At 35.8% G+C, this 72,089-nt stretch overlaps 1 non-coding gene across 1 annotated transcript; it reads left to right on the top strand.

Moving 5' to 3' along the window:
* Nucleotides 1-44,363: 44,363 nt before the first annotated feature.
* On the top strand, nt 44,364-44,466 carry LOC119473377. Its single transcript, XR_005202583.1, has one exon. It is a non-coding gene; the product is annotated as a U6 spliceosomal RNA (small nuclear RNA).
* The last annotated feature ends 27,623 nt before the right edge of the window (nt 44,467-72,089 follow it).

Here is a 72,089-nt window from a genome sequence, read left to right as displayed (position 1 = left end):
AAGACTTTGAAAGTCTAATGGATACTGAAAGTAATTTTAACAGCTAAATGTTCTTCATAGTCTCCCAAAAGCCCTCTAGTTTGAGGTTTTAAAATTACTTTTTAATAAAAAATTAAATCATACCTAATAAATTCTCAGTACTTTTTCTAAAGAGAAACTAACATCTATTTGTACTTTTCTGAATTGAACCTAAGTTCACACCCTAGTGAGCATGCAATATTCCTAAGTATTTACTTTTTTATGTACAAAATGCATATAAAAATAGTAGCTACTTTATCTGTCTTCTCATTTGTAATGTCAGTACAATAATAGTAATTACCTTTAAAGACAGTGTAGGGGTTCAATGCAATAAACTATACAAAAGTCTAGCTCAGTGACTGACACATAATTAGGGCTTGATAAATATTAGTTAACATTATTATTTATTTCAGTAAATTTTAATTTATTTTTGTGAATTTTGAATGTGTACTGAGAAACCCTGGAAACACATCTATCAATTGTCAAGTAAACTGAATAACTGAAAAACAGTATTAATACGTGAATATGCACAAAACGCAAAACAGAAAATTAAGAAATAAATTTAAGAATAGAATTAGTTAAAAATAAGAAAAAGTTCTTTAGAACTTAAAAAACAAATCTTCATAAAATCAAGGCTATTTTGTGTTTACATTCATAATTTAGTATCCCATTAACTTATGGTGGTTTATATCATGGAAAATTGGTGATGTGAAATATAATTGAGAACTTTTTCTTCTTATGAAAGAGTTGCTAGTATGAAACTTGCCCTCCTATCTTAAATAAATAGAAAACTTGACCAAATATAGGAAAAATATTTGCTTTTACACATTTGGAGAAGCAACAGTGCAGAACTGTGGTTGCTGAGAGAAGAGTAAGAAATGAGACATCTTATATTGCCACAGCTTCCACCTGGGGCCAATATCAGGATCATGGCATGGTTAAGAGGAATTCAAGCAGCAAATGAAGATACTGCCAAGTTGAGGAGACACCAGGTGGAGTTTGGGAAAGGTAAATCAGTTGTGAGCTGTGGGACAGAGATCAGGCTGGGAAGGAATTATAGACAAAAAGGGCTCTGATAACCTGCATAGGTTTGTTGAGCCTTCAGCTAAATACTAATCATTACTTTCAACAGAAACATTTCATCTGGTGAAGCAAAACAAATTTTTTTAAAAAAGCAGGAGATCTGTAAACAGAATATCCCAACTCACACAGAGCAGCTAGATCCTGTTGAGCATTGAGGCAATCAGCAGTCATCCATTAATATTAAGACTTAACTAGTCTTAGCCTAAAGTTATCCTAAACCTGCTCTACCAAAGCTTAAAAAGAAGGATCTTAAGAAGTAAAAGGAATAAAACAGATAATCAACAAATAATTTAACTGCCTGACCAAAGAAACTTCTTCAGTAGATATGCAAAAGGGCAGCACAAAGTATTGTAACCCAACGTCCCCAGCCTTTTTGGAACCAGGGACCAGTTTCCTGGAAGATAATTTTTCCATGAATAGTGAGGGGTGGGTGGTGGTGGTGGTTTTGGGGTGAAACTGTTCCACCTCAAATCATCAGGCTAGATTCCTCACATGGACAGTTCACAATAGGGTCTGCACTCCTATGAGAGTCTAATGCTGTGGCTGATCTGACTGGAGGCAGAGCTCAGTCAGTAATGCTCACACACCTGCCACTTGTCTACTGCTGCCTAGTTACTAACAGGCCACAGACAGATACTGGTTCACTGACCAGGGATTGGGGACACCTGCTGTATCCTAAATCTTGAGGAAAATCAGTATTAAAAAAAAAAAAAAGAAAGAAAAGACAGAAATCAGAGATATAATAGAGAAGGAGATACGCTCAAGAATTTAAACAAAAACAATATTATGAGGAGACAAATGAACGACATAAAAAAGAAGCAGATGGAAATTGTAGCACAATATACAATGCTATATATTTAAATTAACACCCTCTGAGATACTGAAGAAGGAAAACTCAGTGGGCTTAAAGTTAAAGCAATAGAAATTACCTAAACAGAAGCACAGGCAAAATGAAAACTGAAAAATAAATGCACAGATATCTGCTTTCAGTTCTGACATGAAGAAAACTGGGAATCTCCCCTTATAATAATAATTTTTAAAAAAGATAAACAAACTGAAAGTCAATGACTTTCTTTGGACCCATTGATGAACTGAATTTTCAGGATAAACTGTGACTCCTAAATCTGGAGAAAAAGGAAAATAAAGGAAACACAGCAAAGATCTGCTTTACTTGGAGCAGAAAATATAAACTAGTAGAAGCATTTTAGTGGTAATTTTAAAGAATTGCTGGAGACTGAGTGTGGACTAGCATAAAAGGGAAAAGCTCCTGTGGTCTCATTCTTATACCTGACACTTTAGTGGATTTTATCTCCTAAAACCTTTCTGGATTCTCATGGGAAAGATCAGAGAAAGATTCTCTCATAACTCTAGAAAGGAGAAGAAAAGAGTAATCATTGACACACGTTCTCAGAACATCCTCCATAACAAAGTTGTATTCTTCAAGAGAAAAGTCCTTACCAGAGCCTTCCCCCAGCTATGGGAAGGTCATTCCTCCTCTCTGGACCCTTCCAGTCTTCCTATATCCAGTGAGTAGGGGTAAGACATACACCGCTAGAAAAACACTGTGAAAGGCAAAGCTTGGCCCACAAACACAGGCCCATTTAAAGACGGAGTTGTAATCATAAGATTATACCATGCTTTTCCTCTCCTATACCTTACCACCACACAAATAGGGCTCCATACAATGACAGTGGCTTAAGCTGAAAAAGTGGCAAAAACACAGTATTTGAGGAAGAGAATTAAGGGAAACCAAAGTCAATGAAGAAGACATAAAAGGACAACAAATAATATAAAAGGGGAATTTGAACCCTCTGACGCCTATAGCTACAGCAAATATCAAACACAACCCAATTCCTATCCATATTTACATATATCCTCACTTTAAAAGCATGTTTCCTTTAATTCCTATTAGATAATAGAATATATCTAGCTTTCAATAAAAAAATTATTGGCATGTTGAAGGGCAAGAAAAACATACTTTGAAGAGACAAAACAAACAACAGAACCAGACATTGGTGTAATACAGCTGTTAAAATTATCTGACTAGAAATTTAAAATTACAATGATTAATATGTGAAAGGTTCTAATGAAAAAGAAAGCGAAAAACATGCAAAAACAGACAAGGAAGTCTACAAGATGATGTCAGAAAAAAATGGAGTACAAAGTTCCTAAGATTTGTTCCTACATAAAAGCCACCAAAAAATGGGCAAAGGCTGTGACAATCGACTCTTTCAGGACTCTGGAAATGAACCAACAGCTTGCAGCAATTCAGGGAGTGTTTATTAAACTCACAGAATCTCAGTAAGAACATCAAGCTTTTGATAGTCTTACCCTCTTCTCCCAACCCCCACATTTCTTCACTCTACTTCACGCCTTATCTCAGCAGCCTTGAAAATAACAGCCTGCATTCTAGGTTCCAGTTTCCATGAAAGCAAAGCAGACTTCACTTGCAAAGATTTGTCTTTAGTTGATCTGTCTGCTGACCATAGAACACTGGCTCCAAAGGCTTCCCTAACTCAGAATTTGCCCAGCACCAAAGCCATCCAGGAGGTATTTGTGGAGAACGTGCAGAAAAGCTTTTTAGTCTTTGCTGACTAAGGCAGGGGATAATGGGGTAGGATGGGTAGCATAAAATAGACTATCTAAATAGCGTGAGAGGAAAAGCCCAGACTGGAAACATAGAAGGCTAAATTCATGTTCAGAACTAGGTGCATGCTCAAAGAAGACATGAGAAGTCCCTAAAGGAGGTCTTATATCCTTTAGCTCACTTTCAGGATCTGCACAAGCAGGAACTGAAAGCTAAGGCAGGGTTGGAAACTGCCTAAGATGCTCAGAATATACCCTTATACACGTGGAGCCTGTCTGCAAAGACTAGGACATTTTTTGTTCAAGAAATTTAAAGAAATTTTTGTCTAGTCACTAGCTGACAGATAAAAGAGATCTCACAGACAGCAAAAAATACAAACTATTCAAAAAAGTTACTAAACAAACAACAACGACAACAAATCCTAAGGGAGATTAACATAATTTCTGGAGATGCCACATCATGGTATTAAAAATCTTCAGTGTTCAATAACAAAATTAATAGGCATGGGAAAAACTAAGAAAGGATGTTCTATACACAGGAAAAAAGCAGTCAATAGAGCCTGTTTTGAGAAAATCTTGACTTTGTCCTAACAAGAGAGAACACTTAAGTCAGCCAATTTAAATATTTCCAAGGCTAAGTTAACCCTGTCAAAACACCCGAAAGCATGAGAATTATACTTTATCAAGTAGAGAATATTAACAAGAAGATAGAAATTACAAAGAGGGAACCAAATAGCAACTCTAGAGTTGAAGAGTACAATAACTGAGATGAAAAATTTATAAGAAATGCTTATCAGCATATTTGAGATGACAGAAGATAGAATCTGCAAACTTGAAGGTAGGTGGATGGAAATTCTCAGGTCTGAGAAATACAAGAGAAAAGGATTGAGACACAACCATGCAAAGCAACATATATGTAATAAGAGCACCAGAGGGAGAGGAGAAAAAGGGACAGAAAGAATATTTGGAGGAATAATGACCAAAAGTTCCCAAATTTGATAAAAATATTAATCTACACTTCCAACAATTTCAATGAAGCTTAAGTAAGATAAATTCAGAGATCGACACTGAGACACATTATAGTCAATTGTCAAAAATCAAAGACAAAGACAGAATTCTGCAAACAGCAAAAAAGAAGCAACTTAGCCCATTAAAGATATCCTTGGTAAGATTAACAATATCTCATCCAAAACAATAGAGATCAAGTATATACAGTCATATGCTGCATAACAACGTTTCAGTCAATGACAGCCTACATATATGATGTTGGTTGCATAAGATGATAGTGAAACATATGTGGACATTTGACATATAGCACTGAATACTGGCATTGCAGATTAAGTAGAAAGAATAATTAATATTCAGTGATAGTGTGGGATATTTGGTTTATCATATGAAAAAACATATACAAATAAAAAGATATATACTATCTAGGTTTGTGTAAATACACTTTATGGTTTTCACATAATGACAGAATCACCTATCAATGTATTTCTTAGAATGTATCCCCCTTAAGTGACATATGACTGTAACCATACAGGTGTATATAAAAGAAGATATCAATGTATTTTTGTCTAAAACTCATCCTTTCTCCTACATGACTTAGAATCCAACTGCATAAATAAATAATTATAAATATATGTTGATGGGCAAACAATGCACATAGTTGGAATTTATTAATAATAACAGCACAAAAGGGGTAGGGAACAAAGTTACATATGAACAAAGTTTTTGTATGCTATTGAAATTAAATTGGTATTAATTCAAACTAGGTTTTTATAAATTAAGAAGTCAGTCATCATTCCCCAGGGCAACCATTAAGAGAATAACTCAAAATCATATGGTAAAAGGAACAATAGTAGAATTAAATTGCTATACTACAAAATCACTAACACAAAAGAAGGCAGTAGCAAACGAATTGAGAATAAATATGACAAATAGAGAACAAATAGCAAGACAGAAAAAGTAAGTCTTTCCTTTTCAGAAATTATTATATACTAAATTAAATGTATTAAACTCACAATTAAACATAGAGATTAGAAGAATGGATACAAAACCATGACCCAAATATATGCTCCCTGGAAAGACTCAATTCAGATTCAAACCACAAATAAATTGAAAGTAAATGGATGGGAAAAGATTTTCTACACAAACAGTGAACAAAAAAAAAAGCTGAAGTGGCTATTAGCCTTTAAAACACAAATCATTACAAGAGGTAAAGTTTGACAATATAATTATAAAAGAATCATTCAATCAAGAAGATATAACAATTTTAAACACATATATTCTTAAAAGTAGAGCTTCACAGTGATGAAAATAAAAAAAAACTAATAGAACTGAAGGAAGACATAAATAATAGAAATAGTTGAATAATAATAGTTGAGGATTTCAACATCCCACTTTTAATAAAGGACAGAACACCAAGACAGAAGATAATAAAGAAATAAAGGGCTTGAACAACACTATAAACCAACTAGACTTAGCAGACATTTACGTAGCACTCCACTCAATAAGAGTAGATATATATTTTTCTCAAATAGGCATAAAATTATTCATAATAGACCATAGGTTAGGCCACAAAACAAGTCTTGATGTGTCTTAAAAGACTGAAATCATACAAGCCAGGTGTGGTGGTTCATACTTGCAATCCCAGCACTTTGGAAGGTCAAGGCTGTCAGATCACTTGAACCCAGGATTTTGAGACCAGCTTAACCACATGGCAAAACCCATTCTCTACTACAAATACAAAAGATTAACTCTATATGGCGGTATGCACCTACAGTCCCAGCTGCTCAGAAAGTTGAGGTGAGATATCACCTAAGCCCAGAAAGTTGAGACTGCAGCAAACTGTGATCATGCCACTGTACCCCAGCCTGGGTGGCAGAGTGAAAGCATGCATCAAAAATATACATATATTTTTTTGAAAAGATTAAAGTCACTCAGAGTACGTTTTCCACCCACAACTGAATGAGATTAGAAATTAATAACAGGAAAAAATTGTAAAAATTCATAAATATGTAGAAATTAACACACTCCTGAATAACCACTGAGTCAAAGAAATCAGAAGGAAAATGACAAAAATTACTAAAGAATTTACAAGAATGAAAAGACAATGCACCAAAACTTATAGGAACTTATGAATGGGAAGTAAATTAGAGCATATCTAGACAACAGAATGTTACTTAGACACAAAAATAGATGAAGTACTGATAATTACTACACCATGGATATATCTTGAAAGCATAGTGCCAAATGAATAAAGCTAAACACATTGTGCAATTCCATTTATAAAACATGTCCAGAATAGATAAACCCATCAAGACAAAAAGTATATGTGTGGTTTTCAGGGGATGGCAGAGGAAAGAAATTGAGAACTATGTGTGTTATGTTTTATGATGAAAATATTCTGATATTGGATACTCTTGATGGACAAAACTAAAATTTGTGAAATTATACACTTTAAAATGATTAAGACAGTGAATTTTACTTTCTGTTAATTATATCTGAATAAAAGAAACAAGGGGATATTGTAAGGGTATAGATGGAATCTCCAAGAAAGACAGAAAAGTAATGCTAGAAAACAAAAACACTGTTTCAGAAATTAGGAATGCCTTTGATGGGCTTATCAGTAGACTGGCTACAGCCAAGGAAAGAATCAGTCAGTCTGAAGACAGGACAAGAGAAACTAACCAAATTAGTTTATGCAAATGCAAAGGGAGGGAAGAAAGAGAGAAAGAAAGACTTTTATGGATGTATAATTTAATGTGAATGTGGAAATACAAATAACTGAAAAAGAAGAACACAGTTTACTTTCATGTAAATGAATAGAAAGACTCAATGTGGTTACGATGTCAACGCTTTCCTGCTTGGTCTAATAGATTAAATAAAATACCAACGAAAATCCCAGCCAGCTATTTTGTGAATATTATCAAACAGATTCTAAAGTTTACATGAAAAGTCAAAAAACAGCATAGCCAACAGAATAATGAAGAAAAACTTTGGAGAAGTGACATTACTTTAAACATCAGTATTTACTATAAAGCTACAATAATCAAGACAATGTGATACTGGCATAAGAATAGACATACATTAATGGAATGGAAGTGATTAAAAATTATCCATATTAGTAAGAAAAGGGAGCCCTCCATATAGATCCTACAGACACTAAAAGAGAAAAATAGTATCCAATAGTGAGAAAAATATTTAAGAACAATTTTTACCAATAAATGAAAAAGCAGATGAAGTGGACAAATATCATAAAAGGTACATTTTTCCTAAGAGTGATACAACAAAAATAAAACTAACATTGATACAAGTAAATAAAAATTAATAAAATAGTCCTGTATCTATTAGCCAAAATGAATTTGTTGCTAGCCTTCCAACAAAAGAAAAATTCATATCAAGGTGCTTTACTGATGAATTATTTAAAACATTTAAGTTAAAAATCTTAAATAAACTATTTCCAAAATTAGATGAGAAAAAAACAATTCCTTCTTAATAAGGCAGGGTTATTAAGACACAAACCAAGTCAAAGGCAATCCAAAGAAGAAAAGTAATACCTACTATGAATACAGGTGTACAAATATTTACCAAATTAGCAAATGATACTTGGAAACACGTGAAATCTTTAATACATCATGAGCAAATGACATTAAGTCTAGAAATCAAAGGTTGCCTTATCATTGGGATATAATTCACCCATATTTTCAAAATATTTTATAATAAAGGACAAAAACCATATGATTATCTCAACACATACAAAACATTCCATAAAAATTAGCACATACTAATGACAAGAGGTCTCAGAAAAATAGGAACAGAATGAGACTTTCTCAATGCATTATGATGTTTCTGAAAAAACTACAATATCACATACAATAGTAAAAGACTGAATCTTTTTCCCCTAAGATTGGGAACAGTTCAGGGTTATCTGCTATTCTTACTTCTACTTAACATTGTGCTGAAAGTCCTTGTCCATGTAACATCACAAGAAACTAAAGTTACAGATGAAAAGGGAAGATATGAAAATGACATTATTTCTGGATGACATGATTAAGTACACAGAAAGCCTGAATAGAGGCCAGGTGCAGTGTCTCATACCTGTAATCCCAGCACATTGGGAGGCTGAGGCGGGTGGATCGCTTGAGGTCAGGAATTTGAGACCAACCTGGCCAACATGGTGAAACCCCATCTCCACCAAAATTACAAAAATTAGCCAGGCATGGTGGTACGTGTCTGTAGTCCCAGATGCTCTGGAGGTTAAGGCAGGAGAATCGCGTGAACTTAGGAGGTGGAGATTGCAGTAAGTGGAGATCACAACATTGCTCTCCGCCTAATAACTGAATTTAGTAAGGCTACAAGATGTCAGATCAATATACAAAAGATTCTATGGCATTTAAGTATTTTCTCTAGTAACAATTCGAAAATAACTTTAAAATAGCATTTATATATTCATCATAAAACATCAACTTCATAGGAATAAACGCAATAAAAATGAGAGCTATCTGAACAATGAAAACTGTAACATTTAAAGAAATTAAACAAGAGCTAAATCAATATGGTAACATGCACTGTTCATGTTTTAGAAGACTTACTATTGTTAAGACATCAATTCTTCCTTTACTGATGTATAGTTCCAATGCGATCATGATGAAAATTCTTTTTTAATAGAAATGATAAGCTGATGTTAAAACGTCTATGAACATATCAAACACCTAGAATAGACAAAAATAAATAAATAAATAAATGAAGGAAAACAAAGTTAAGCTCAAAATAAGAGCAAAATTCCCACCTGATTTTCTAACTTCAGGACTTTGTATAAAGCTATAGTAAAGACAGAGTTGTACCCACATGGGGATAAAAAAAAATACATTAGAGGAACAGAATAGAGAATTCTAAAACAAACTGACAAGTTGATTGCCAAATGAAATGTTGACAAAGGTGTCTAGTCAAAGTTTTTCACTTTTTACACTTTCTAGTGTAGAAAGTGAAAAACGTTTTAACAAATGGCTGGAATACCTGCATATCCATATAGAAAAAGATGAACATCAACTGATATTTTACTCCATGTCCTTGATAACCAAAAAATAATTTATGATAGCTCATATCATATGAAAAAACGAATTTGAATGAATCTCAAATTTATTATGGAAAGCTCAAAAAGCCAGGTACAAAAGAATACATACAGTATGATTTCATTTATGTCAAGTTGTAAAAGAGGTAATATTGATCTACATGGTCAGAAAGAAATGCGGTGGTTGCCTGAAGGTAGAGCTGGGAGGAAATGACTGCAAAGAGAAATCAAATAACTTTTTAAGGTGGTAGAAACAGATAGTATCTTGATTCATGGTGGTTGAATAAGGATACACATTTGTCAAAACTCATTTAGCTGTATACTTAAGTGGGTTCATTTTATTGCATTTAAATTATACCTCAATAAATTGATTTTTTTAAAGCATACAATATTTAAAGTTTTAATGTGGTTAAGAAACAAACAATTTCACTCACAAGTTTTTATGCAGACAACACATCTTTAAACCAGAAAAAGTTTCAAGGGCATGGAGAAATGAAGATTTTTTTTTTTTTTTTGATATGGGTTTATCTCATCAATGTCTGAAAAATAGCTTTGTGTATTCAGATAAACCACAAAAGTTCAATGCTAAAGACAGTTGCTCTTTCCTGTAGATAGACAATGAAACCTATACTGCAGATAAACATTTAAGGAGCTCATGTAGTATTTCAGTCATTCATTCTCCTCATAATCCAATCTATGAGTTATGAGTATTCATGCTGGAAAGCAGATATGGACTAGGAACTAGGATTAATGACAAAGAGAGGTAGGGAAAATTGATTTGGATGGAGAAAGAACACTTATTGTGTGAGATGGAGTCTCTCTGTTGCCCAGGCTGGAGTGCAATGGCACGATCTCGGCTCACTGCAACTACACCTCCCGAGTTCAAGCTATTCTCCTGCCTCAGCCTCCAGAGTAGCTGGGATTATCGGCATCCACCACTACACCCAGCTAATTTTTGTATTTTTAGTACAGATGGGGTTTTACGATGGTAGGCTTGTCTCAAACTCCTGACCTCAAGTGATCTGCCCACCTCAGCCTCCCAATGTTCTGGGATTACAGTGATGAGCCACCATGCCCAGCCAAAAGAACACTTTTAAAAGAAGTGGACATTAGGCATTACATTTCTGGTTAATCTCTGTTACAACTCTAGGTGACTGTAGGATTTTCTGTGCTTATATTTTATGCAACATCCATCCTGAGACTCAATAATCAACTACAGGAAATTATTATGTTCAAAAGGAAGTTTTTCGGAAGGAAGCTAATATAATGGGTTTTTTTTTCTTTTTTCTCTATGTGCTTTTGATATATTCACTTAACAGTTACTGAGCACCAGCTATGGTTGAGAGACAATGAGCATTAGACGCAGACTATAAAACCATTGGCAAGAATTTGCTTTCTTCAGTTACTTTAGGAGGTCAGTGATAAGGATTAAATGACACCATACATGTCAGTACTTAGCACCCAGCCTAGCACATGGAAAGCATTCAGTAACACTTAGCTGCCATGGCGATAATACAGATGGCACTATGAGATGGTGTGGTACTATTTCTAGCTCTCAAAGAGTACGACATAAAAATTAAACAAAACAATGTTTGTTTTCATTACAACTTACTCTCTAGTAGTATAAAACATGACTAGTGACAATGCAAACAAAAATGTTTTCGTTTGTATCTAAACGGTAGTTAGACTTCACGTGAAGGTAAGTTTATTTACTGAGGAGAATACTTGGAGCCAATCAGAAAGGACTCTAGTGGTGGCCTTTAAGCAGACAACACCATAAAGATTTAGATTTCTAAAACAAAGGGTAAGAGAGGCGTGCCAGAGGAAGGAATGGTGTGGATAAAGGCACCGCAGAGAGACAACAGGATACCTTAAGAAAACATGAAGTACCACACTTTGTGTATGGCATGGGGTTCAGGAACGAGATTCCTGCTGCTACGGTAAGTGACAGCTACACATTCCTGGCATTACCTATTTATTAAGTGCTTTATTCGTATTACTTCATGTAGTTTTTACTGCTCCTGTTTGTCTCCTTCTTAAGTTGCCCAGTTTCTAACAGCTAGTAGGGGTGGAGTCAAGAATTTGAGATCTGTCTGACCCCAAAACCTCTATTGGAAGACTTGAGAAGTATAAGGAAATGTCAAGACTGGCAAAGTCTCTAAAGATTTGGGACAAAATTGAGGGCAGATGTTTATTCCTGGCTGGGTAATGCATTTTACAATTAAGTAAGTGAGAAATGATGGCTTGTGCAGGTTTTGGTGAAGAAAAGCATAGGAAATTATCAGAGTGCTGTTTTGAACAACTAAAAATTTATGTAATATTTCAAAATATACCTGATATTGAAGCATATGTGGCAGCTGTAAAATCTGCCAAGGACAGGTGTAAAGTCAAATACTTTTTATAAATCCACCTGACAATTAGCAGAAGCCCAAATTGTTCTTTGGTTCCTGACATTTAACTCTTGCCCTATAAAATGACCCCTTACAGCTAAAAGTAGCTCACTTTTATTTTAATTTTTGCATTTTATCAAGCAGTGATGACAGAAACACTTAATTCTTGGCACTTAGATTTGATGACAGTTAGACTTGTGGTTCTCCAAATTATCTTTGAAGTTAATAGCTTTAAAATATTAGCTATTAATTTTTTAATAGGAGAAAAAGCATACAAATTTATTTAACTTGTATACACACAGGAGCTGTCTCAGTGAAGATCCAACCCCCCAGTGGGGTACAGAAGCTCATATACCATCTTGAAATTATAGCAAGACTGGACTCAGAGTGTGGCCAAAACAGATTTTAGCTGCAAGATATGTAATGGGAGGGTGAAAGGAAGAGGCTTGGCTAATAGAGTTGGTCTCCTAAAGATGCAACCTCCTAGGTAGCAGCTCTCAGAGAGAATAGATGATAAATCTTTTACTTTTTCAGATTTTGAAAGATGTCAGATTCTCAGCAAATCTCTCCTAGATCTGGGAAAGGCCTAGAAAGGAAGGCCTGGATACAATAATGGAGATTCTGTGGAGATGCAAATTTTCCCAGGGCAAAATAGTTTCAGAGGGCCACCTTAGTTAGACTGCTTCGCAGCAGCCATTTCAAAATATATTTAGGGGTGAAATATTTTTATTTCCTTCAGCATCCTAATTTTACTTCTACTTCTTTCATTGTTATCAGTTAGCTTTGTAAATGACATTTTTTTTAAACAGAAGGGACCTTGCTCTGTCACCCAAGCTGGAGTGCAGTGGCTTTGTTACCAGGGGTTACCCAGCTCGTAGGTTCTTGGCCTCTCTAACCCCACAGAATGGGGAAAGGGGTCCCGGAGGCACGGTGAGTTTGCTATATGAATAAAACCGTGGACCCAAAGAGTTTTGCAGAAGAGTGATTTATTAGACAGAGAGAGAGGGAGAGAGAGAGAGAAAGGAGAGAGGAGAGAGAAGACAGCTCCCATGCTGCTTTGGGAGGGGAACCGAGAGCACAAAATCATTCAGATAGGAGCAGCTGAAGTTTTGACCCTTGAGTTATTCCCTCCCCATTCATGTCCTTGCCCAATGAGAGGAGTTCTTTCAGACTTCCTCTGGAGTGATTGATCTTTGATTCTGATACCAGATTGGCTACTTGTTCTACAACAAAGTTACAGAGCCCCCTCCCCCCAGAGCATTCTGAGGGAATTTGGGACAAAAGTGCCCCACCTGGCTTTCTCACATGGGAGATCAGACAAAGAATTTTACCTGGCCCATCTGGAGTTGGTGCTCGAAGAGCCCCAGCCACCTGAAGTGGGGAGCTGGCAAATTCCTGCATTTGAAATCACTCTGGTCTACAGGATGCAGGTGTGGAGGAGGTTCTCAAAGAGCCCCAGGGAGCTGGGAAATTCCTGTACTTGAAACCCCTCCCCTAGCGGACTGGGAAGATAAGTTTTTTTAAGACAGTCCCTCAGTGACCGCTCTGGACAGGAAAGTCCAACTACTGTTGGAACACGGGTGTTGATCGCTTTTTAATTATTTCCTGCTGAATTGGGTTGTAGAAGGGGCCCTGCAGTTGAGGTTTCCATGAGGGGAATCTTACATGGGTGCAAGTTGATCCAGAGGTCCACAATAGAACTCACGAGCCAAGGATGTTCAGGGTTCCATTTGCAGGACAGTTTGGAGCCTCGTGGCTTCAATTCTAGAAGAAACAAATTTGACATGAAGGCTAAAGATGAGAGACCTGAAGGCCAGCAATAGTAGAATGCCTATAAACGGCCTACAAGAGGGCAGAGCCAGGACAGCCAGTTGTTAAGCTCCACAATCCTTTTTGGAGGTCTTTAGCCCTGCATTCGATTCAGTCCCTGAGTTCTTTAACTTTGTGTAAGACAATACCTGATTGGAATATAAAGTAGCAGCATTCTTCTCCTAAAAAGAGAGAGGTTCCTCGTTCCTCCTCTCTCTGCTGTTAGCAGATCCAGGGCCTTTCTATTTCGAAGAGCCGGGGCAGCTAGAGTTAAGCTGCTTCTGCAGAGTTACAAGAGAATCAGCACCTCTGATTTTTAACTGCTGAGAGCAAGGTGTGTGGGTTGGCTACAGCTGGGTATAAAGGGATCACAGCTTCATTAATAAGCCTGAGATCTTGCACTAGTCTCCATTGTCCATTAGGCTTTTGTACTCCTAAAAGTGAAGTATTACAGGATCTTACTGGACCCTGAGCTTTTAAGTTCTTTATAATATCCTGTAGCCCCATATTGGCTTTCGGTTTTAGGGGGTACTTTCTTCGGTAAGGGAAAGAGATGGGATTCTTTAGCCTTATTGAAATTGGGCAGGCATTTTTTGCCTGCCCAAATTGTCTCTCCATTGCCCAAACCTTGGGATTAACCCCTTCTTTAAATAATGGGCAGCAGAGAGGGATTTCCTCCCTGAAGTTCATATAGATAATGGTTCCTGCCTTTGGCTAACAGGTTTCACACTAGTAACGGAGTGAGACTTTCTGGCATGATGAGGAAGGCATTGGAGAAGAGCACATCTCCCCAATTACAGCTTAGGGGCTGGGAGAAATACTGGGAGACTGCTTGTCCTAGGGCTCCTCGGATAGTTACAGATTTGGAGGACAACCGTCCGGGGCAGGAAAGCAAAACTGAGAAGGTCACACCAGTGTCCAGGAGAAGATTGACCTCCTGGCCCTCTATGGTTAGCTTTACCCGGGGCTGGGTGAGGGTGATGGCTTGTGCTGGCACTTACCCTGGGCACCCTCAGTCCTGTTGTTGGGTCATCTGGTTAGCCACCTCAGGCCCTGGGAACCTTCATTCCCCTGGGAAAGTACGCCTTCCAGTGATCCCCTTGGCACAGTGGGCAGGGATGAGGAGGTGGTCCTTGCCTCTGGGGACAATTTCTCTTAAAGTGTCCCAGTAGGCCACAGTGGTAGCAAGCTCTGCCACGCTGGCAGTTAACCGAAGCCTTTCCCTTTTCCAAGCCCCTTAGGTCTGCCTGCCTGAGGGCCATGACTAGGGTAGCGACCTTTTTCTTGTCCCTTCTGTACCTTTCAGCCTATTCCTCCTGGTCTCTATTATAGAACACCAAGATTGCTAGATGTAGTAATGATTCTAAACTCTGTTCTGGCCCCAGGGCCAGCTTCTGGAGCTTCCTTCTAATGTCTGCTGCTGATAGCATAATAAATGTGTCTTTTAGTATTAGCTGACCCTTGATGGAGTCTGGTGACAGGGGAGTATACTTTCTTAAAGCCTCCCATAATTGCTCAAGGTAGGCTGTTGGGTTTTCTTCCTTTCTCTGAGTTATGGTGGATAACATTGCATAATTCATGGGCTTTATTTAGTTCACCTTAATCCTTCAAGTATGCAGGTCAATAGGTGCCTATGACTCCAGTCACCACATTCTGAGTCAGGATCCCAGCGAGTATCCATGCTAGGGACTGCCTTTTTACCTGTAAGGAATCTATCCTTCTCCTCTGATGTCATTTGGTCATGTACTTGACTAAGGTACCTAGTGTCCCCAAACTGTTGAGCCGCTGGTAGAGCAGCCTCTCTCTCATTGCTGGTTGGGGTCTTACTCAGCAGTAACACGATATCTTTCGAATCTAATTCGAAGGACTGACCCGGGCCCTGCAGAACATCTATGTACTTGTCCAGGTCATCTGAAAATTTTCCTAAGTCTGCCTTGATTTGCCTGAAGTCAGAATGTGGAAAGGGAATATGTACCTTGGTTGGGCCAAATTATCCTCCTACTGCCTGTAGGGGGCAGAATTGGGGCATCCTAGTAGCCTGAGGTGCCTTGGCTGTTTTGGCTTTCCCTGACTCCTCTTGGGTTGTGGGACCTGAGGAGACCTGGTCAGCATCAGTGGAGGGAAGAGCCATAGGGAGTCCTGGATATGGGGGTAGTCCTGAAGAGGGGCCAGTAGGGTATAGATTACAGGCCTTACATAGCTGAGGATTATCCCTTAGAGAAAAGAAAACTTGAACATAGGGGACCTCAATCCATTTGCCTTCTGTCTTACAGAAAAGGTCTAATTGTAGAAGGTTGTTATAATTTATACTTCCCTTAGGAGGCCAGGTTTCTCCACTTGGCAGAGGGTATAGCGGCAACACTGTTTGGCAGAAAAAAATGAGCCACTTCTTCTTTAAAGATTGTGGGTCAAATTAGTCCCAGTTATCCAGGACACACGTTGCGGTGATTTTGCCTTGGGAAGAGTAGCACCCATCTGAAATTGAACACAGGGATGCCCGCAGCCCTGGCTATTCTTTGTAACTGCTAGCCCTGTGGTATCCCCCAGTTATACAGCACGTTGCACCCTAGATGTGTGATCATCTTTTGGGCCCCCCCATGTGCTGGGTTTAACGTGTTTACCAGCATCTTGGGCACACCCTCACTGTCTAACGTCCTTTTTGTCCACTTTAAGGACATGAGGACTGCTGGGCTTAGTGACCCTGTACTGGTGCATCTTTGAAGAACTAGGCCAGTGAGGCTTGGGCGATGGGTGCCAATATTCCCTAGCAAGAGTTCAGTTAACATAGGCCCGACCATAAAACTGCCCGAGGAGAATAAACTCCTTGAGATGGCCCTCTAAGCACAACAATCTTAAAGAAGGTAATGGCTGGCTGCATGGCCAAGGCCTGAACAATGCCTTTGGGATCTGGGCCTTCTCCCCCACCCCACTCTCCATCATAGGAATATGCCCTAGGGTTGTGGGGCCTGTAATTAACTATTTGAGCCTCAGACCAGGTTTGACTATGGTATTCTAGATGGAGAAGTTCTGCCATATGGAAAGCCAATCCTCAGCAAGACAAATTGCACGCCATCAGATTCTGGCACCACTTATTTGGATTAGGAAATTGCGGGTGAAAAAAAAAGAAGTTGTCCTATAGCCTCTGGTACCCACTGATAGACCCTGACTCTGTTAGGACATAACCTAGCACAACTGACTAAGGGCACTGGTCCTGTGTATTTATACTGTAGGAGGTCCTCATAGGCATAAGCCTGAGGGCACCATGGGCAAGAGTTGCTGGACTGCCAACCCAAGAGCCTCAAAGTCCTAGCAAGAAGGGTGATAGCCTCATGTGTAGGAAATAACTTAGAGGAAAGAGCCAGGAAGAAGTTTGCCTTACAGATATCTGGACCCAGGGGGTTGGGGTCTGAAAGACTGGGCATGGCTTGCATAGGTGGCTTTTTCTTAGGAGGTGTAAGCAAGGCTACAACCTCAACTGACTGAACCGAGAGTTTGGAACCACTGCCCTTTCCTCCTACTGACCCTCAGCTTGGCCCAGAGAAAGAAAGAACAGTAAGAAAGGGAAGCTGGTTCGGGGCTAACCAATGCTCCCAGTTCCGAATAGCGGGGGGTTGTTATAGAGTTCTTCAAAGCCTGACACCCATGTCTTTAAGCCCGGTGGCATCACTAGTCACTCTTAAATGGACGACAGGTGCCTGGTTTTTACCTCCTTAACAAATTTAAATGAAAGGAGAGGACAGATTCACAAGTGAAAGGGGTCCAATATCACTCACCACTCTGAAGTCTGACATCTGCTGGCTGATTTGCCAACAGATATTACTGGGGGGTACCCAGCTATAGGTTCTTGGCCTCTCTAACCCTGAAGAATGGGGAAAGGGACCCCAGAGGTGGGTGAGTTTACCATCCAAATAAAATCATGGACCCAAAGAGTTTTTCAGAAGAGTGATTTATTAGACAGAGAGAGAGCAAGAGAGAAGGCAGCTCCTATGCTGCTGTGAGAGAGGAACCCAGAGCCGGAAATCCCAATGTTCGCTATTAATATTAACAGAAACGCACCTGCACTGCTCATGGAAGTGTAAAATGATGAAACCAATTTACAAGTGAGTTTAGGAGATTCTCAAAAATTAACCCATATTCTATGAGTAAGAGTATGACCATTTTCCTACAAGTTATTTTTGTACACACATTATTTATCACTAAATAAAGCATGCATGCATGCACAAAAATAACTTGTATAAAAATGGTCATACTCTTATTCATAATAACCCCAAGTTAGAAGCAACCTAAATATCCATCAATGGAAGAATGGATAAAAAAAAAGTTTATATATTCCTACAATTGAATATTATTCAGCAGTAAAAAAACATACATGATATGTGTATGAAGCTCAAAAACTGTGATAAACCAAAGAGGCTACACACAGAGTACAGTTTCTATTTATATGAAGTCCTAGAACAAACAAAACTAATCTATGGAGAAAGGAGTAAGAGTATTGATGTATCTGTGGCATGGAGAGGGACAGAAGATACTGACTGAAAAAGGTCATGAGAAAAGTTCCTGGAAAGATGGGAAACTTCTATGCCTTGGTAGGGTTGTGAATTGCAGGTGTATGCATTTGTCAAGACTCACTGAATTTGATATATGTGTTTCATTTAAAAATTTTAAGACACTTGTTATAACATCCCATTGAAATCAACAACTTTAAAATGTTGACTTACCAAAATTCCTTTGGAATAAACTTTGGAGGTTGACATGGTTTGGCCCTGTGTCCCCACCCAAATCTCATCCTGTAACTCCCATAATCTTCACATGTTATCAGAGGGAGCCAGTGGGAGATAATTGAATCATGGGGGCAGTTTCCCCTGTACTGTTCTTACGATAGCAAGTGGGTCTCAAGAGATTTGGTGGTTTTAAAAGTGGAGTTTTCCTGCACAAGCTCTTTATTTTGCCTGCCACCATGCATGTAAGATGTGACTTGCTCCTTCTTGCCTTCCCCCATGATTGTGAAGCCTCCCCAGCCATGTGGATCCGTATGTACAATACACCTCTTTCTTTTGTAAATTGCCCAGTCTCAGCTATGTCTTTATCAGCAGCATGAAAATGGATAATACAGAGGTGATATATGTTTTAAATTGGCCAAGTGAATTTGGATCTGAACATAGTTTTACTTAGTAATGTTTGAAATATTTTTTAAAAACAAGTGAAGGATGAGTTGCAGAATGTGTGTATGTATGTAAGTGTGCACGTCTCTACTTTGTAAATTTATTCATATGTACCAAAAATCTTCATTGAATGAATGAATAAAATATAAAATGACACACACCAAAGAACAAATGTGAACTCTTACTTATAAATTCCCAACTAAGTGTGAGTTTAAATTGTGACGTTTCAAATAAGATGTAGTTATTAAGAGTCAAGGAGGAATAAGAGAAAAATATTTCATGTTCACATATTTCAAAAATTTATACTGATTTGTATCACTATCACAACTCTTAAGAAAAGTAAATTTTCCATGTTTACAGCCAACTAATAATACATTTTTTAGTTTATTTAGCTTTGAGATAATTATTTTTCCTGCACATGCACATTTACAAACAATCACAGAGATAATGATTTGAACATTTTTAAATAATTTGTCTTTTTTTATTTATAGTTAAATTTTCAATTCTTCAGGAATTAATTCCCAACAAGAATTAATCATTTGTTTTTCAATATACAAAATATACCACTGTTCTTTCAGAACACAGAAAAATATTTTTTTTCCATAGGAATATTTCCTTTTGATATAAGTGGCCATTTTGTCAAAATCACCTTTAATGAAATATAAATTACATACAATAAAATTCATCCATTATATTTGTATTGTTGGTGAGTTTTGGAAAATGGATATACCCTAAATGTCATCACGTTCAAGATATAACCTATCCATTGCCTCAGAATGCTACTTGTGGTATGTACCAATCGATGACTTACCCAACTCCCATCCCTGCTCAACAACTCTTCTTTTTGTCATTGCAGATCAGGGAGCTAAGTTTGCAAGGTCCATTAAATATTAGGCATTTCTCAAATCCATTATAACCAAGTAAAATCATTCCAACTCATAAGAGGTAAGAAATACATAATCCAGAAAACTTTTCCCTCTATTTCACCTTTTCATGACAGGAGTTCTACGTGTCCTTCCTCTGCACAGAAGCGTGTCAAAGGAAAACGATGGCAGTTGAATATGAACACAGCATATGTTGGTACATTTAAACGCTCTTTTCTCTGTTAACAGTTCTTCAGTCTATGATATTGCATCCAAATATGTACTACACTGTAACTTACATGAATTTATGCAGAAGGTACAAATAAAGTAAGCTTTTTTGTCTCCAGTCAGTTAAAATATCTTAATTCTGCTGCATTAGTTTGAGGGTGGTTTGGAAATAATCCAGCAAGAGACAGAAGAGTTAAGCTAATATGTAATGACCACATTTTGTGCAAAGAGATTTGCTGCCACTCCACTGAAGATCCTACAACAATTCAGACATAAAAAAACATAAGGTTCATTTCACCAAATCATTTCTCAAAAGCAACTGATACAGAATCTAGACAAACAACAGAAACCCTGAAATAAAATATTTTTCTTATTCCTTTAGGAAAGTCTGTGTCAGAATCCTGCCATATGGATCCTTAAGGGATGCATACACCACTGACAGTACAATTACATCATTACCACCACTTTTACTGAGTTAGTCATTCCTGTTTTCAAAGCCTGCTCATCTTCTCTGTAATGAATCTGCACTTTGGTCTTTGGACTCATTCTTATTATCAAACATTTGTTCAAAATTTAAATTTTTTTCCAAGATTAAGTACAGGAAGTTTACTAATACATACAGGGCTACTCCATATGGTAGTGAAAGTCTCCTGTACACAATTGCAGGGGAGTTCTCTATAGGTGATAATGTCAATGGGTCCTCTAAATTTGCACAGTGCCCAACCTCTACCACCACACATGGAGGCCTTGTGCATATATTCAGCATTTTACAATAAAAATGATCTGCTAATAACTGCCTATTCATTCTATTTTATAAGAGCTACCAAGTTTTATAGTGCTTAATGTTTCATTTGATAAAATTACAACTGTATGTACCCTTTATATAGGATATGAGAAGTATAGTATTACCTTATGAAGGCTTCCAAATAGAATATTAAAATAATCATTGTTAGACCGGTGTGATGGCTCATGCCTGTAATTCCAGCTTTTTGAGGGGTTCAGGCAGGTGGACTGCTTGAGCCAAGGAGTTAGAGAGCAACATAGTGAGATCTGGAAAGAAAGAAACAAGGAAGGAAGGAAGGAAAGAAGGAAGGAAGGAAAGGAAGGAAGGAAGGAAGGAAGGAAGGAAGGAAGGAAGGGAGAAAAAGAAATAAAGAAAAGAAAAAGGAAGGCAGGAAGGCAGGAAAAGAAAGAAAGAGAAAAGATAAAGAGAGTGAGAGAAAGAAAAAAGAAAAGAAAGAAAAAAGAAAGAAAGAAAGAAAGAAAGAAAGAAAGAAAGAAAAAAGAAAGAAAGAAAGAAAGAAAGAAAGAAAGAAAGAAAGAAAGAAAGAAAGAAAGAGAAAGAGAAAGAGAAAGAGAAAGAGAAAGAGAAAGAGAAAGAGAAAGAGAAAGAGAAAGAGAAAGAGAGAGAGAGAAAGAAAAGTAAATCTGTAGTCCCAGCTACTTGGGATGCTGAAGCAGGAGGATCACCTGAGCCCAGGAGGTCAAGGCTGTAGTGAGTCATGATTGTGCCACTGCATTACATCCTGGGAAAACAGGGCAAGGTTGTGTCTCAAAAAAATTAAATAAATTAAATGAGAGGGAAAATGGTTGATGCTTCTGAAGAAAAACTACTATATTCTAGATTTGATCATTGATTTATTAGTAATTTTAAAAAGATGTTTCTGGAAATTTAAGCCTCAAAACCTATATGTTTTCTTTTTGTATCTGTAAATATCATTATTTTTTGTATTTTAGCATTCAAAATGTCAAATATATTAACTTTGATATTAGACAAAACATACCAGGGCTGGTTGCTGATTTTAAAATATGTTAACAGAAAAACCAAACTATGTAAAATATTTTAAAGAGGTATTCCGAGCCAATATGAATGACCATAACCCAGAGAAACACAGTTTCAAGGAGTCCCAAGAAAGTGTGCCCAAGTTAGTTGGATTACAGTCTGGTTTTATACATTTGAAGGAGGCAGGAGTTATAGACAAAGACATAGTGTATAAAAGGTATACATTGATTCGGCCCCAAGAGGTGGGATATCTGGAAATGAGGGGTTAGAGATTATTGGTGGATTCAGAGATTATTTATTTTGCAATTGGTTAAAGGAATAAGGCTCTAAGTAAAACCCAGAGTTAGTAGAAAAGAATGCTTCATTTAAGGTAAGGATGCTATGTCGGAGTCAGTCACAATACAATAGCCTGTCAAGGAAGACTGATGGTCTACAGGCCTGACTTAATACTTGCCTTGCATGGCCTTAGGTCTTATTGATAATTTGGTATCTTCTTTGCCACAAGGAATCTGTTTTGGCCATTTTATGACCTCTGTTTTAACATAAGTGTGAGTTATTTGTGACTAAACTTCAAAAGGGAGGGGACACAAAGAGGGCTGTTGGATCTCCCTTTGCATCATAACCAGGAACTTGATTATCACATTGGTCCTGTTGGGCAAAAGAGAGTTCATCCAGTTGGTGGGAGATTAGTATTTTATTTTCAGTTTATAAATATCATGTCAAAATTGAAGTAGGTTGGTTACTTGTAGTCATTAGAAGTGAATGGGACTCTAATGTGTCTAAAAAAGCATGTTCTATGTTTTATAATTTCTAAAAGATTATCTGCTATTTATATAAACTCATTTTAGACACTAAGCTTCAAGATAGTAAAAAATCAAATCCACTCAGTATAATTCCCTGTTTTCTTTCCAACGAAGTGACAATATTTAGAAAAGCAAAATGTGAGCCTCTTGGCTACATACTGAAGATTTTCCACATGGGACTGAGTTAGATTGTATACTGTGGAAAATGAATTATTCAATAAAATATATATAAGGAAGGATCTCTCTGTCCTTTTGCGTGTAACTCAGATGTAATCATGGCTTCCCCAGTAAACTCATTTGTAAATGCTTATTTCATTTCATGTTTCATCTCTGAACTACCATATTTACCCTCAAAATACATTTATATGATCTATAAACAAAAAATAGAATTCTAAGATTCCCAAAACACCTGAGTGGTCCCTGTCTCTTGGCCAGGGCTTTCCAAAGTTTACCTGAAAAACTGTTTCAGGTCATGATGGGAAGGAAGGGTCAGACATGCCCCATTATACTCCCTTCCCTTTTGGACTTAAGGAAAAACTGACCAGCATTAACATCAACACAGACCTTAAGTCTGATGAGCAACATTTGTTATTTATTCTCTCTGAAGCCTGCTACTGGAGGCTTCATCTGCGTGATGAAACTTTGGTTTCCACAACCCCTTATCAACATAACCCAAAAATTTCTTTCTATTGATTCCAGGATTTTAGATAATAAATTTTTCAAACAATTTCCAGTCAGAAAATTTTGTAATTTACCTATAATCCAGAAGCCCCTGACTCAAGTTATCTTGCGTTTCTGAACTGAATCAATATACATCTTAACATGTATTTTATTGATGCTTCATGTCTCCCTGAAATATATGAAACTAGGCTGTGCTGCAACCAACCAATCCTTGAGCACATGTTCTCAGGATTTCCTGAGGGCTATAACATGGGCCACTGGTCACTCATATTTGGCTCAGTACAAATCTCTTCAAGTATTTTACAGCGTTTGATTCTTTTTGTCAAGAGACTTAACATTTATTGAGTGTTCCTTATAGGCCAACATATGTAAGTGCTTTAAATATGTTTTCTCACTCAATCCTCTTCACAGTCCTATAAGTATTCCTAATATCCTCTAAACCTTCCCATTTTACAGATGAGAAAAGTGAGGCCCAGGAATTAAAAGTTTGACTTGCTCAGTATCTTACAATTAAAAGTAATGAAATCAGAGCTTGAACCAAGCATGACACTGGAGCCAGCCTCTTTGCTTTTATATAAAACCTCTTCACTTGAAAAGCTTCATGTACCTTATCACATTTTCTCTTGCTTTGAAAATATTACTGCTTTGGAACTGAGCAGGAGTTACAAAGTAAAGTGTAGCAAAATATGCCACTTTTATGTAAAGATTATTTTTGATCTGAAGGCAATTGAGAAGATACAGGATTAGCTCTCTATCTCCCTGTTTGCTTAAAAGCAGAATATATAATAGTCAAGTCCCCTATCTCCCAAGAATCAGGAAGGACAGAAGTTAATTGCCTGAGACAGCTCTCTTATCAATCAGCTAGAGACAGCACCAAGGAATCTACCTAACAATCTTACTAAAAATAGCCCTTATGGCCATCTAGTTTTCCTATTCACCTTCTCACAATTTGCTGCCCCAGGAAAATGAAAGTTATTTTCCTTTGTCTTGTCATTTCCTGAAACGTTTGTTCTTCTTTTGTTAGGATGGTATATAAGCCCCAAGTTCTAACTACCCTCTTGAGTTACTCATTTCTGAGCGTTCACATGTGTACACATGCATGCACAATTCACATGGTCATAAGCTCGTGTTTGTTTTTCTCCTATCAATCTATCTCTTGTTAGTCTAATTTAAGAGTGCCAGCCAAAGACTCTAAGATGGGTGGAGGGCAAAGGTTTTTTTTTCCTCCTTACTAAAGCCATTGCAAAAGAGGGGCATAGGCGTGACCTATAAAATTATTTTATGGTTTCACATGTAGAAATTGGGAATAAATTCTAAAAATTATATATTTTGGCTGAGAAAAAGCTATGTATAATTAGAAACAAAGGCACATGCCAGAGTTTCACAATAGAAAACACCACATATTTTTAAAATAAAAGATACATGGGTCTTGTTACATTTTTTGACCACAGTATACCACCTTGTGAAACTTGGGTCCTTGTTCATTAGAAACTAATGATAAAAACTCTAATTTATAAGCTTTGTGATCAATCTGGTTACTTTATCCAGCAGGCTGAGATGTTACAGAGATATATCAATTTCACAGAAGATAAATTTCAAATTTTTAAAAAAGAGCTTTCAACACTAACTTCTTATTTCATGGAATCATGTAAATTAAGCCCTATAATAACTACATAGTTTTTTTCAGGTAATTGTAGATTTGGCTTTTTAAATCTACTCATTAGCCATATTGTTGGCACATGAATCACAGACATTAGAACATCAGAAACAAACTCTGGCAACAACACACAGTGTCCCTCAAAAATATTGTTATGTATGTAAATGCCAAGTTACATAAAATTGGCATAGAGAATTCACATTTTAGTAAGCTAATAAAATTGGTATCCAAAGGCTCTCATTTTTATAACAGGAACACTGTGTATATTCAGCACTTGGATTACAGGCATGGCTGATGTTGTGAATTGGTCCTAACAGGAGAAGGAATAGGAAACCCTACCAATAAACTTAGCCAAGAAGTACTGATGAAAGAATTTTAATCCAAACAATTGTCTAATGATAACTACCAGCCAAATCGTAAACAGGAAAAGACAAAAGAGTCTGCAAGATAAGTAACAAGCTATCATGAAAAGGAAATAGAAGGAAAAAAAAGGCTGGATAAAATTGGAAAGAAAACAATGAATGTAAAAAAGATAGCTGGTAGTCTTGTCCCTTGGAGGTATGCAGAAGCTAAGAAAAACACCTTGAATAAAAAGTATCGGTGAAAGGCATGGCTTTAACCAAAACAAAAACAGTCACAAATATATGTTCATATCAGAATTAACTGACACATGAAAGTGCTCACAAAACATTGGATTTTTTGTTTTGTTTCATATTTTTATAATTGCCATTGAGAAACGGATGTTTGTAAAGATGATTCTGATTTTGGGGTCTTATGAAATAAAGTATGAACTGTTTAAGACAAAACAGAAAACAATATATTTGCAGAAAAAAAATTTCATCCAAAGGGATACAATTTAAAATGATGCCAATTAAAGATAAATTTGTCAGCTACCTAAACGTCTTATGGTTCTCCATTTCTTGGTACACTTCAGTCCGGCTCATGTAATGAATATATCAAAATATAATTCTGTTGCTCAGAAATGGTTTCATTGTGTGTTATTTAGAGTTTCTGTAATTTCACCATATCTGCAACTACAAGAAGGAAATTATGTAACTTACAAAGAGAAACTTCTAACAATAAATTTAGAAACGAATTTTTAAGGAAATGTTAATGGTATTTTTACCATATGATACAGAGAACATTTATTTTGTTACTGATATTTAACACACAAAATAAAGTAGAGAAATATTAGAATCCTTTATGTATTTTTAAAATGAAATCTGCTCATAAAAGTAGAAAAGTATTACTTTTACTTTTTATTTATTTATTTATTTATTTATTTATTTATTTATTTTTGAGACAGAGTCTTGCCCTTGTTGCCCAGGCTGGAGTTAACAGCACAATCTCAGCTCACTGCAACCTCTGCCTTCCCAGTTCAAGCAATTCTCCTGCCTCAGCTCTCGAGTGGCTGGGATTACAGACACCTGCCACCATGCCTAGCTAACTTTTGTGTGTTTAGTAGTGACAGGGTTACCCCATGCTGACCATGCTGGTCTCAAACTCCTGCCTCATGATCCTTCCACCTCAGCCTCCCAGAGTGTTGGGATTACAGGTGTGAGCCACCGTGCCTGGCCAAGTATTACAATTTTATTTCAAAAACAATAATTGAAAAATCAGATTTATTTTGATAATTAAGAAGACAATATGATCTGTCAATAGCTAAATTGATCAAAAAACTCTAAAGGTGGTAGCTACTGAGCATAATTTGAGATGCATCAGGAAGAATTCTTTCCTTCCCCATTGCACCAGAAATGTACAGGAAAAATTTCTCTGTTCCCTACCTTTTTGTTTTTAAGAAAAATGCTAAGTTTTTACTTGCCTTCTGTGTGGTTTGGCATTGGGGAGAAAGCAGAAGGAAGAGGAATGATAACTAAAGACCAGGATCCAGAAGCTAGAAGAGAAATAAACTGTGACAGGCGTCAAAAGCAGCTACGGCATGTTTTCATTCTTTACCACCTTGCTATTTCTCTTCAATCACACTGTTAGACAATCAACCGTACTTAATTGTCATAATCACAGTGGCTGAAAACTGCAAGTCTACCTGCACAGCAATAGCTATGCAAACACAATTGAATTTACAGAGAAAACGACATCATTTTTATAAGCAACTTGAATAAGCTTTCAGAGTAGTAGAAATGAAAAAATCTAAACTATGCTAGAATGGATGCATTAAAGAAAAGATATAACAGTTTTCAAAAACCTTATAACTACTCTGAATGACAAAATGAACTAGTGCATTGACTTTTGATTTGCCTGCTGATAGCTTACAGGTATTATTTAGTAATTTGAACAAAACCTTCCTCGTTTAATTGCTGCAGATGGTCTAGCTTTTTTAGCCTGCTGATCAGTCCATGTGTAAAAATCCAAAAGGGTGATATTTTTTGTAGTGGTTTTCAAATGGAAGAATTATTTTGCCCCCATTTGAAAATACCTATTTGCATGAATAAAAGTAAAAAGCTATTTCTTATAAAATTATTGCATTTCATATAACCTAAGACACCTATAATTGATTATTAGAAGAGAAGCAAGAATTCATGCCCTACTGAAAATGAGAAAATGTTGCTGATTTGTCTGATTATCCATTCCCACTACAGTGTCTGGAGAGTTCATCTTAAATGTTGCAGAGCTCTTTTAAACTTAGCTAACATCTTTAACATATCACACCTGTGTACACATAAAAAGGGAAATATAAACCCCCCAAAAATGGGTAGAGTATTCTCAGAACATTTTTACTCTCAGCACAGTTTTTTCTGAATGCCTTCTCTGGTCTATGTATGCCTATTTTTTTTTTCCATACAGTATCATCCCTGGACCACCAACAACACTGCTGATACAGTATTTCTCAAAATACTGCTCCCTTGATGTCTCCAGTGGTTTGTTGTTGTTGTTGTTGCTGTTTTTTCCTTAAGACACACTCCTTGCAAATTTTGATGTGATATTTTCTTGACCATACACACGGAACTAACGGACGGTTTCAGTCCACAGCCAGGATTCATATTCTTGCATAGATAATGCTTTAACCGCAAGGGCAAGGGACAATGATTGCCCTTCCTGCACAGCCCATGGTAACTTGCATTGCCTCTGCTGCCCTGCGGATGATTGTTACAATCTATTGATTCATATAAGTGGTCATTTTCAGAGCCACCCAGGATGGGAAAATATGTTTCTTAATGGCAAAATATATGAAATTTGGAAAAGTCAAACTAGAACTTATTTTATGTTTTCTTCTGATAAACTTGAATATCCAACATGGATAATTTAAATTAAATCATTTAAAAAATTGCTAAATATTTACTTTTACCAGTATTAAAGTTTAGTTGCTCTGAAGGAGGAAAAATGATTAATGAAAAATTCCATACTTCATAATTTTCTTGTTTTGTGGTGGCAGTTTTTGTTTTCATTTTCTTTTTCCTTAAAATTTTCTTATTACAATAATTATGATTTATTTTCTGTCTCCCCCAACTAGTGTGTTAGCCCCATTAGAACAAGGATTTTTGTATCTTTGGTTCACTGATGTACCCCAGTGTTTAGAACAGTGCTTAGAACATAAGCATTTAAATATTTGATGAAGAAAATAGATCAAAAATAATTTTGATTATTAATTCTTCATTGGAATTCATGGTTGTGCCATTAGTGCTTCTCCTTCTTATAGTCTATGTCATTTTACTTACTTTTTATCTTTACCATACCTCTTCTCATATCTTAAGTTGCTTATGAATGAATCATGAAGTTGTGAGGTCAGGAATATGGGTATCTGTATGAGTAGGCACTTAGTGCTTATCAGAGGGTCAAGCATAGAGTAGGTACTCAATAAGTATTTGTAACATTCTAAACATGTTAAGAAATTATGAAAGTTTATTGAAATGTTATGCTAAATAAAAAATTTTTTAAATTGGCAAAATTAAGAGTTGGATTAGAGAATCTACAGTTTGTCAGAGACCAAAATAATAAATATGTAACTTCATTAAAAATTCAGTATCTAGACTAAATTTTGAAATACTCTGCTGAGTTTTTATCTCAGTCACTGAATCACCTAATAGCCATTACTAGTGATTAACTTTACACACATTATATTTTTCATATCATATTTTCATATTCAGTGATTAATTTGAATGTTGTCAAAAGCCAGGGATGCAAGTTTTATTTAAAAGAAACTGTGGTAGCCATATTATTAACCCATCTACATCACTACTAATAAAAACAATAATAATAACACTTCCATTAATGTGTTCGATACGGTCTGTATGAAAACACATAGCTCTAGCCATCTATTCTTTCCTTCTTCCCTTCCTTCCTTCCTTCCTTCCTTCCTTCCTTCCTTCCTTCCTTCTTTCCTTCCTTCCTCTCTTTCTTTCTTTTTCTTTCTTTTTGAGACAGAGTCTCACTCTATCTCCCAGGCTGGAGTGCAGTGGTGCAATCTTGGCTCACTGCATCCTCCGCCAACTGGGTTAAAGCAATTCTCCTGCCTCAGCCTCCCAAGTAGCTGGGATTACAGGCATGCACCACCATATCTGGCTAATTTTATAATTTTAGTAGAGACAGGGTTTCACCATGTTGGCCAGGCTGATTTCGAACTCCTGACCTCAAGTGTTCTACCTGCCTTGGCCTTGCAAAGTGCTAGGATTACAGGTGTGAGCCACCATGCCATGCTGGCTATCTATTCTTAGCAATTTTTTTCATTATACCTTAAGTTCTGGGGTATATGTGCAGAACGTGCAGGTTTGTTACATAGCTATACACATGCCATGATGGTTTGCGTCATCCACCACCCCATAATCTACGTTAGGTATTTCTCTTAATGCTATCCCTCCCCAATCCCCCAACCCTCTGCTATTCCTTTCCTAGGCCTCCATCCCCTGACAGGCCCCAGTGTGTGATATACCCCTCTCTGTGTTCATCTGTTCTCATTGTTCAACACCCACATATGAGTGAAAACATGTGGTTTTTGATTTTCTGTTCTTGTGTCAGTTTGCTGAGAATGGTGGTTTCCAGATTCATCCATGTTCCTGCAAAGGACATGAACTCATCCTTTTTATGGCTGCATAGTATTCCATGGTGTATATCTGCCACATTTTCTTTATCCAGTCTATCATTGATGGGCATTTGAGTTGGTTCCAAGTCTTTGCTATTGTGAACAGTGTTGCAGTGAACATACATGTGCATGTGTCTTTATAACAGAATGTTTTATAATGCTTTGGCTATACACCCAGGAATGGGATTGTTGGGTCAAATGATATTTCTAATTCTAGATCCTTAAGGAATCGCCACACTATCTTTCACAATAGTTGAACTAATTTCCACTCCCACCAATAGTGTGAAAGTGTTCCTATTTCTCCACACCCTCTCCAGCAACTGTTGTCTCCTGATTTTTTTAAATGATCACCATTCTAATAGGCATGAGATGGCATCTCAGTGTGGTTTTGGTTTGCATTTTCTAATGACCAGTGATGATGAACTTTTTTTCATATGTTCCTTGGCTGCATAAACGTTTTCTTTTGAAAAGTGTCTGTTCATATTCTTCATCCACTTTTTGATGGGGTTGTTTTTTTTTTCCTTTTAATATGTTTAAGTTCTTTCTAGATTTTGGATATTAGCCCTTTGTCAGATGGGTAGATTACAAATAATTTTTTCCCATTCTGTTGGTTGCTGGTTCACACTAAGGATAGTTGCTTTTGCTGTGCAGAAGCTCTTCAGTTTAATTAGATCCCATTTGTCTATTTTGGCTTTTGTTGCCATTGCTTTTGGTGTTTTAGTCATGAAATCCGTGACTATGTCTGTGTCCTGAATGGTACTGACAAGGTTTTCTCCTAGGGTTTTTATGGTGTTAGGTTTTACATTTAAATCTTTAATCCATCTTGAGTTAAGTTTTGTATAAGGTGTAAGGAAGGGATCCAGGTTCAGCTTTCTGCCTATGGCAAGCCAGTTTTTTCAACACCGTTAATTAAATAGGGAATCCTTTCCCCATTGCTTTTGTCAGGTTTGTCAAAGATCAGATGGTTGTAGATGTGTGGCATTGCCTCCAAGGCCTCTGTTCTGTTCCATTGGTCTATATCTCTGTTTTAGTACCAGTAGCATGCTGTTTTGATTACTGTAGCCTTTAGTATAGTTTGAAGTCAGGTAGCGTGATGCCTCCAACTTTTTTTTCCCCTAGGATTGTCCTGGCTATGTGGGCTCTTTTTTGGTTCCACATAAAGTTTAAGATGTTTTTTTCCAATTCTGTGAAGAAAGTCAATGGTAGCTTGATGGGGATAGCATTGAATCTATAAATTATTTTGGGCAGTATAGCCCTTTTCACCATATTGATTCTTCCTAACCATGAGCATGGAATGATTTTCCATCTGTTTGTGTCCTCTCTTATTTCCTTGAGCAGTGGTTTGTAGTTCTCCTTGAAGAGGTCCTTCACATCCCTTATTAGTTGTATTCCTAGGTATTTTATTCTCATTGTAGCTATTGTGAATGGGAGTTCATGCATGATTTAACTCTCTCTTTTTCTGTTATTGGTGTATAGGCATACCTGTGATTTTTGCACATTGATTTTGTATCCTGAGACTTTGCTGAAGTTGCTTATCAGCTTAAGGAGATTTTTAGCAGAGATGATTAGAGTCTTCTAAATATACAATCATGTCGTCTATAAGTAGAGACAATTTAACTTCCTCTGTTCCTAATTGAATACCTTTTATTTCTTTTTCTTGCCTGATTGCCCTGGCCAGAACTTCCAATACTATGTTGAATAGGCATGGTGAGAGAGGGCATCCTTCTCTTGTGCCACTTCTCAAAAGAAATGCTTCCAGTTATTGCCATTTCAGTATGACATTGGCTGTAGGTTTGTCATAAATAGCTCTTATTATTTTGAGGTATGTTCCATTGATATCTACTTTATTGAAAGTTTTTTGCAGAAAGGGCTGTTGAATATTGACAAAGGCAAAATTATCTGTTGAGATAATCATGTGGTTTTTGTCTTTGGTTCTGTTTATGTGATGGACTACATTTATAGATTTGTGTATGCTGAACCAGCCTTGCATCCCCGGGTTGATGCCCACTTCATAGTGCTGGATAAGCTTTTTGATGTGCTGTTGGATTCTGCTTGCCAGTATTTTATTGAGGATTTTCACATGGTAACTAAACAACGTGCTCCATAATGACTACTGGATAAATAATGAAATTAAGGCAGAAATAAAGATGTTCTTTGAAACCAATGAGAACAAAGACACAAAGTATCAGAATCTCTGGGACACATTTAAAGCAGCGTCTAGAGAGAAATTTATAGCAGTAAATGCCCACAAGCGAAGTAGGGAAAGTCCTAAAATCCACACCCTAATGTCACAATTAAAAGAACCAGAAGAGCAAGATCAAACAAATTCAAAAGCTAGCAGAAGACAAAAAATAACCAAGATCAAAGCAGAGCTGAAGGAGATAAAGACAAAAAACCCCTTAAAAATCAATAAATCCAGGAGATGTTTTTATAAAAAGATCAACAAAATAGATAGACCACTAGCCAGACTAATAAAAAATAAAAGAGAGAAGAATCAAATAGATAAAATAAAAATAATAAAGGCGATATCAGCACTGATCCCACAGAAATACAAGCTGCCATCAGAGATTACTACAAACACCTCTATGCAAATAAGCCAGTAAATCTAGAAGAAATGGATAAATTCCTGGACACTTACACCCTCCCAAGACTAAACCAGGAAGAAGTTGAATCCCTTAATAGATCAACAACAAGATCTGAAGTTCAGGCAGCAGTTAATAGCCTGACAACTAAAAAAGTCCAGGACCAGACAGGTTCACAGCTGAATTCTACCAGAAGTACAAAGAGGAGCTGGTGCCATTCCCCCTGAAACTATTCCAGACAATACAAAAAGAGGGAATCCACCCTAACTCATTTTATGAGAACAGCATCATCCTGATACATGGCAGAGACACAACTACAAAAGAAAATTTCAGGCCAATATCATGATGAATATTCTTAGCAATTAAAGTAAGAGTCTCTCCCATGTAGAACTTCATTAATAGAAACAGTACATTAGGAGTTTTCAAAGTTTAATAATTATAGATAACATTATTCATGGGAATGTAGAAATGATTACTTTATAACTCTACTCCTAAAAAAACTTAAGACCCTTGTGTAAAATGATTAAATAAGTATACAATTTTTTCCCTGTCATATATTATGTCAATAGGGGATTCAGGACACAAGCAAGGATATCAGTCCTCTTCATAATCATGTGGAAGGTAATGTTGTTCCTTGCCATTCATACCAACCATCCTAATTTGCAAAGACAGTCTTCATTACATGATGCAAATAGCATGTTATTGCAGAGTGAGGGGAGCTGGTAACAATAAAACCCATCAAATAGTTTTGCTTGACACATTTTTGTAAATGAGGTATTCAAATGGTATCTAAAAGTGAAGAAAGATAATACACTTGCATGTGTGTATTTTAAGTCTTCCACTTAAAATCAGTAAAGTGTGGTGAGGGTTGGCACATGGTTTGCCTATAGAACTTAATCTTTACATATAGTATTTATTAATAACAGAAAGAAATGCATTCCAGGATTTTAATTCTTCCAAGTGCAAGAACACTAAATATACATTTTTTGAAATGCATAATGTTGATTTCAATTGAATTACATGTTTAAAAATAAAACTGCATTCTTCAAAATAGGTTATTCTCTATCAAAATGTAGCCTACATCCCCCCCAAATGTGTCATTAGTCATATTAAATAATAATGTTTAAGAGCTATAACTCCAGTAAGGTAAACTAAAAATTGGCAAGTGGATATTATATTAGAAAAGCAATCATCAGCTAAACATAATAATATACAATACAAAGGCATAATAATAAGTAATACAATAAATGAGCAGTTTATAAAGTGTGAAACTAAAATATTCAAAGTATGAGGTCCTGTAGTAAATATTTCTCATAATGATACAATAAAGTTGAATTTTGAAACTCAAGTCTCAAAGTAAAATATTTTGGATTACTTGGAATGGACAGTCAGAAATTTAGAAGGTTGGTTGGACTGTAGAAATATTAAAGGTTCTTTGCCACCTTCTAATATTATTATTGTTTTCACTTTCTAATTGTTTTCACTTTTCGTAGTAATGATTAAAGTGAAATAAAGTATCCTAAGTGAGCATTCTGCTTTTTTTACCTAATACAAACTGGCCTTTCAGATTCTTTGGAGAAAGAAAGGAGAAAATAAAACTTGAAAAGAAAATAAATAAATCTGTACACTCCCACAGAATGTTACCTCAGCACAAAGGGAAAAATACAAAAAACAGGGTTTTTGTTTTGTTTTGTTGTTGTTGATTTTGAGATGAAATCTTGCTTTGTCACCCAGGCTGTAGTGTGGTGGCACAATCTCTGCTCACTGCAACCTCCACCTCATGGGTTTATGCAATTCTTCTGCCTCAGTCTCCTGAGTAGCTGCAACTACAGGTATGCATCACCATGCCCAGCTAATTTTTATACTTTTTGTAGTGACGGGGTTTCACAATGTTGCCCAGGCTGGTCTCAAACTCCTGGCCTCAAATGATCCACCTGACTCGGTCTCCCAAAGTTCTGGGATTACAGGCGTGAGCCATCTTGCCCTGCTGTAAAGACAGAATTTTACAATCGTAAATGAAGGCATCATAAAGGCAAATACATCTCCCACAACTCATCCTGGATATGTGAGTCATGGAAAGCCAGAAGAAAGAATGAAATCAAGAAAGCCTATACTAAAATTAGAGGTCATATTTAACAGTGCATAAACCCACTGTAAAATTAAGCATAACTGTGGTTTATTAAAATCTAAGTGAAAAAATACAAATGATCAATGACGAGTACAAATCAGAGATAAGTGAAGGAAAACAAAATCATTTGCACACCGAGTAGCTCTTGTGTCATCTATGAGTTCCAAGTTTCAAAACTGCACCTTCTTCCCACATGAAATAATTAGCCTTTCTATTCTTCCCACTGAGAAATGGGGTTTCCTGAATTGACTGGAACCTGAGGAGAAAAATCAGAGTTATGCTCTCTTGAAGGCACAAGCAAAGTCCCAGGTTTATTCCTCAAAAATTAATTCATCCACCATCATGTGGCTTTCATGTAGTATGCTTTGCCATAAATGCCTCAGATCCTTTTTCAATACTGCAAAGCCACATATTTTGTAAAGTATGTGATAACTTCTCACATCTGAGATTAGAATTTGGCTGATTGTTCTTTCAAATGCTAAATAAAAACCAGGTTGATTGCTATAGCACTTTGTCAAAGATACCAAATGAAATCCATACATCACAAATGGAATTGGGACAAACACGCACCGGATTCGATGACTAAATATATAAATTAGTTCTTCAGAAATATCTTTCAGTAAACCACCATTAAAACTGGCATCTTTCCTAGTGTTAGAATCTCTTTGGTAACATAACTAGCAAAAATTATTTTAAAAAAGGTTCCATTGGCATAGTCCAAATGTTTTAAATAACATTTGTATGTTTTTAATAGTACCAAACTTTTCATCTTAGAACAACCTTCTATAAAATATTTATTCAATGACATCTAAAATGTGTAAAAAGTCTTTTTCTAGCATTCCTGCCCTTTGTTAATTCTCTACAAAGAGCTGTAAATAATATCAGCAAATAAAATGTGTGATAAATGTGACTGTACAAAAAATATATTGTGACTAATCAGATTTTGAAGGAAGAACAGACTCAAGCAGAAGAGAATTAATTAATGGCATGGCAGTAAATTGTTGTAATTGGCATAAAAATAATCTGTACTGATATTCTTTCCCGAAATGAAATTTAAAATAAATTGAACTTTTTGTTAATGGCTTTTGAGTTCATGTAGACAATTTATTTGTGCTTTTAGGGACTTAAAACAGACCTATAAGAACGTAAAGGGTGTATTAATATTGAACCTCTCATCAGCTAAACATTTCCTCTTCAAGATTTATCCCACATAGGAATATCACTGAAGCATCTGCTATTCCTTTCTGGAAAAGTTATGATCTATCAATCAGAGTTATTCAAATAGGTTGAAAGTGGTCTTTACCTGATTGGATAATGTAAATCTCAAGATGATAGTAGAAAAACAACTGGGGAGGAGAAATAAATCCTTCAGTGATCCCATAAATCATGTAAAACAGCCTTCAGCCCCAGATATCAGAGAGAAATTTACACGTTTTAGCACACTTTAATATAATGTGTGGACAGAGATGAATGTTGCATTGGGGATTGATTTATGCTAGTTTTAGAAGTTTCTATAAAACTAATTTTGTGTTTCCTTATAATTAGTATTACCCACCTATCTGGAATGAGTATTTAATGGTTAGCTTTCATTCATATTTGAACTGTAAATGTACACAAAATATGGAGCGCTTTCAACAAACACCATTCTCTGAATAGAATTTTGCCAATTCTTTTGAGTTTAATATCTTTCCCTGAAGAATAAATCAAGTAATAATATCAAGGTATTTCTAACAGCAATAGATCTAGATGTCAAGGACAGTCTGACATTCATTAATCCATAATAAAAAGTAAAAACCCAAAGGAAAACACACTATTTCTTACTTGGTGTCAATTTAATTAATCAAGTAGTTAGTAGCAGGACAAAAATATCGAAACAAAAGTGAAGTATCTATTTGTCCACATTGTCGAGCAGGATGAATTAGACACACTAAAAGGAGCTATGGTTTTATGAATCTAAAATATCACAGGGGTAATAAAAATCAGGATCAAAGAGTACTAAGTCTCAAAATAGAAAAGTTTAGTAAAAGCACACCATAAACGATTTACAGCATAGAATCCCTATGTGAATTCATATTTGGCTGTAAACCTGCCACCTTATGCTGGAGTAGCTGTTGCTGACTGCCATGTCATCTTGGTACTTGTCACACCAATGGCTGCTTAACATATACATAGGCGACTCTGTCTTTGGCCTTTGTCTGCCTGTGGACTATACTGGCCAGTCTGGAAGGCAAGCCAAAAGTACTTGAGAGTTAAATCTCTGAGAGCAGCATTCAGCCAATTGTGAGATCAAGGTGATAGATACATACCCCAGCTTTCTTGGCCCTCAGTTGGGATAGTCTGGAGCATAGCTCTACCCTAATACGTAGGTTCTCCAGCAGGATTTAAGCTCAAGTTACCCAAAGTGGTAAAATGTCTGAAAAATGCTGCACCATTGCTTGGCTTCCTTTATGCTTTCTAACTATCTTCTCTACTTCCTACTAGTATCTCTAGGGATCACCTCCTGAAGAACCTACTTAGGCAGGACATTTTGTCTTGGATTTGACTGATGGGGAACTCAAACTAAGAAGATATATTCATTCTAGAATTAATCAAAGAACTTTTTATGTAATTAGTTAAGTGAGACTAACATTGGACAAGAAAAAGCAACTTGCTAATTATTGACTAAGAAGCCATTTTATAAAGTATGAATAGAATGTGTGAATGGCCACACGTTGCTAAATATTATAGCAGGATTTCTCAACCTTGGCACTCTGACACTTTGACACAGATCATTGCTTGTTGTGGAGACTGTTCTGTACATGTTAAGATGCTTTGCAACATTCCTGGCTGCTACACACTAGATGCCAGTAGTTCCTTCTCTCCTGCTGTGACATCCAAAAACGTCTCTAAATATTTTCAAATATACAGGAAGGAGGGCAAAAATAATCCCCAATATCCCCCATTAGGGACCACTGAATTGGCCAGGCACTGTGGCTCACACCTATAGTCCCAGCACATTGGGAGGCCAAGGGTGGGAGACCGCTTGAGCTCAGGAATTCAAGACCAGCCTGACCAACATGGAGAAAACCCTAACTCTACAAAAAAAAAAAAACAAAAAACACGAATTAGCAAGGTGCCATGGCACATGCCTGTAATTCCAGCCACTTGAGCCGGAAGGTTGAGACTGCAGTGAGTTGTGATTGTGCCACTGCATTCCAGCCTGGGCAACAGAGAGAGACCCTGTCTCAAAAATAAGTAAATAAAAATAAAAGAACCACCAGATTACCAAAGGACTTCACTTAACGCATCCAATTAAAGTATTTGAGCTACCATGGAGTGAATACTATGTACCACACATTATGTCATTATGTTAGTGGATGAAGAAAAAACACACATATGCCTGTTTTCACAGAGTTTATTTTTCAGTCAGTCAGAGGAAAATAATGAAAACAATTACTGCACAGTGAGAAACTATCCTTAATTGATGCATTTTCCAAAGGAGGCTGTGGAATGAGTGATTTCTTCCCTACTCAACCCCCTTCATGTCGTAACTATTTCAAAAGTGGGAGGGAGTGTATGTCTGCAAATTGTGTACGACTTTAGTTCTGATGAAGCAAATTACTGTGATTTTTCACAGTAAAATTTCTGCATGGCGATGAGATATCTGCCCTTGGTTATTGCTTCATGGCTTCTATGCTGAAATTTGATGGGAAACTGAGCACATTTTGCTGTCTGTCACTACTGCAGCTTCACTCTTTTCCTTTCCTTGTTGCATGTATTTCACTGGTATCTTCCACCTACCTTCTCTCTAGAACTTTTATAAAAGAGCGTACATGCTACAGTCAAACAATTTCAAATAATTATAACAGCAAATGTAAGAAGCATTGGAAGGTGATTTTTCTTTATTTTTAGATGAATTTGCTTAGAATTTCTATGAAGTTTTTCTCCTAACCTCATATAACTTCTTTCTTATGAATCATACTGAAATCATCTTTTCCATGCCCTGGTATGACTGTTGTAGGAGGCACAGTCAGTCTCCCCCGGCCCCACCATATCTCTTTGTGTTTACCAATCTTGTAGGTATGGAAGGCCTCCTTGACTGACATGCTACCTGAGAGATTTTCTCTTGTCCCGTAGACCTGTGCATGGGATACACAAAAAGTGAAAAGTGCAGGAGTGTTAATGACTCCAGAACAACCCTCAGCCAATGATGCACAAGAACTGGAGAATAACCAACCCAGCTTCTAAGGTACTTCCTACACTCTCTTCCAGAGTTTTCCAAAGGGTTTGAGCCACAGTGCAACTTGTTCATTGGCTTTCTTTCATTCCATGTCTCACTTTTTCATGTCTCTACAATGCCATCTAGGATTACAACCCCAGTAAAGCATTCCAAAGCATACTGCATTGCAACTCAGGATGAAGTAATGGGTCAAAAGAAACATCGTCACTTTTGGGAGTTAGGAATCTAGCATGAATTGTAGAACTTATTAGTAATAAATAAAATGTTACTATTCTTTTAAACACTACATTGGATCTGGAGTTAGAACCTCTGGCTAGGGTTACACAATTATTATATATCTGTGATTTTCTCCCTATTGATTTTCTTCTGAGGGTTGGGAGAGGGTAATGTTACAATAGTATTAAATAAAATTCTTTTGTATTTTGACATTTTAAAAAATATCTTGGATATTTTTAAAGCCATGTTGTTCTCTTGTAAGTCAGAATTGTGATTACCAGTTCTCAGAGAAGCACATAAGAAAAAATACAATTTGTTCAGCAGGCACATAATCCTTCTTATTCATACTCTGATCTGACAAAAGCTACATTAGTGGGTAATGTCATCACATCGGTAATTCTAAAGACACATTCCAGCACCTGGTATATCTGCAGTGATTGCATTTCTGCAGAAATCTACAGCTGACATTAAGATTAAGATGCTGCTTGGTACTCTACCCTGTTGAAAACATAAAATCACCTACCTGCAGCAGATAACAATAGCATATTGTTGAAATAACAGACTCTCAAAGTTACTGAAGTAAAGGAGAACAACTGCTATTTAAAAATTAACACTTGAATGTTTTCTCTAGGTTTTCAAAATGCATATCTCTTGTGATTTATACAGCGTTATTTTGCTATTTTCAAGTCTATGTTAATATAGTGGTGGGTGTAGTATACTCTTAATATATAATGTGAAACCATTTCGTCCTCCTTTCAGTTAAATGTATTAAAAGATAAAATACACATATAATTGTGTTTGTGAGAAGAGTGCTTTCAAGTAAAGAAACACTGACTAAAGGAATAATTTTGCAATTGGGAGATAAATATTTCCTATATCCTTACTTCCACTAGAGACAAAAGATCACAGGACAGCACAGAAGTGACATGTGCACTGGTTTGAACTACAAAGTACTTTCTGTGTATAAAGGGACACTGCTTTGCAACAAAAGAATTTTTTAATTTGTTTCTTTTTTCTCTTGTCAAGATACATCTCAAAATAATGTTTTTAAGTGCATGAACTAAAACACACAGGAATATCAAGGCAACAAAAGATTTTCAAATGCAATTATTAAGCTACAAATAGAACACATGTGATATAACAAAACATATGCACCCCTTTAATAACATATTAGAAAGCAAGATTTAACAGTGGTGCTAACAACCCCCATAATTTTTAATAAAGATGAGCAATACTTTAAGATGTCTTCAAAACTTATAATGTGTTATAAAAAATGTCTATCATTTCCATTAGTGATGGAGTCATACGTACTGCTAATAGTACTGTTGTTTGTTGCCTACATGCATCATTAAAAGGACTTCCTGAAAATAAAAGTGTAAACTTTGTATATTTTAACGCTCAAGTTCACAAACTCCCTGAGTTCTATCAGGGATCACTTAATAAGAACTTTTAGAGTATCAATATGACATTGACTGACAATGTTAAAAGAAGCTTGATGATCTATTCTAACTCAAACTTGTTTTAACAGAGAAACAGCTAGAATTTTTCAAAGTTTCCACAACGTAAGGTTTCATTTTTCAAAACTAAGATTCTTAAAAGCTGTGGTAGCTATTCAAATACCCACAGGAAATATAAATGTAAATTAAGAAAATTGTCCAATTATAAAGCAATAGGAGTTGTAACGAATATGGTGAGCTACAGAACACAGGCTTGTTCTAATGGAAATTATATATATGTGTGTATGTTACACATATATATGCCAAATAAAAGGTCTCATGCTCCAGTTGGTCCAATAGCCACCTATTTGCAACCTCCTATAAAACGTGCAAAAGAAAAAGATGGTTTTATACATTTTTTTGTTTTTATAAGCTATTTGCAAGTACCATCTTCTGTCTCCCACATCCCTATGTTTATACAAGTAAACAGACAACATTATCTCTGTTTCACAGGGTAGGAAAACAGATCAGAAATAACCTATGTCACCTAGATTGCTAGAAAACTTAAGCATAATAGCCAGCATTTCACTTTCCTCTGAAGAATAAGTCATTGCTGAGATCCTGCGATGGTGAGACATATTTAGAAAAAAAAAAATGTCAAATTCAGTTTAGTGGGTGAGCAAGCAGTTAAACTTACTTTCAGTTCATGAGTAAGAGAATAAATCCCTGATTCTGAATTCTCTACCATATGTGATACGCTTAATTTTTTACTGGTATATAATTCTGGTAATAAGAATTCTGCAAGGTAACTGTTGGTATCAATGTTGGTTACTAGAATGAGGATTACACAGAAAAAGGGTACAATTACCGAAATCTCAGAGCAACCATTGGCACCATATAGTAAAAGCATCATCACAACACTGTCTCACATTTCCACTTCCCTCTTGACATAAGTTGAAACTTCTAAAACCAGTACCAAAGTAGAAAAAAAAATATTTTGATTAGAATGTTACTGCATCCAGCTTTATTAATTCAACATCTCAGAGAATCTTGTGGCCTCAGTATCTCTGCTGACTTCATATCAAGGATGTCTTGTTTGTGCAGGTGAATTCACTCTCAGTTTTTTAAAACTAGAATTATGTGATCCATAACTCACAAGGGAAGCAAACCTATGGCAAAAAGTTTTGTTTGAAATGTTTTATTAATTTGTACTTACTCAACTAAGAATAAAATTGAAATACATATTTATACATCAATGCCAATTAAATAACTGTTAAAATCTCTAAGCCTTTAAACCATGATACATTGTTGAAAATTTTGATTTAAGCATACTCGCCACAAGAAAAGTGGTATGTCAGGTAATGCACATATTAATTATCTTAATTTAGTCATTCTACAACGCATACAGATTTCAAAACAATATGTATGTGGTAAGTATATACAATTTTTGTCAATTAAAATAGATAAATTGAAGTTTATGTCATTTTTACTTTCTTACAGACACAAATATATCTCTTTTTTTCTTCGAGATGGAGTCTCACTCTATCGCCTAGGCTGGCATCCAGTTGCACTGTTTCAGCTCACTGCTACCTCCACCTCCCAGGTTCAAGGGATTCTCCTGCCTCAGCCTCCCCCAACAAGTAACTGGGATTACAGGTGCCTGCCACCACACCTAGCTAATTTTTTGTACTTTTGGTAGACATGGGATTTCACCATGTTGGCCAGGCTAGTATGGAACTCCTGCCCTCAGGTTATTTGCCCGCCTGGGCCTCCCAAACTGCTGGGATAACAGGGGTGAGCCATCACGCCCAGCTGATGAATTGATCTTGGTGTCAATAAGTAATTTCTAATTATTTATTCATATCACATAGCTTTCCAAATTTTCCATTTTCCAGTAGTGAAAATTAATAGTATATAATAGCACTGTAGTTTTCATTTAAAATTTAATGATAAATGTCTTATTGGTATTCTGAGTTTTAGAAATAAATGCAGAAAATAAAATCAGTTAATATTTCTAAAGAAAACCTTGGGAAGTGTTGAATTTAGATATTAAGCATGTTTACATCATTGCATAATAAAGCTATGTTTTCTTTTATTTATACAGTTTCTAACTTTTAACAAAGAACATATATTAGTGTCATAATAAAAATCAGATTTACATTTAAAATGTGTTAGAATTTCTTACATTTTTTTCTGTGTATAAAACATCATAGTTTATTTCTTAAATGAAGAAAATTAAAGCAAGGTAATGGACTAGTGGGAGCTAGATAGAGAGAATAAAACTGAGATGACAAAAGTCCTCTATCGTCAGATAATGCTTGATCAAAGACTGGAGGAACCAGTACAGCCACATGTGACCATGTTGGAAGAGGCTTCCAAGCAAGCTATCAGGGAGGCACAACTTTCAAATAGCATGTGTTAACACTTAATATCCATATTATCCTTTGTTACTGTTGGGAAGTACCAAGCAATTAAGGTCGTGATCTCTTCTCAAAGAATTTTAACTTGAGTCAGCGAGAAAGTGTGCGAGAAATTGAAAAGAACTATAAAACAATTCCAGGTAATTTATCTTAAATGTAACACAAAAACTCTAAGTTGTTTTAATCTTCTTTTCCATTTAATATAAAGTATTTAAGACAGATTTTGCTTTAGTGCTAACACTTGCAGTATCTATTCTCCTATTATTAAATCCCATTCATCTTTGAATTTGTCTTTTAAAATGAGTCAGGATTAAGAGTCTATACTTTTTCTAAAATTTTTATTTTTTAAACTAATTTGTATTTTTTCATGATAATAGAAAAACAGAACCTATTTGTTTGTAAATTACCTCTGACAAATTCTGAGCAGACTAAAACATCAAAGTGACAAAGATATAGGAGACTTAACATTTATGAAATGCTCTTTGTGAAATGCTGTTATTGTCATATTGAAAAATGTTTAAGTGTGTTATTTTCACAAGTTTATGTGTCTTGCCCTATAATGCCATGGCACACCAATTGACATTTAGCTGCTTTGTGTGCCAACATTATCAATCACGTGAGAAATTTACTTCTGCTACAGCTGAAGAGCCATCTTTTACTGACATATCTGTTAAATGGAATGTTCAGTTGATCAAAATGTAGATATCATGTAGAGCTAACTGGTATAATAGCAAATGAGCATTATATCAGGCCAGCCCCGAAAAAGGCTGACCAAAAATAACTTCACTTAGGAGAAAGAAGGCAGTGATGAGAGGATTGGGAAATAGTTGTACTCAAATAAACAGATGAAAATAAAAGGTTAACAAGTACCTTGTGCAAAAATAGTGGGTACAGTCCAGTCCCCTTCAAATGTATCATCAATACTCTCAGATAAGCCTGAGCACAAAATAATTGAGAACCAATGAACAACTGTGTATTAAGCTCACTAAATGAAATTTAAACAGTGAAATTCTACAAAGCTTCATTAATATACAAATACATTAATTTAATTAATACATTAAATATTCAACAAATATTTATTGTCTACAAGTTTAAAAAAGGCAATTGTAAATGAATTCACATTTTCTCTGTCCTCACAATCCTCTTAATCTAGTAAGAATATAAGCAAGTCAAAAAATTTTTATGGAACACTTACTTTGGCAGTATGTATACTAAAATTGGAACAATACAGAGAAGATTTGCATGGCCCTTGAGCAAGGATGACATGGAAATTTGTGAGTATTCTCCCTTTCTAAAACTTGGCTTTCAAGACAAAATATTACTATAGAACATAATATTAAAATGGCTGTAAATATAGATATACAAACACACACATATATAGATAGATAATACAATATGCAATTTTATGCTATCCACAGAAAACTGTTTTCATATAAATATTAAGTTAAAGGTAAAACATTGAAAATACATTTATTATCCAAACACTAATCTAAAAGAAAAAGTTAAGGGTCCTTAAAAAGAAAGAGGCAGAAGATTCAGTCAAAATGATTCAATGTAAGAAGTACCTGTTTCTATTGGCTTTGATAACAGAGGTAGAGAGCCATGAACCAGGAAATCTGGGCAGCCTTTTGGAGAGGAAAAAATAGAGGGACTTTGTTACTACACGTGGCTTGAAATAACATATTTATTAGCTTACAGTTCTGTAGGTTACAAGTCCAATACAGATTTCACTTGGCTAAAATCAAGGTGTTGGCAGGGCTGCATTGCTTTCTGGAGGCATTAATGCCCTGCCAATACCTTGATTTTATCCAAGGGAAATCTGTATTGGACTTGTAACCTACAGAACTGTAAGCTAATAAATATGTTATTAACATATAAATAAATATGCTGTTTCAAGCCACATGAAGTAACTTCTTAAAGCAGCAATAGGAAGCAAACATATCATGTAATGAAATATTATTCAGCCATGAAAATGAGTATTGATATATACTACAGAGTGGATGAATCTTGAGCACATTATATTAAGTGAAAGAAGCCAGTCACAAAAGACCATGTATTTCATGATTTCAAGTATATGAAATGTCCAAAATAAGCAAGTTTATAGAAACAGAAAGGTAGATTTGTGTTCCTTAATGCTTGGGGCAGGGAATGAAATTGACCACTAATAGGTATGCAGTTTCTTCTGGGGGAACAAAATATTCTAAAAGTAGTTAGTGGTGGTGGTTTCATAACACTTTAAATATACTAAAAATGTACTTTAGATGAGTGGGCTATATGATATATGAATTACATCTCTTTAAAACAGAAAGTAAAAAGAAAGCTAGAATGGCTATATTAATATCAAAGTTGACTTCAGCACAAAAATATTAACAGAGATAAAGACGGACATTCTATGGTGAGAAATATATCAAATTACCAAAGAAACCTAACAATCCTAAATGGGTATGTACCCAACAACAGCGTTTCAAAGTACATGAAATAAAAACTGATGAAATATTAAAAGGAAAAGCAGACAAATTCACAATTAGAGTTGAAGACTTTAACTCTGTTCTCTATTTGCTAGGTTTGTAATATGGTTTGGCTTTGTGTATCCACCGAAATCTCCTCTCAAATTGTAATCCCCATGTGTTAAGGGCGGGTCCTGGTGAGAGGTGATTAAATCATGGGGGCAGTTTCCTCCGTGCTGTTCTCGTGATAGTGAGGGTTTTTTTAAATTGCGTTTAGGTTTTGGGGTACATGTGAAGAACATGCAAGATTGTTGCATAGGTACACACAGGGCAGCGTGATTTGCTGCCTTCCTCCCCATCACCTATATCTGGCATTTCTCCCCATGCTATCTCTCCCGGACTCCCCACCCCCGCTATCCCTCCCCTATTTCTCCCCGACAGACCCCAGTGTGTGACGCTCCCCTCCCTGTGTCCATGTGTTCTCATCGTTCGACACCCACCTATAAGTGAGAACACGTGGTGTTTGATTTTCTGTTCTTGCGTCAGTTTGCTGAGAATGATGGTTTCCAGGTTCATCCATGTCCCTGCAAAGGACACGAACTCATCCTGATAGTGAGTTTTTACAAAATCTGATGGTTTAAAAGCATGTGGCAATTCCCAGCTCATTCTCTCTCTGTCTCGTGCTTTGCCATGGTAAACACATGCTTGCTTCCCCTTTGCCTTCGGCCATGATTGTAAGTTTCCTGAGGCCTTCCAGTCAGGTTTCCTGTTAATCCTGTAGAACTGTGAGCCAATTAAATCTCTTTTATTCATAAATGACCCAGTCTTAGGTACTTTGTTATAACAATGTGAGAATGGATTAATACAGTGTGTTTACTGAAAAGACCTGAAACAGTAAAAGTATTTAAAAAAGAACACTAAGTATTCATATCTTGATTTCTAAATATCCTCACTAATGAAAGATAGAGGATGTCTTTGAAAAAATGGCTGATTTCAGAACTAGGACACGGAAAGCATAGCATGAGCATAGAATATCTTGCACCAGATGTATGAAAGTGTTCAAACAACCATGGGGATATATCAGAACAACACTGGAGTCAGTTTGAAAAGACTACTATGAGCCAAATCTGAAAAGAATTGAGCAACAAAATACATCATCACAGTAATCAATTATAATCCATAGAATAAAGTAAGAATCCGTAAGTCCATATTGATTTAAATAATAATGTGATAAGTTAATGTATGGAGGAGAAAGAAAAGCTTTTTCTTAAAAGATAATTTTAATAATAGAGAAGTAATAGAATGAGAAAACAATACTAGGCAATCACTATATTACTAATTATTACTAACATTACTATAGTAATAATTTTTAATAATTACTAATATTACTATAGTAATAAATTTTTTCTTTTTTCTTTTTCCTGAAATGAAGTCTCGTTTTGTCACCCAGGCTGGAGTGCAGTGGTGTAATCTCAGCTCACTGCAACCTCTGCCTCCCTGGTTCAAGCAATTATCCTGTCTCCGCCTGCCAAGTAGCTGGGATCACAGGCATGCACCACCATGCTTGGCTATTTTTTGTATTTTTAGTAATGATGGAGTTTCACTATTTTGGCCAGTCTGGTCTCAAACTCCTGACCTCATGATCTGCCCACCTCATTCTCCAAATGTGCTGGGATTACAGGCGTGATATAGTAATAATTTTAAGGCAAGGATCACAAACAGAGGCTAAAATTAATGGGCAAAAGTCTAAAAGTATCTTTATACAAGACACCTATTAATTATAAGGAGGGAATTAATAACTTTTTAGTGGAGAAACTGGTAGAAAACTGGTACCTTAAACAAGTGTCCAAAGTTAATCTCATCAGTAACAGGGCAAATTGGCATCGTGTACCTACTAATATAATGCACTGAGGACAATTTTGTGATGTTCCTGACAAAAATGCATGAATTGAATCTGATCATTAAAAAATCAGATAAAAATATTGATGCATTTTCTGCAAAATAATTGGCCTGTACTCTTCAAAAATGTCATTAACATAAAAGACCCAGGACTAAGGAAATAACTCAGAAAAAGACTAAAGGCACATGAAAACTAAATGCAATGTGTGATACTGTATTGATTCCTTGACCAGTAAAAAAAATGATGTCAAAGTCGTTAATGAGATTATAAAATTTGAAAAGGACTATAGATTGAAGTATTGCGTCAACATTAATTATCAGATTTTTGTTTGTGTCGGTGACGGTGTAAGAAATTCCCTTGTTTTTTTGAAATACATGCTGATGTCTTTAGAGGTTATAAAACTGGTGTGGACAAGGGGCAGTGGGAGGATTTCTGAGTGCTGTGTAACTTGACTCCGAATGTGATGAAAGATTTTCCATGGGAATTGAGAGACTCACTTGTCTTTTAGTTTCTGATGGGGATGCTGTAACAATTCACTGCAAACTTGGCAACTTAAAACAGTCTCTGATAAAATAGACTTTAAACCAGCAAAGATCAAAAGAGACAAATAAGGGCATTACATAATGGTAGAAGGATCAATGCAACAAGAAGAGCTAATGATCCTAAATATATATGCACCCAATACAGAAGCACCAGATACATAAACAAAGGCTCTTAATGACCTATAAAGAGACTTAGACTCCCATCCAATAATAGTGGGAGACTTTAACACTCCACTGTCAATATTAGACAGATCAACGAGACAGAAAATTAACAAGGATATTCAGGACTTGAACTCAGATCTAGACCAAGCAAACCTAATAGACATTTACAGAACTCTCCATCATAAATTCACATAATATACATTCTTCTCAGCACCACATCACATTTACTCTAAAACTGACAACATAATTGGAAGTAAATCACTCCTCAGCAAATGCAAAAGAATGGAAATCATAACAAACAGTCTCTCAGACCACAGTGCAATCTAATTTGAACTCAGGATTAAGAAACTAGCTCAGAACCACACAACTTCATGGAAACTGAACAACTGGCTCTTGACTAGATAAACAATGAAATGAAGGCAGAAATAAAGATGTTCTTCGAAACCAATGAGACACATCATATCAAAATCTCTGGAACACATTTAAAGCAGTGTCTAGAGAGAAATTTATAGCAATAAATGCCCCTATGAGAAGCTAGCAAAGATCTAAAATTGACATCCTATCATCAAAAGCTAGAGGAGTAAGACAAAAAATACTCAAAAGCTAGCAGAAGACAGGAAACAACTAAGATCAGAGCAGAACTGAAGGAGATAGAGACACAACAATTCCTTTAAAAAATTAATAAATCCAGGAGCTAGTTTTTTGAAAAGATCAACAAAATAGACCACTGGCCAGATTAATAAAAAAGAAAGGAGAGAAGAATCAAATAGATGCAATAATAAGTGATAAATGGGGATATCACCACCAATCCCACAGAAATACAAACCACCATCAGAGATTATTACAAAAAACTCTATGCACATAAACCAGTAAGCCTGGAAGAAATGGATAAATTTCTGGACACTTGCACCCTCTCAAGCCTAAACCAGGAAGAAGTCAAAACCCTGAATAGACCAATAACAAGGGCTGAAGTTGAGGCAGCAATTAAGAGCCTACCAACCAAAAAAGCCCAGGTCCAGATGGGTTCACAGCCGAATTCTACCAAACATACAAAGGGGAGTTGGTACCACTCCATCTGAAACTATTTCAAACAATACAAAAAGAGGGAGTCCTTCCCAAATCATTTTATGAAACCAACATCATCCTGATACAAAAACCCGGCAGAGGCTCAACAAGAAAAGAAAACTTCAGGTCCATATCCATGATGAATATAGATGCAAAAAATATTCAATAAAATACTGGCAAACTGATTGCAACAACACATCAAAAAGCTTATCCATCACGATCAAGTAAGCTTCATCCAAGGGATGCAAGGCTGGTCTAACATATGCAAGTCTGTAAACGTAATTCACCACATAAAGGGAACCAAAGACAAAAACCACACGTTTATCTCAATAGATGCAGAGAAGACCTCCGACAAAATTCAACAACACTTTATGCTAAAAACCCTCAATAAACTAGGTGTCGACAGAACATATTTCAAAATAATAAAAGCTATTTACAACAAACCCACAGTCAATATCATACCGAATGGGCAAAAACAGGAAGCTTTCCCTTTGAAATCTGGCACTACACAAGGATCCCCTCTCTCACCACTCCTATTCAATATAGTATTGGAAGTTCTAGCCAGAGCAATCAGGCAAGAAAAAAATAATAATAAAGGGTATTCAAGTAGGAAAGAAGAAAGTCAAATTGTCTCTACTTGCAGATGACATGATTGTATATTTAGAATACCCCATCATCTCAGCCCCAAATCTCCTGAAACTAATAAGCAACTTCAGCAAAGTCTCAGGACACAAAATCAATGTGCAGAAATCACAAGCATTCCTATACACCAATAACAGACTTAAGGAGAACCAAATCAAGAATGAATTGCCTTTCACAATTCCTACAAAGAGAATAAAATACCTAGGAATACAACTAACAAAGGATGTAAAGGACCTCTTCAAGGAGAACTACAAGCCACTGCCCAAGGAGATAAGAGAGGACACAAACAGATGGAGAAACATTCCATGGTCATGGTTAGGAAGAATCAATGTGGTGAAAATTGCCATACTGCCCAAAGTAATTTATAGATTCAAAGCTATCCCCATCAAGCTACCTATGACCCTCTTCACAGAACTGGAAAAAAACACCTTGTACTTCATATGGAACCAAAAGAGAACCCTCCTAGCCAAGTTAATTCTAAGCAGAAAGAACAAAGCTGGAGGCATCATGCTACCTGACTTCAAAGTATACTACAAGGCTACAGTAATCAAAACAGCATGCCACTGGTGCCAAAACAGAGATATCCACCAATGGAACAGAACAGAGGCCTCAGAGGCAACACCACACATCTACAACCATCTAATCTTTGACAAACCTGACAAAAACAAGCAATGGGGAAAGGATTCCCTGTTTAATAGAGGGTGTTGGGAAAACTGGCTAGCCATGTGCTGAAAGCAGAAACTGGACCCCTTCCTGACACCTTACACTAAAATTAACTTCAGATGGTTTAACGACTTAAATATAAGACCTAACACCATAAAAACCCTAGAAGAAAACCTAGGCAAAAGCATCCAAGACGTAGGCATAGGCAAGGACCTCATGACCTTATTGCAATGGCAATAACAGTCAAAGTAGACAAATGGGATCTAATTAAACTCCAGAGCTCCTGTACAGCAAAAGAAACAATCATTAGAGTGAACTGACAACCAAAAAATGAGAAAAAGGTTTTGCAATCTACTTACCTGACAAAGGGCTAATATCCAGAATCTACAAAGAACTAAAACAGATTTACAAGAAAACAAACAACCCCATCAAAAAGTGGGTGAAGGATATGAACAGACACTTTTCAAAAGAAGACATATATGGGGCCAATAAACATGAAAAAATGCTCATCGTCAGTGGTCATTAGAGAAATGTAAATCAAAACCACATTGAGATACTATCTCATGCCAGTTAGAATGGAGATCATTAAAAATCTGGAGACAACAGATACTTGAGATGATGCGGAGAAATAGGAACACTTTTACACTGTTGGTGGGAGTGTAAATTAGTTCAACCATTGTGAAAGATAGTGTGGGGATTCCTCAAGGACCTAGAAACAGAAATTCCATTTGACCCAGCAATCCCATTACTAGGTTATATTCCAAAATATAATGGAATATATTCCATTATATTCCAAAAGATTATAAATCATTCTATTATAAAGACACAGGCACATGTATGTTCACTGCAGCACTGTTTACAATAGCAAAGACCTGGAACCAACCCAAATGCCCACTGATGATAGACTGGACAAGGAAAATGTGGCACATATATACCATGGAATCCTATGTAGCCATAAAAAACGATGAGTTTCTGTCCTTTGCAGGGACATGGATGAATCTGGAAACCACCATTCTCAGCAAACTGACACAAGAACAGAAAATTAAATACCACATGTTCTCACTCATAGGTATTATGTTGCAATTAATACATTTATCTACTTTTTCCAAGTGAATTTAAATTTGTTTGTGTTTTTTTACATGGCACATAATACTGAATTATATTCTAGACATTTAGAATATTATATTATGGAACTCTGGGGATATTGTGTAAATATGAGGGAAAATGTGTATATTTTTGTTTGGCAGGTAATCAACTGTGCTGGACTCATCCCGCAAGTTCCAAAGAGCACTCTGTAGAATTTGGTTCCAGGAGCAGTTATGTTTTCCAAGACTCTGCTGTGCCGTTTGAATCAGCGTCATGTGTGCCTCGCCAGGCAGTCAGTCTGGGACCTGAGTAGTGGGAACTTCTCCTAGAGCTCTCTCTGTTGACATCAGTGTTGATTTTAGATTGAACTTCACTGAGTTGAGGTGATCAGAAAACCAGAGGTGGAAAAATGGTAACCTTGCCTTACATCCTAAGTCTTCTTCCTCAATACACCTGGTACTATTTACATTTTTTAACTGTAGTAAAATAAACTTGATATACAATGTAGCATTCATGCTTGGCTGCTATGGCTGCCATCAAAAAATTCCTCAGACCAGCTGGCTTCAAGAACCTTAATTTATTTTCTCAAGTTCTGAAGGCTAGAAGTCCAAGCTCAACCTGTCAGTGGATCTGTTTTCTCCTGAGGCCTCCCTGCTTTCTTGAAAGTGGATGTCTCTTTGGTATTTCCTCACATAGCCTCTTATCTGTGTGCACATCCCTGCTGTCTTTTCCTCTTTCTTATAAGCTCCAGCTTTATGATCTTATTTAAATGTAATTACCTTTTCAAAGTTCTTAACTCCAAATATAGTCACATTCTACAGTAATAGGAGTTAGAACTTCAATATATGAATTTGGGAGTGGGGACAGAATTCAGTCCTTAATACCATCTTTAAAATTTTAAGTATACAATTCAGTAGTATGAAGTACATTAACATTGTTGTGCAACCATCATCACCACCCATGTCCAGAACTCTTTTCATCTTGCAAAACTGAAATGCTATACCCATTGAACAGTCTGCCATTCTTTCTTCTCCCCAGCCCCTGGTAACTACCCTTCTACTTTCTGTCTCTAAGAGTGTAACTACTCTAGGTGTTACCAAGCAAAAAAAGCTCACTGACCAATGTGCTAGAAACCAATACTATGGCGCCATTACTATGGCACTGAGTCTTGAGGAAATAAAAGCATTTTATTGCAGGTTGACCAACAAAGAGACAGGAGTCCTGCTCAAGTCTGTGTTCCTGTGCTGGCTTTAAGGCAGTTCATTTATTATTAAAAAAAAAAAAAAGTGTAGGCGGTGGATTCTGGGATTAGCAGGTGATTGGTGAAAGGAAATGGAAGGTCTGGAAAGTCTTCAGGCATACACAGCTATCTCTTCATGCCTCCTCATGGGTCCCATGTGCAAATTTGAGGGAGTTAGTATAAGACGTAGTGAAAATTCAGGCTGTAGTGTCAGCAACCTCATTCTACACAAACTCTGGTCAGCTATATTGATTCCAATAAATTGCAGCCAATTTTGTTATACAAGTGAAGGGAGTTTCAGATTTTCAGCAAGTTGTTTCTTTTCTTATAAGAAAGAAGCCTTCTTCCTCAGTACACCTGGTACTCTTTACATTTTTTAACTGTAGTAAAATAAACTACAAATAAACTATCCTGCAAACTTGAGAATTTCTGTTAGTCATGGGTTTCCTTAACTCTTTTGGGCACAATTTTTTAGGTATCTTATATAAGTGGAATTATTCAGTATTAGTCTTTTTGTGACTGGTTGATTTCACTTAGCATAATGTCTTCAAGTTTCATCCATGTTGTAGGTTGTGTCCCAATTATATTCCTTCTTAAAGCTCAATAATATTTCATTGAATGTATATACCATATTTTGTGTATTTGTTTATCATCAGTGAACATTTGGATTGCATCCACCTATTAACTACTGTGCATGCATTTACTTCTTAGAGTCCTCAAGTAGCTAGTCCATATCTGTTGTCTTAGTCCATTTTGTGCTGCTGTAACAGAATACTTGAAATTGGGTAAAATATAATAGATAGAAATTTATTTTTTCAGTGTTCTGGAGACTGGTAAGTTTTAAGATCAAGGTACTGGCATCTTGTGAGGGCCTTCTTGCAGCATCATCACATGGCAAAAGGTGGAAGGGCAAAGAGCAAAAGGAGGCCAAATTTGCCCTTTCACAATGGCATTAATCCCATCTGAACCTACCGTCTCCTGAAGGTCTGCCCTTTTCTCCCCACCACAGTGACAACCAAATCTCACCACGAGTTTTGGAAAAGACAAACATTCAAACCATAGCACCTGCTCTCCAGGTTTTATAGTTGCTTTCAATAGAATAGACAAGGTGGAGTGTTCTTTCTCTATGCTATCCAGAGCGCAAAGTCACTGAAAAGTCTCATTTTAATCTGCAAGCAAGAGACTCCTTATAAACATAACAGAAATTGTCCACAGGATAGTATTTGAAAGACAGCATTTATCCAAATGTGACTCCCATTTCTTCTTCTATCTAGAGACACTTTGTTTAAATGAAAATATAGACAGGTGTTGAACAATGAGAACACATGGACACAGGGAGTGGAGCATCACAAACTGGGGTCTGTTGAGGGGGGACTAGGAGAGGGGCAGCGCAGTGTAGGGAGTCTGTGGAGGGATAACATGGGGAGAAATGCTAGATATAGGTGACTGGGGATGGAGGCAGCAAACCATATTGCCATGTATGTACCTATGCAACAACTCTGCATGATCTTCACATGTACCCCAGAATCTAAAGTACATTAAAATATATGTTAAAATATATATACATTAAAATACACACACACACACACACACACACACATATATATATATATATATATATATATATATATATGTATCTCCACTGTCTGGCATCTTGTTTGAAGATATGCAAAAAAAAGTTTGAAAAAACAATACAAAATTTTAAATACAATATTAATCACTGATGTTTTAATTCAACTTTTATGGGTTCTTCTTCATAATTAGTTAAAAAGTGGGACATTGAATAACTTATGAATAAATAACAACTCATTATGTAAAAACATATCGTTTTCATTCCCTCTACTTATTGCCTGACATTATCCTGAAATGACATTTGTTAGCTATTTTGAGATAATTATATATGACAATAAAAAATATTTATGAAAAAAAATTCTATCAATGGAACTACCTGAATTCCAATCACCATTCTAGGGAACTCTGTGCAATTTTTAGATTCTCTGTAGGACTTATTTAAATCAGACACAAAAATAATTTTAAGCCAGAAACTTTCTACAGATGTTCCCTGATGACGGTGAATTGGAAATGAGGTTTATAGGACTGAAGAATTGACCATCTCAGTAAATGCAATCTAGTTACCAGCAAACAATCAATCTAATTCTCTTAGACCTAAGAAGTTTAAATTAAGTCTTTCCTAATTTGGAGAAGGTTTCAATTGCTAATAGCATAACTGCACCTGATTTCAAAGTACATGCTGTAGTTTTCTTTTTTTAAGAACTCATTTTTGGAAATAGAGCAATTCCCTCAGAGAGAAGAATGATGAAAAGAAAACAACTGAGATTTCTCTCATCCTCCAATTTACCACTATAGCTCATATCTGATATAATTAATAATAAACGAACCTGTCCTTTTCTTTCATTTGTTTATATGTGTTCCCGTATTGTCTTACTGCATTATGATTATATTAGCAATTAATGGAGGAGGAATTCGTTCTGCATCTTCTTATTACCATCGACCTATTAATTTACGTTGAAACTCCCTGGACTCTTTGCCATTCTGTACTCTTCTATGCAGAACCATCTGAAGTTTCAGAGAGAGCTCTCGTTATCAAATTAATTCTGAAAAAAGTAAGCTTTTACCATTCTCATTTTTTCAGGAGAGACCTACCAACAGATGTTCTTTTATATTATACACATACTTCCATTATCCACTCTGGGGAGTACATGACTTGTTTGCTTTGTATGATGCAAATGGAGTGTGAATTTGAAAAAAAAAATAGTGTCATGGACTTCTCTGTACTTATTTTCTTAACCATTTAAATTTTAATAGAGAGTAACCTTTTCCTTATGTTTAATTAAATCTTTTCCACTCTTTAAAGAAAATAATTTCTTTCCTCCACAAAGTAAACTTCAGACTGCTGTTGAACATTTCTTCTCAGTCAATAACTAGTATCCTTTTCTCAATCAGCAAATGTAGTGCTTAGAAAAGATGTATTAATTGGGTGAATACTTATTAATTGTTATGTTTATGTGAAAATGACTATGTCTCAAAAGATATCAGTCTATAAATTTAATTTATTTTTCAGGGTAAAAGTTTAGGAAGCGAAGGAAAATCAGAGTTGCGGCTGGTGCGGAAATACATATTTTAGTGTTAAACAAATGGTCAGGGTTAGGTGGTTGAGGGCAGACTAGAAGGAGGGGAGGAAGTTAGCACTGGAGATTCTTGGGAAGAACATTCCAGTTAGAAGGAATTGTTGAAGAAGGTCCTTAAAAAAAATTGAGGAGAACAAAGAAGTCATATGCTTGAAGGTTAACAAACAAGGAAGGAAACATGAGACGGTGTAGGAAGTGAAAGTGCTAAGTATTAGGCTGGATTGCTGTCCATCAACTACAACCACCTTTCATTGCATTAGGCCTTAAGTTTATGTCACCTGCAAAACTTTCAGCTTTTCAAAAATCCCCCATCTATCTTTTGTGAGTAAATATAAGAACTGAATATTTAGGTTATTCTGAATTATATTTAACCTATTTAACAAAATAAAATTGTTTAAGATTGCATCATTTAAAAAAGGGAATGAATCAGCGTGGGCACAGTTAACTCATGCCTGCAAGTCCAACATTTTGGGTGGCCAAGGAGGGAAGATCGCTTGAGGACAGAAGTTTGAGACAAGCCTGTGCAACACAGCAAGATGATTTCCCTAAAAAAAAACTTAAAAATAAAACAATTAGCTCGATGTGGTAGCACATGCCTATCGCCTCAGCTACATGGTGGGAGGATCATTTGAGGTGGGAGGATCAAGCGTTTGAGGCTGCAGTGAGCTAGGATCATACCACTCCATTCCAGCCTGAGTGACAGATTGAGACCCTGTCTCAAAATAAATACATATATAAATTTAAAAGTAATTAATTAAATATATTCTGCTTCTAACAGGGGGAAATAAAGAAGTCATCTGCAACAATCATACCATTTTTATCTCAGCATCTTATTCTGATAGAATGCTGCCCTGGCTAAGGAGGCTATGTAAGAGAGTGAGTCAATGTTTTAGAGTTTTATTACTGTAAAAATGTTCACAAAAATTTTGGCTCTAAAAACCAAGTCTTAGACCTAATATTACAAATAACCATAGAAACAAAGCATGCATCCACTGATTTAAACTGAAAAGAAAGGAAAGAATGAGGGAAGGAGGGAGAAAAAGAAGAGGAAACAAAGGTATAGGAAGTCTGCCCAATGACTGAGTATACCAGATATAAAAGTGAGGCTTAAAATCTTGACAAAGTATGTGTACTATTTTAATATAGAAATTAGACCTGTTGAGAAAAGAAGTATAAAGTAAGCAACTGGCAAAACACATTCACTTCGCCTAGATTTTGAGTAAATGGACACAGTTTGCTAGAAACCATGTGGATATTAAGATGAAATGCCTCTAGCAATTTTCAGGCAATAGAAGACATTTTAATTGGTGATGCATTTAAAAAGCACAATATATTGGACCTAAATGCTTCAAACTAAAACCTTTTCTTTTCCAATGTAGCAAGGGCCGAGTCAGCTATTTACCTCCCATGAAAAATGTCTGTCTGCTTGATAAAGAGCTAAGGTTACCCAGTTTAATATCATTTGGAATTCAATAATTGCTGCTTATTTTTCATCAGGCCTAGGATGAAGTTCACTTATTTTATGTTAAAATTTCTATAACCCTACAGATTTGAACTAAGGGATCTGTCATTCTAAAAACATCAACAGACTTGAATCTGATTAAAACTTGGAATAATATGAAATTCAAAGTCACATGATTGAAACCTTTGCACTAATTGAATTCCTTCATCATGAATTTAGAAACATGCATCAAACTATAATTAGGTATTTTTATTAAGTGTAACAAAACCACAACGTTTGTGCTATCATCCATAATAGCTCAGGTTCTCTACTACAGGTATAAGGTATTTTCATTTTATCTGCATAATCTGCCTATTTATTTTTAAATCTGTCAGAGAGAAATGTTCATATTTTAACTAAGGTTGAACTTTAACCTCCTATATAAATTTTAATTCTCATGTAGTTAACTTCAAAACATGACAAATTCCAAAAGCCTCAACTGTGACCATGTATTTTCCTTTTATCCTTCAAGGACACTAGTGATTATGGGGTTAAACAAGCTCATTTTTAAGGAGATGATTTTCACCTCTAGTTACAGCAAAGAAAGTGTATGCATAAACTAATATAGTTGCTTAGAAGACTATTCTCAGCTTGATTAGTTAGATAATTCTCTTCCTTTTAGCATCTACAGGTAAACCAGTAAACTCCTGTTACAGTAAACCTTATGGCCTGTAGAATCTCATTTTTAGGAAAAAATAAAGTCAAATCTAGAGAAAGCACAATCAATGGCCTCTCAGAGTTGGAAATTGTCAAGTTGGCATTATTATACTTTCTCTACACTCTTAGTCTCAACCCAGTGAAATCTGCATCTTTTCTTTCAGAAACTCAATATAAATTTTAAGTAGAATCCACTAACAAGAAAATGCATTCCAAGTAACTGACAACTATTATCTTTCGAGAATAGAAATGAAGAAAATTTTGCCAAAACAGCAAACATCACTTACCCTGCTTATAGTAAAACCATGGCATTTACAGAGTACTCTATTCTGTGATGCCGATTCACCTCTGCAAATTTCACTATAAATCACATGCATTTAATAGGGACAATGAAAAAATACAAAAGAGATTTGTGGGTTTCCAATCTCTGCAGAAAAGAGATATCTAGTGACATTTAGTCCAGAAGCTGATTTTTCTCTTATCATTCTCTTTTCAGCACAGTTGTTTGTATAAAGAAAATTTATATATATATATATATATATATATATATATATATATACAGGAGCTGCTGAAATAAATGTGTTTTGTGGAACTTATGATGTGAGAGGCTCACAAAAATGAAAAGAGAATCCAATGGTGAGGAAAGAAGAAAATATGATGGGGCAAAAATGAACTTTGAGCCTATCAGAGAGTATACTACAAAAGTAGAGTTGACTTTTAGAAATAAAAGTATATCTTCTGGGACATGAAGAAGACTAACATTTAATAAATGGCTACCATAATGACCATGATACCATTATCCACTCCATTCTATTCTCTGACTACATATTCTGCTCCTAACTATGTAACTTATTTTAAAAGTCTCAGCTCTCCCAGCACTTTACCATTCCTTGTATTTTGGTGTTCATTCCATATTTTTCATGGGTATCACGTTTGGTGATATACTGAGATATTTTTGGACACCTACCAGGAGGAGGCAATATAATATTGGTCATCTTTACGTCCTCCATTGAAATTTATGGCTGGACGTCATTATCTAATACACTATCCTACTCATAGTCCACAAAGACTGGGAAAGTGAAGTTACAACAGCATTGCTTCAACCTTCTAGCTATTTGCTCTGATTCTGTAAAAGATGCAGTGGGCTACACAATTCTCTTATGATATGTGGTGTCTCATTCCTGGAGTTAGTCACATTGGTGGCACATACTGAGGATTATTTATGAGGGGCTAAGATTTTATATGTTTCAGTTAGGGAGTATATATGAAGTTGTGCAGGAACATTTGCATATTATTAGTAGTGGTTTGCAGATCCTATAAAGTTTATCTCTGCAGCCCAAAGTTATCCTTGAACTTCAGGTTAAGAGCCCTGGCTGCAAGAAATCCTTAGAGCACTCCCTGCCTACTTTCTCCCCTATCAATCACCATACAGACCAGAAGCAGGCAGCTGTGCTGAGAGTTGCTTTTCACTTGTGTATACAAGGAGATGAATTATTGACTCCAGCCCCTCCAAGAAACAGGATGGTGTTTGTGCTCAATAAGGTTTACCTTCAGTGAGTCAGTGAATAATATTTTCTCAGTATCTTCTGTGTATGAGAATGTATATTCAGCATTATGGGAAAAGGTCAAAAATAAAAGCAAAAACTGAGATGTTTATTTTACCATAAATGACCTCAACATATCTTGGAGATCAAACCCCCATATATTACCCCAATGAATGGCATGTTTATAGATTGACCTTTAATATAAGATTTGTACCTATTAAATTGGGTTTAACTTTGCAAACATGCTTTTCCTACGTAAGTATTGAACACTGTATTAGGAATCCCAAGGAGTAAGTATGGACGTAATATATTCCATAAACAGGCTTTGACTCTAACTTTATTAGCATAGCATATTATTTTGTTAATGTTTCCTATATATAAAGATTTTTAGTCTCTTGTCATATTTGGTTTGAGGTTTGAATCATTCTCATCTCCTAGTGTAATTAAAGCATAATTATGCTTAGGACAAAGTTGACACTTGTCAACTGAATAGTTAATGGGAAGAAAAATACTTTATATCCCAAGTTAAAAATTACCCATTGCAATGTGTCCTGGACCATGCAGTCTTGAAGGTCACCACCAACCTAATGTGAGAGAAAGAGTCCTTAATCTAAAATACAAAGACTAGACTCACATCCTGTCTATCAGTGACTATAGCTATATGACCTTAGACAATTAACATAACCCATCTGGAGCAATTTCTCATTTAAAAATTAGTTGTAATTATACCTGCCCTATATACCACACAGGGATATTTGAAGCCCAAATTAAGTGATGAGCTAGATCTTCTGTCCCAGATACGAGGAAAAGAAGGAGAAAAGAATAAAAAGGCTGTGAGAGCAGATAACGTAAGTCAGAAATCTTTTCTACATTACTACTTTCATGATGGCTAGACATTACCATTTCAGGAAATGAAGGCCAAAGAATATTTTTAAATGTTATGAAGGAACCACCATTAAAGATTTGTGTACTCTCTTGCAAACTAGTACTGCTTCCTAGATCTCCATTTTCTGATTTGATTCATCAACTGAAAAATAAATATGTGTGGTCCCTAAAACACTACAGTTACATATTCTTTTTAAAATGAAACTCACTTTACTATATGCATGAGGAAAGATTTTGGCAGAATACAGTCATCCCTTGGTATCCTTAGGGGATTGTTTCCAGGACCCCCACAGATACAAAACTTCGAGGATGCTCAAGTGCCTTATATAAAATTATGTAGTATTTGCTTATAAACTATGCACATCCTCTTATATATTTTAAATCATCTCTAGATTATTTATAATACCGAATACAATGTAAAGACTAAGGAAGGAGTTTTTATAGTGTATTGCTTAGGGAATGAGAACAAGAAAAAAGCCTGGACACATTCAGTACAAATGCAACTATCCATTTCCCCCTGAATATTTTTGAAACACAGTTTGTTGCATCTGTCAATGCAGAATCCAAGGATATGGAGGGCTGACCACAAATGTAATCAGTCCACATTCTTATATATTATCTTTCCAGTATTTTTGATGATTTTTAAAACTACCTGAATTTTTTTTAAGGTAACAGCAATAAAGGGGACTACCACACTAATGGTGTACTGTGTGCCAGGTAGTAAGCTAAGTTCCTCACATAGTTTATGTGGTACAAACATAATAATAACTATCGATCTGGATATTTTAATTATTCTAATTTACATGTGAAAAAATGAGGCTCATTCTAAACTGTCAGGACCTAGATTTGAGTTTCTATTTGAAGCCATCTCTTTCTGACCAAAAAGCCCACATTCATTTCAACGTGCTGAAACTGTGTAAGATAACAGACATAAGAAAACAAAGTTAGGTAAGGCAAAACTCTTGTTCTTAAGTTTACAATTTAGATGATATAACTACATGAGTACACAACTGATTATAAAAAACATTAAAAGAGAGTAAAAAGAGCTCATAATTAATGATTGTTTATATAATGCCAGTACTATGCTAAGCATTTGACATCCCCAGCAATCCTATGAGATCAGTGTGACTGTCATCTCCACTTCACAGATGGGAAGAGTGAAGTTTCAGAAAGGTTACATAATTTGCCCCCACTCGCATAGCTAGGGAATAGTAGCAGTACTGGGACATGAACTCAAACACTCAGACACAGGGGCATCTTGATAACTATTGTAAGAGAAGCACAAAAGTCAATGGTGCACAGAGTGTAAGCTAGAAAATGTTGACTTAGGGAGATAAAAATATAAAAACCTTCATGACAGTGTGTGTGTGTGTGTGTGTGTGTGTTTGTGTGTGTGTGTCTGTGTCTGTGTGTGTGTGTCTGTGTGTGTGTGTGTGTGTCTGTGTGTGTATGCATGTAAACTAATATACATTTATGTATATAAATAACTTGAAGATTTGACTTCTTACCTGGAAATTATCTACCCAAAGTTTATGAAGGTATCCAAGAAATGAATTACTTTTTCCTGCTAAAATCTAAGCCTGGCAGGATGTTGTAGCAGGTAAACAGAAAACAAATTAGAAAGCATGATAAAGCATGGCACCACAGCTCAGAGTACTTGATCTCCCACAAACACCAAATCACTATGCAGACTTCCAGGCTTTGTCACTGTGTAAGAAAGCTAACTGATTTTCTTCCAACTGTCCTCTGAATTTAAATACTCATCATCAGTGCTATGACCCCTACCATATCTTGAGAATTAAAGGTGAATGGGAACCAAGAAATAAGGAAAGGGAGCTAGTACTAATTTGGAAGAATTGCAAGACAAAGTTCCTGATGCTAAAATGTTCAGTCATGCTACACTAAAATGAACTTGCTGAAGCCTTACAAAAATGATCAGGATAAAAGAAAATTCAGAGAGGCAAAGCGAACATGGATAACTGTGCTTACTGAGGCTGAGAGCAACAGATTGTGGTGTTACAGTGTTTTTTATTAGCATTAAAAATTAATGTAGGTGAAATTGAGTCCCAGAATACATGTATTTAACATAAGCAAATTATACTTGATGAAGTCAGCAAAATGGAGGAAGTATTTCTTTATTTTCCTAGAGTTCATCACCTGCAACCCCATCCCCAAGTTAAATCTTAGCTCCACAGTAACCCACAGCATAAATGCAGTAAAACAAAACAAGTTACTTTATGGCTCTTAAAGAGAGCACTGGTCAAAGGCATTATAAGTAATTTAGCACTGACTTTCCCACCTAATCCCCAAGTAAGCTGCAACTCCACTGCACATATATTCCTATTTTCCATGATTCCAAAACTTCTATCTTAATATATCATACTACATATAATAATTAAATACTCTTGCCTTAGAATGCTATGGCTGGATATAAGGTCAAATACCTTCATTGGTTATATAATACCCATTTTTGTTGAATGTATCTAAGCAACAGTAGGATGGTTGGACTGAAATAATTTAAAGCTCTTTCCAAATCTGGTTTTCTGTTATGGTAATGAGGAATATATTTATATACCAGCATGCACCTAAGAAAGTTTATTTGACTCTCAATTTAGGTTACTCATAGTCTCACTAATAGAACTGGAATTTTACAGAAACAAATTGTACATGTAGGGCATTTTTATTTTTATAAATTATATTAAAGTGGTTTATTTTTATCTCTATCATATAAAGGAATAACACAGATGTTATAAATTGTTTCTCCATGTAGAGGCTCATTCCTGTTCATATAGGAATATGAAAGGAGATTAAGGGAATGTTAATCTCCTTTCTGATTAATGGCAGAAGGAAGAGAAATGTCCACACTTCCTAAATTCCAGAATATGCTGCCACTATTATCTTTGCTACCATCAGCAACTTTATGATCTCTGCCACCTCTCTGTGACACATTAATCAAAGACAAAGCAAAAAGCCACTCAGACAAGAGAACCAAGGATGAAAAATAGGGTAAAATTAGAATTTTAAAAAATATGGTTCTAAATCTGTGGATAAACCCATAAGGCACAAAATGGAATGATCAGATACTGATCCTCTCAATGTGATCATTGTGATCAGTCAAATCCAACACAGTCCTGTGGAATGTGACCAGGACCAGCTAGCAACATCTGGGTTCCAATCCTCCCTCCAGTACTTCTGCACTTTGTATCCTTCTACAAATCATTTATCTTACTTAATCCTTAGTTTCCACAGCTATTAGATGAGAAAAGTAATTAATAACCACTAAGTACCTGAAAGCCCTAACACTGTTGACTCCCATCATGGCAACCAAGCCTCAATAAACTTAGCAGCAAAATGTGCTTTCAGACCTCTCCCCCGTATCTCAAGGATTTTGTTAAGATGATTTTAAATAATATCTGTGATGGTATTTTATAAATTGTGGAACATTCCATTGTTTGTTTCTAAATCTTTGAGAGTTGGTTTGATTGTCAATATTTAGGTTAAGGTTTGAAAATATTCAAACTTGCACTTCTGTTCATACATGTTGCAAACTTACCCCTCCTTGAAAAAAAATGAACTGGTTATCCCTCTGTCACTTATTTTAAACTATTCATCTTTTAAAGATGTCCAAAAGTTATATGTGAATTGTGGATTTCAGCAATATTTACTTTGAAGACATTGTTAAAAATTGGTCTTCTTTTTTTTTTTTTTTTTTTTTTTAATTCAATGGCTTCAATGAATTGAAATGATCAAATTCAAGGAATTACACCTATTCTTCTTCACAGACCTCAGCTTGCTCAGAGAAATAACCAAAGTTTTGTCTTTCATTTGTGTCTGAAATTACAAGTTAAGTATATGATAAAAATCATTGTTTAATATGTAAATGATTAATTGCTATAGTAATTAGCAGAAAATAGCTAAATTTAGACTAGCAGCCAATAACAAAATTCAGGGAAAGAAACATAATTTTTTAAAAAGTAATACTATACGAATCAAAATGGCAACATTATTATTACACAGTTCCGTAGCCTTAACACTATTGTTGTCAACTTTTAGTTTAATGAAGGTATCAACAGGTGTATGCCCTTGAATCAAGTATTATCCAATACTAATTTCTTTCTAAAAATTAAAAGATGTTTGTTTCTTATTTTTGCCATAAACTAGGCAGTTGAGTCTTTCTACTTTCTCTCCTCTTCTGTTCCTTTTCTCCACCATCTTTGTCTTCTTATATTCTCTACAGCAGCCTGTTTTCCTCTAAGTCCCATATCAACTTTTCTACATGATTCTGAATGTTAGATGTTACATAAGCCTGGCAAAAAGAGTCAGTGAGATTACTCCTGGGATTCAGATTGAATGTGGAAATGGCTCAGGGACACTTGTGATGCCAGTGCCACAATGTATTACACAGATCCACTTAATTCACTCCACATCTAAACTAAGAATCATCTGTAACATAATGGGGATGGCTATAGATTGAGAGTCAGGAAACCTGTCATTGCAACTCATTTGCTGCAAGACCTTGGAAAAATCATCTTGCCTCTCCGTACCCATATTTTTCTATTTACTATGTAGCACTCCTTTCTTAATATCTTGTAGACCAATAATTTGCATACTTCAGGTTAAGAGTCACCTGAGAAGAATGTTGAAAATACAGATTTGGGGGCTCTCCTTCTAAAATATTCTAATTTAAAAGACTAGGATGTGGCCTGTCAAATCAACAAGCACTTCAGGTAGCCCTGATGTAGGGAATACATTGGGATTTTTGTTTGTTTGCTTTGTTTTATTTTTAAATTAATTTATAAATTTATAATAACCTGTCTTTGCCTTCTTATAAATGGAATCAATCATGTATAATTGGGAGGTCTGGCTCCTGGCAGGCAGTATTGGCCCATTATATTAATAAATAGTGCTGTTCAGGTCTTCTGTTTTGTTACATTCTAAGTCTGTTTCTTAAAAAATAGAATATACTTTGGAGCTTGCTTTTATATCTAGTCAGAGAATATCTGAATTTTCATCATTGTTAGATCATAGCATTTAAAAACCAAACTAAACAAAAATATTAGATCCCTATAAACATACTTTGATAAGTGTAGAAAAATATGCCAAGAGCACATCTAGTGCTGCATATTTTTCACCTTTTCTGGCTATATTGATGTGTCAACTTAGTATTCTTGACAATAGTTGGTTAGGAGAACAATGCACATATGTATGTATAAGTTTGTGTTGATGTTGCATCACGGTTTTATAGGTTTCACTATGAAGCACATGCATACAAAACCTTCAGAAAGTATTACTGGTAAGACTATACCTTAAAAGAGAAAGAAAATAGGAGGCATTTACAAATCTGTCAAGTTTATAAGCCAAACGAATAGAAACAGTGGTCAAACTAAATCCAATAATTTTATTTTAAAATATTCTTAAAATTAAGGTAATAAGACAAGAGCTAAAAGACCCAAATGAAAAGAAAAAAAAAGTAAGTATTGTCAGTGGAAAATTTCTAAGAATAAAAGGCAATGGTTGGGATAACACAATAGAAATGACTTTTGGGAAGTTATGATAATAGACTCTATTTTCCAAAAGTAGTTATTAACTATATTCCAGCGTTAGTGATTAATTATACATATAGGATTATGTTTAAATCCTTTGTCCAATATAGTAAATCTTTAGTTTGAAAATGGAAATATTCCATTGTCTTCAGGAATGTCTAATTTACTAAGTATGAGAGTGAGACTTTTATAACTCAATATGTTCAATAATATTTGTGAACTGTTTTTCTAAATCCTTAATATCTTTGGTTGTTATAAACAAGGGAGGCATTTGAAGGGGATTAGAAATATGTGAGTGAATTATCATTTAAATAAATTTGATTCAGCCCAGAAGGGACAATAGAAAGACTTTCAGTCTCCGTAAATCCACTTTAATGTCAGTAAACAAATGGCCCAAAGTAGTTTTATCTTGTTCTGGCTGTAAAGGGTGAAATGCAAGAAACAAGACTGGAAAAACAGTCCTTTCTGTATTGCAGCCAGAAAAAGAGAACTGGCTTCAATTGTGTGCCAGTATAATTTTGGCTCCTTAGCGTAAATGTTATCCGTTTGTATAATCTCATAACTTAATTTATTCATCCATTTTAATGTATTTCTAAAATGTACTTTCCACACATGGCCTCAATTTCTTCCTTAAATGGTCTTAATAAAAAGCTGCAAACAAGTATTATAAATGACTACGATGGAACTTTAAATGGTACCATTTAAAGATTCAAAATATGTTGCCCTTCTTAATAATTTAAACTATTAAATTATGTTCATGCCACTTACTGATTTGTATATTAGAAGCAGGCAAGCTTACATATATATATATAAATATATAGAATTCAAGCAAGGGAGGGTTGCTTGATGATGATAGTGAATTGATAGAACTCAAGTAAAGGACGGGTAGCTGATGATGATAGTGTGAATAATACCAGGTTCATGCATCTGATCCTTATAAGAATAATGTAATACCTAACATGTGCTTCATAGTTCTGCATCTCCTGCTGTATGAACATCATCTCTATTACTCTTCACAACTCCATAAAGTATCATTCTTATTATCGCCATTTTACAGTTAAATAAACTGAGGCACAGAAACATTGGGTTCCAGTAGCCAGTCTCTAGAGTACATATTATATAATGTAGGTGGATGGCTGTTTATCCCCAGTGTCTGGAACATAGTGAGATCTCAAAATTTACTTTGGAAGATTAAAAGATATGAAAGATTTTAATGACTGATTTTTTTTCCAAATTTAGGAGTTATTTCTCATTTTTTATGTTTCTAGATCGAAAGCCAATTAGATTAATCCATTGCATTTGTTCTGCTTTTTTCGTTCAATTATTGGCTTTCAGCTATAAAAGTGTCTATACTAAGGCAATATTTCCTTCTGTATAATAAAACTTCTATTTGAAAGTAATTTTGGATTTTCAGGAAAGTTGCAAAGATAGTAGAGCAATTTCCTGAATAATCTTCATCCAGTTTCCCTAATGTTATCTTACATAATAGCAGGTATAGTACATTTGTCAAAATTTAAAAATTAACATTGGTTCAATACTATTATAATTTAATCTCAAACTTTATTTGGTTTTCAGGAGCTTTTCCACTAATGAGCTCTTTTTGCACTAGGCTCCAGTCCAGAATTCTGCATTACCTTTAGTCTTCTCTGATAAGTGGCAGTTTGCCAATCTTTTTTCCATGATACTGACAGTTTTGAAGAATATTAGATTTTTGGTTGAATGTCCCTAAATTTGGTTTGCCTGGTGTCTTCAAAGGATTAGGCTGGGTTATTGGTTTCTGAGGAAGAATGCCAGAGAGGTAAAGTGCCCAACTCATGACATCACATCACGGGGTACATGATGTCAATGTAAATTACACAGAGTATGTTAACCTTGATCATTAAGTTAAAGTAGTATTTGACAGGTTTCATCATTGTAAAACTATTATTTTTTCTTGTTCATAACCTATTCTTTGGAAGTGAGATACTAGGCCCAAATCATAGTGGAGAATTAATCTCCACTTCCTGGAAGGGAAAGTATCTACTTATATTATTTGGAAAGCTTCTGCAAGGAAGGTTTGTCCTTTATTAAAGAATGCCTCATTCACACCTAAAAAGAGAATGAAGGAAGTCATGAGAACTGAGGAGAAAACTATTATTAGCCATAAATTTTATAATCAATCACTGTGGTTAATTTAGAAATTTGGTCATGCTACTGGAATGGTCTTTTCTAATGTTCAGCCACTGAGCACATTTTCTACTCAAATTTCAAAGCTCTGTGTCCCCAAGAACCTGGGGAAAAAAATATCCATTCTCTCATACTTAGCTACATTACTTATTGTCTTCTAAGACCTATCTTAAAGAAAAAACTTAAAAGCTTTGTATCCCCAATATGAGTAAGCTATCAAAAAGACTGAGGGGAGCAAGAACTGGGCAAAAAAAAGGAGAACAGGATGTGGTCTCAGTTAAGCCCAGGTTTGACCTGGTTGGTAGTGGGCTCTGGATGTAGTTTCTGTCCACTGAAGCATTATCTTTGGAGAAGAGGGTAGCTTCCAGCTGTTAGTCGCCACCATTCACAGAAGCTGCTAAATGGGTGCCCTGGGCTGTAAAAGGAGAATCTAGGTGGGAAAACAACAGAATCTGTTATATTGTATGCTTCACATCTCAATTAAAATAACTAAATATTTATGGAGAATAAATTATGCTTCATATAAAAAGATGTAAGGTATTATAAAAGATATCATATACATTATTTTATGTAATTGATGTTTGATTCCAAAAGTCTGGAAAAGATTAATAATACACTAAGTATTCATAATTACCTTCCTTTACGTTTTTCATATGTATATGTGTGTATATGTATACACCCACATACACATATACACACATATTTACATATTGCATATTTGTGCATGTATATAATGTATATAACATAAAATGTACATATTATATGTCATATACAGTGTGTGTGTATATAGTTTGGAGAATTATTTGTTTTTTTCCCTTGTAGAAAATAGGCAGAAATCTATTTTGAATGGATATCATCAAAAATAATAAGACAAATTTTAGAAAGTAGATTAAGATTCAATGATTTCCAGTAGAAAATCCTCCAAGGCATTATAGTATATTTTCACAATCTCTAGAGTACTAAGAACAAAACATAATTCTTTATTTTTATTTTTATTTTTTATTGTATTTTAGATTCTGGGGCACATGTACAGATCATGCAGAATTGTTGCATGTTTGATTTTCTGTTCTTGTGTAAGTTTGCTGAGAATGATGGTTTCCAGATTCATCCATGTCCCTACAAATGACAGGAACTCATCATTTTTCATGGCTGCATAGTATTCTATGGTGTGTATGTGCCACATTTTCCTTGTCCAGTTTGTCATCGATGTGCATTTGGTTTGGTTCCAGGTCTTTGCTATTGAAAACAGTGCTGCAATGAACATATGTGTGCATGTGTCTTTTTAATAGAATGATTTATAATCCTTTGGATATATACCTAGTAATGGAATTATTGGGTCAAATGGTATTTCTAGTTCTAGATCCTTGAGGAATTACCACACTATCTTTCACAATGGTTGAACTAATTTACACTCCCACCAACAGTGTAAAAGTGTTCCTATTTCTCCACATCCTCTCCAGCATCTGTTGTCTCCAGATTTTTTAATGATCACCATTCTAACCAGCATGAGGTGGTATCTCAATGTGGTTTTGATTTGCATTTATCTAATGACCAGTGATGATGAGCATTTTTTCACATTTTTTCATATGTTTGTTGGCCCCATAAATGTCTTCTTTTGAAAAGTGTCTGTTCATGTCCTTTGCCCACTTTTGAATGGGTTTGTTTATTTTTTTCTTATAAATCTGTTTTAGTTTTTTGTAGATTCTAGATATCAACCCTTTGTCAGATGGGTAGGCTGCAAAAATTTTTTTCCATTCTATTGGTTGCTGATTCACTCTAATGATTGTTTCTTTTGCTGTACAGAAGCTCTGGAGTTTAATTAGATCCCATTTGTCTATTTTGGCTTTTGTTGCCAAGGCTTTTCGTGTTTAAGTCATGAAGTCCTTGCCTATGCATATATCATGAATGGTTTTGCCTAGGTTTTCTTCTAGGATTTTTATGGTGTTAGATCTTATATTTAAGTATTCAATTCATTTGGAGTTAATTTTATTTTGGTGTCAGGAAGCAGTCCAGTTTCTGTTTACTGCACATGGCTAGCCAGTTATCCCAACATCATTTATTAAACAGGGAATTATTCCCCATTGCTTCAAAATATAATTATTTATGTGAAAAGCAAATGCCATGCTTATCCTGTGTAAATGGCATGAAATTACCCTTATAAATGGGGTCTCTTATCGCAGAAAGGAATCAAGTTTGTTTAATCCAAGCGTTCAAGATAGATGGCTGAGCATTAAAGAAATTCAGAAACCAATGTCTTCAAACAACAAGTGCATGAGTAGCCACTTGTGCATATCTTGTGACTGAAGAAATGTATAAAGACCTGTTGTGCGACAATAAATCAACCCTTTAGAGAAAACAGGAAATGTCAGGGATTATAACTAGGTCAGATACAGAATATAAATTCTATCACTTCCTGGTTACTAAAGAAGCTGTGCTCTTCTGAGCATGGAAAAGTGAGGTGATTTATGGATAGAAAGGTGCTAAAACCAAGCCGCATTTATTTTAAAGTCTCAAAGGCTTGAAGGAGAGAAAACATCTTGAAGTTTTGAATAAGTAACTGAATTTATGCCACAATTAATAACTGCCTATAAGTGTTAAGATCATGCTTGATTAGAGTGGTGTCCTTATGACCCAGCTGAGGGCTAGAAATGTAGAATATTTTTCCATATGAGCTGAATGAATTAATGTGGGAATAATGAATGAAAATATACTAGGTGGCTGTAGAATGATCATCTTTTCTTCGGCTCCTGTAAATGTAAACAGCCACATTGCTTAGCAGGCTTAAGTCTCTGCTCTAATTCTGCTAATAGCTACCTCTGTGACCTTAATCAACAGTCTTAACCCTATGTAGCCCTCTTGTTTCATCTGCAAGATAAGTTATGCAAAAAGAGATCAAAGGTCTTCAGCAGATCTGAGTTTCGAAAATTTGCTCTTTAATCATAACTATCATCCTGGTGCCAAGAAGAACATAAGGGAACTATGAAGAACAGCATTCTAATCACTAAGTACATGGACTGAGATTCTGGAACGGTCAGACAGACATGGTTTGAGCCCCATGTCTGCCATCTTCTAGACTTATGATCTCAAGGAGGCTATTTAACAGCTCTTTATTTATAAATTTCAGGTGCGATGAAGAGTAAATAATTTAATTATGTGACATACCTAGCATAATATCTGGTACATAGTGACTACTTTCAATTTTTGTTACTATGGCTGCTGTTGGAGGTTAAGAGAATAAAGTGATGTTCCTCCAAGCAGAATTGTTGTCTTTGCTTTCCTAAGACCAGATAGTTTTTAATTCTCCAAACTAATATTGTCATAAAAAGTCAGTGTTTTAAGAGCAAACACAAATAATGTAGATACTGTTCTCAAGAATAATTATACAATAGTAATAAAACCTGGCCAGCCAGGTGACTCACATTGGTAATTCCAGTACTTTGGTAGGCAGAAGCAAGAGGATTGCTTGAGCATCCAAGTTCAAGGCCAATCCGGGCAACAAAGTAGATGCTGTCCCTAAAAAAAAAAAACAAAAAGGATTAGCAGGGTATGATGTTGGCATGCAACTGTGGTCCCAGCTAGTTGGGAGGCTGAAGTCGGAGGATCACTTGAGCTACAGAGGTTGAGTCTGCAGTGAGCTGTGTTCACACCACTGCACTTCAGCCTGGGCAACAGCCTGGGCAACAGAGTGAGACCCTGTCTAAATACATATATATATATATACACAC

The sequence above is a fragment of the Cebus imitator genome, unplaced genomic scaffold (assembly GCF_001604975.1).
Source record: "Cebus imitator isolate Cc_AM_T3 unplaced genomic scaffold, Cebus_imitator-1.0 Scaffold152, whole genome shotgun sequence".
Classification (NCBI taxonomy): Eukaryota; Metazoa; Chordata; class Mammalia; order Primates; family Cebidae; genus Cebus; species Cebus imitator.
The sequence above is the reverse complement of the archived record's forward strand: the minus strand, read 5'-3'. Positions and strand labels throughout refer to the sequence as shown.